This window comes from Cavia porcellus, unplaced genomic scaffold (genome assembly GCF_034190915.1).
Source record: "Cavia porcellus strain 051 isolate PalLab524CR breed Dunkin Hartley unplaced genomic scaffold, mCavPor4.1 scaffold_6, whole genome shotgun sequence".
Lineage (NCBI taxonomy): Eukaryota > Metazoa > Chordata > Mammalia > Rodentia > Caviidae > Cavia > Cavia porcellus.
Window position 1 is genome coordinate 67716912 of NW_026947489.1, and position 57677 is coordinate 67774588.

Here is a 57677-nt window from a genome sequence, read left to right on the forward strand (position 1 = left end):
TTACTCCAAATTTCTTGCTTTCTCCAGGAGCATTTGCAGATGCGTTTCTGTTCAGGTAGGCAGGTGTGCTTGCGAATGTGATCGAGCCTAAGAAGCCTGCATCTGCCATGTGCTGGAGCAAGGAAACCTCACCTCCATAAGCAGAGGTAGTTGCTACAAAGTCAGGACTTCATGGGGTGAAAGATACAGAAGCAACAGTAATGAATCCACATTTCCCCGCTGAAGTCCTCACAACCCTGGAGAAAGCCTGTCTCCACCTCTCTCAAGCTCATTGCTTGCCCACGTTATTCCTCTTATTCTTCTTCTTCTTATGGTTTCTTGAGGGTGGTCCTCCCATAAATGCCTTTCTCCAGAGCCCAGAATTCTTTCAGATAAAATCTACTTTGTTTCTACATATTTCCTGGGGAGGAGGAAAGGGCAGAGAGAAAACCAATTGTTCCTCCTGTTATTTAGAGAGAAACTGAGGCTAGAGGTTCTTTGTCCAGACCCACACATCCTGCCTGATTCAAGGGATCCTGCTGTGGCCTTCTGGCAGAGCAGGAGAAATGGCCCTGAGTGGCAATTGCTAGTTACTCCTTTTGGCAATGTTCAAGACCCACCAGGAGTTCCACAGGAGTACTGTCCACTCTTGGGCAGCTTGGGAGCCTTTTGGAGTTGAGCCAGACCCCAGGCCTGAGAGGCGAAGAAAGGAGGGATAGTTCTCTCTGAATAGGTGGTGTCAGCCCACTTGGGTCAGAAACCACTCAACCAACATGGGACAAGAGAAGAGGTGAGAACTAGACCATTGGAAAATCTAGAGCTGTCTTCCTCTTGGACTCTGGTATTGGGTATTCAGTAAATCAATTGGTCTGGAGTATGTATCAGGGTCTGAAATTTGGGAGGAGGTGTGGTGCGATGGAACCAGGGCCTCATGCCGACTAGGCAAGCAGTCTGTTCCCCCACTCCAGGTGCTTCTAGGTGATTATATTCAAGTGACCAAGAACTACATTTTATAAATTTGACTTGAAGCAAGATAATGTAGTAGGTACAGGTCTAGGATCTAGAGTTACGCCATGCAGGTTTGAATCCTGGCCCCATTATTAGATGATAGCCTTGGACAAATGATATGATCTCTGTGTCTCTTCTTTATTTTTTTTTCCTCTCTTTTGTACTGAGGTTCAGACTCATGACCTTGTACTTGCCAGGCAGGTGCTTGTGCTCCTGAATTAAATCTCTGGCCCTCACCTTTAAAATACGGATGATTGTCATAGTTTTTCATAAGATTCACCGGCTTGCGTTATATTAGGCACATATCACAACTATGGCACGTATTAATTTTTTCAGTCAGATTTTATTAGTACATTTTAGGTATACATGATGATTTATCATAGAGAATTTGTACTTGTACGTGATATAACTTGATTCTTTTTTTTCCCCATTCCTCTTCAACCCTTCCTTCCCTCCCATTTACAAAAAAACATCATTTCCATTTTTTCATTCTTTTCTTACCTTTTACTTTTCCCTTCTTTCCCTTCCCCCTTCCACCTCCTTTGTTCCCCTTTCCCTTTGAACATATTCTTTCTATTTTACAATATCTAATATACATTTTGGTCCTTATTTGCACTTTCAGTCTCTCATACCAGAGTAACGATACAGTATTTACATGTGTCCAGTTTATTTCACTTAAAAGTATGGTCTCAAGATGCATCCATTTACCTAGGAATATCTCAAACTTATCCTTCTTTATGGCAGAGTAGTACTCCACTGTATTAAAAAAAACACATCTTCTTTATCTATCACCAGTTGATAGGCATTTAGACTATTTCCAAGATTTGGCTATCATAAACTATGGCACATATTAATTTTGCAATAAGTATTAATCATTTTTATTTGTTCTAACTCCTCATTCCCACCCCAGCCCCACCCCATCCCACCAGAGAAGGAATAATAATATTAGATCCCTGGAAGGACTTGTTGCACAGTGTTGTTTTGGCAGGGGCATCTTTAGAATGTGCTTGTGAATCTCTTCTCAGAAGCTATTCCACTCCTTCACTATGGGATGAGCTCTTTCCAATAAATTGCCCCGTCCTTCTCATCTTCTCTTCCTGCTCGGATTCCCTGATTCCTGAGCATCAGTACAGTAATCTGCCCTCCTTTCCCACCCTGTCCAATGATTTAGCTCCGGCGATATCCCAGAAAATGAAAACATACAGCAAGTCTGTCGTGAAACTTTGCAGACCTCGGGGTGTTGAAGAAGGTCACAGAATTTGGTGCCCTGGGATTAAGGAAGTCTTTGGAAGTGAAAAGGGACAAAAGCCCCCTGCTACCCAGATACTGACTATAGCAACATGCTCCCTTCCTGGGAATTGAGGGTATCCGATGCAAAGGCATGGTTTAAGCCCACAGTGAGTGTGTGAGTAGCAGAGGCTCTGCTCTGTCTAAGTTCTTACTGGCACCTCCAAGTCCATATGGCATCTGTAAGGGACCACAAGCAGCAATAGAAATGATCAGGATGTGATAAAACAATACAACTAACAAGATTAAAGGAAGTCAGTTTTCAAATGCAGCAAGCCATTCTAGTTTGTGAGGTTGCTGGGCCTGGATTAGCCCAAGATGCAAAGAAAGGCAAGGCCAGCTGTCTGTGCGGCCAAGCTTGTTTCCTCCAAGACACCCAGCCCTCCAGAGAACCACAGCTTCCCTCTTCTCCTCTTTTCCCAGTGCAGAAGCTCTGGCATATACTGGAAGAAAAGATGGAGAGAAAGACTTGGAAAGTGCAGACTGCACTCCAGGTCAGCCCACAGTGTCCTCACCAACTAATACTTTCAGAGTTCCTTGTTCCAAAGCAGGGCTTTCTGGAGCATCAAAATCCACCTGTTGGTCAAGGCTACCATGTCGTTGTCATACCTGTAACTTATGCACACACACCCTGGGTTGCCAAATAAATAGACAGTGCTCAGTTAAATTGGAATTTCAGATTAGTGATGAATAATGTTTTAGCATAATTATGTCCCAACTATTGCGTGGCCTCCAGTTGGATTAAACAGTTATTTGTTATATTAATGTAGTAATCAAGTTTAATTGGAGGGTCCTATATTTTTATTTGCTCATTCTAGCAACTCTTTCCCACTCCCCTTCAGAATCTCTCCCAGGGTCCCCACAGGATTTTGCTTGAGCCAGCTGCTAAGTCAGTCTGTTCTGTCCTTATCTAAGAATCTTCTGGTCAGCTCAGCTAGACTGGATATGCTGTGAGAGTAAGGCCCATGCCTTTCCACTCTTTCTGAGGTGGTGCCCTAGAAAAAATGCTCATTATAGATTTATACAAGGGTACCCTAAGAGGGTAGCATAGATGAACAAGCAGATCTGTCCTCAATTCTGTTCTCAACTGATCTGTCAGACAGTGTATCATAGAAAGTGACTTTTCTTCATTGGTCTCCCCAGATAAGCACCTACTTCTAATTGGACCCCCTTGGATGGGCAGTGATTCTTTTTCATTGTTGGTTGGAAGATAAGAAAGGGATATTATTTCCAATTAAGTGTTGCCAAAGGAATGGCTGTTCACAAAATGTCTACTCAAATTTTTCTGATTCCTCCACTAAACTGTTGTCTTTTTCTAACTAGCACACAACTGTGTTACTGGGCCCCTGAGGCTTGGGTCAGAATGCTGCAATCATTTTATTGCATTTATAGATTCCAGATGATTTTTATGCACACTCATCTGTGCACACTCCACAGGTCAGTATCATAGGTCTAACTTTAGTTCACAAATGACTGGATGGAGCCTGGAAGAGAGGCACAACCTACTCTGAGTTACAAAGGCAGTTAATGAGTTTATTTTTGTTCATCAGGAGTTTAGCAAAAGCTTTCAAGGAAACTTTTTCATTGCCTTCTTAGAAGGCAGTGTGGGCTATGTAAGACATTTTGCACTCATTCGCGTTTCTTCATGCAGTTTTGGGAAGTTTTTTTTTTTTTTTTTTGTAGTGGGGATCAACCTCATGACTACGCACTTGCAAGGCAGCTGCTGACTAAAACAGCCCACGACTCAAAACCACTCCTGGAGAGAGCTTTTTGCTCTGGCCTTGCTCGGAGAGATCCGGATCAACTGGAGGTGGCAGGCGAGACAACCGGTCTGCAGGGAGGGGCGGTGCAGGCGGCAGTAGAGGCTCCAGGACCGTGCGCTTCGCAGGGGCAGCACAGGGTGGGTGGGACTGGCTGGGAAGGCCGAGCCCGCCTCCCTTCGCTCCTCCTCCGTCCCCGAGTCCTCGGACTGGCGGACCGGGGCGGGCACCGCCGGGGTGGGCGACCTCTGCAGGCTCCCGACGGAGCGCAGCAGACTAGCGACCTAGGACTCGCTGCCAGGCACCAGCGAGCCCCTGGGACCTTCTCTGCCCTCGAGACAGCAGCGCAGAGCTGGTGCATCCTCCGGGTCCCGGGCTCAGCTGACCGACGGCCGGTGTCCCGTGCGCCCGGCTCGGCGCGCCGGGTGCCAGGAGCCACTAGCACGATGGTGGCACGCGTGGGCCTCCTGCTGCGCGCCCTGCCGCTACTGCTGTGGGGCGGCCTGGACGCCGAGCCGGCGGAGCAGGTCAGCCAGGAGCTGCGCGAGGAAGCAGAGGTACGGGATGTGTGCCTGTGGGAGACTTTGCAGATCAGCCACCCGGTCGTTGGGTCGTTGATCGGAGCGGACAAGCTGCGGGTGCCCTCCCACTGGCCCGTGCCCCCTTCACCCTTGCACCCAAAGAGCCAGGGCAGAATTCTTCCCCATGCCAGGGCTAGGAACACACAGGCACACGGGGTCACATTGATTGTTGTGGGCCAGAGTGGGGACAGCCACCAGACGGGAATGGTAAACTGGGGCGGACAGGAACCCCAACGCTCACTGCGTAGACTGGGGAAATTCTATAAGCATTCACCGAAAAAGCCTTCCAAGAGGGCGTCTGCGGACTGCAGGAGCCCTGGCCTCCTGCCGTGGGCTCCCCTGCCCAGATAGTGAGTGCAGTCAATTAAACAGCTCAGAACATATTCTCTGCATGTACTGATAAGGAGATTCAAACAGTGCTTCTGGACTGAACTTGAAAAGCGGCGGCGGCGGGGGCGGGGGCGGGGGTGAACCGAAGATTTCTCATTTCACTCTTCAGAAACCGACTGGAGTGTGATTTCTTTCTTTCTGAGACTAGGCCAGGCTCGATTTGGACCACCTGTTTTCCATATAAAGGTGATTGTAATAGCATAGCAGCATCACTTCTTTCTTCCCCAAGGAAGCGTCTCCGTGTTATCCTTCTCAATGACAGGACCCATTCCCCACTATTTAACCAAGGGATATACACAAATTCTAAGTTACTGATCCCAACGCTCTGTCCTGAGACTCTTGCTCCTCTAAGAGTTTCCTTCCTGCCCGAAAGCTGCCAGTTGGGAGCTTTTGGGTACCCTACTCCTTTTTTCTAGAAGGAGCCAGCTGAATTTGGGAAACACACAGAAAGCAAATAGCCCCTCTGAATGAGTCTTTTTTTCCCATCTGTCAGCTCTGGAATACTTGTTTCAGTTTTTTGCAGAGCTGGGGGTTGAATCTAGGTCCTTGAGTGTGACAGGCAAGTGTTCTACCACTGAGTTATATATATCCCTAGCCTCTCCCCACTCCCCTTTTTTTTCGTTTATTTTGAGACAGAGTCTCACAAATTTGCCCCGACTATCCTCGGACTTTCAATCCTCCTGCCTCAGCCTCCGCAGCAGCTGAGCTTACAGGCACTCACCACCACACCCAGCATCTGGAATACTTGGAAAAGAACTTGCTTCAACAAAGAATTCACTCTCCAATCCTTCAGCCCCTCCTCTTCCTAGCCCTGGTCTCTTTGTGCTCTTCACTTTTGTGTATTCAAAAAATCACATTGTTTCTGTGAATTTAAACTCTTACAACATCAATTACAGAGTCCCAGGGCCCCAGCAGAAGGCCTCTACTGAGCCAAGTCTTGTTAAGGGTCCCACCCCACCTCCCACCAAGTTCTGTCCCGGGCAATCATTGGCAGGGGAACAGAGGCAATATCACTGCTGCCCATGCCTATGGTAGTGCCAGATGGAGAGAATTTCATCTTGGAGTATGCTTGGGAAACTTAATATCTAGCAGATTGAGTCCCTTTCAATCTATTTAACATAAATTGAGGGGAGGGGATTTTTAACTCTGAGCATAAGGAATACTTTAAAAGCACAAAAACTCTGGAAAGTATACTGTGTAGTCTATGCATGTACATATATACATATATATGTGCACTTATGTATCTGTGTTTCTATACGGTTAATTGCATAGGGCTCCAGACCTGTATGGAAACCAGGGTGATTCATTTAAGCAATGGTGCTTAATGCCAGTTTCGCAAGACTGTTGTACAGTTTCATGGAGCCAATGTATGTAAAATGCTCAGCATTGTACCTACTACATAGAAATTAGGTGTTCTCAATATTGTTGATGTTAAAATTATCTTTATCATTATTTAGGTAATATTATTTAAATTAGAGTCTTGGTCAGGTTGCTGGGAATGAGGTACACATCTATAACCCCAGGAAGCTGAGGCAGGGGGATCAAAAGATTCATGACAGACTGGACAACTTAGGCCTATCTCAAAATAAAAGTAAAAGGACTGCAGTGCAGTGGTACAGTACAACTGAGGTTCAGTCCCCAGTATTGCACGTGCATGCTTGCACATGCACTCACACGCATGTGCATGCACACACACACACCTACACACAGACAGAGTTCTGGCTTGGAGACTGCCTCTCTCACAACAATACTACAGGACAAAATGTGTGAGGTAACTATTTTCAGCAATGGACAATTCCTCAGGGGCTCAATTCTTTAGCAGTGGTGTTGCAATTACTACGGTTACATCACAAATTACCCCCAAACTTAGTGAAATAAAACAACGCTTTATTAAGTTCACAGCTACTGTGAGTCAGAATTTCAAACAGGACACATCAGGGCAGCTTATGTCTGTTCAACGTATAGCATCTGGACTGGGACCCTTCAAAGGCTATTTTCTCGACATTTCTGCAGTTGGTGCTGGTTGTCCGCTGAGGGCCTCAGTTTTAGTCCGTGTCTTTGTGTCTGCATGAGCTCACTCTGTGGGCTACTTTGGGCTTCCTCACACCATAGTGTGTCCTGGGGAGGATGGGGTGGGGAGGGAGAATGAATGAATGGATTTTATGACCTAGACTTACTTGGAAGTTGTTTAGCATCTCCTCTTCCGTACTCCACTGGCTAGAGCAGTCTCAAACCCCACCCAGCTTCAAGGGGGAGGGAACCTTGATTCCACACTTGGTGGGACAAGAATTTGTAAGAAAAGTAGGGAATGGGAGATATCCCTGTGGTTACTTAGAAAAATACATTCATCACAGAAGGGAAACACAGAGTGAGCACCACGATCACCCTAGCTCTTGGCTCTAGGATAATTTCCCTGAGTCCAGTTTGGAGAGCAAGCAGAGCAGAGTCCAGAATTCAGGGCTGGTGAAGCAGCTGGAATCTGTGAAACAGTGCATCACACAGGAGGGGATTACAGTGAAAGGGATCCCCTAAGTCTATATGGGGGTTCACTGCAAATCCTTACCTGAGGACCATGCTGGAATGTGTAGTTTGAAACTCACTGAAACTTATCGAGGAACTGCTATTACATGATGAAGAACAAAATGAAGACTATAGAAGTTGAACTGTTCTGGAAGATGTTGAGGGTTTGGCCCAGAAAAAAAGGAAAATGCTTGGACTCTTCAGGCATCCATCTGAAACTACAGTAATGCCACATTCTAGGGGCAAGGAATATGATCTAAAGTAAAACCCACTCTACAAAGCTCAGAAATCAGTAGATGTAAAATACTGTTTCCCTTGTCATAATTTAGTTCAAGGATACATGTTTAAGACAAAATAATAACATTGTAAGTTGGGCTTATGACAGGTGCAAAAGTTATGACAGTAGTACAAGGTACGGGGGCAGGAAAGGAGAATTCTGCTGTTGTAGATAATACATTTGTAAATTGGGAGTGTCAGGTGTGAAGCAGGAAGTGGGCTGTGTTATGTGGGAAGTGTAAAGTATTCTAATATTGGTATAATATTAACTCTAAGTGTACCAAAATAGGTTAAGGATGTACTAAGACAGTTTAAGGAAGACACACACATACACACACGCACACAATTTAAAACCAAACCTTGACAAGATCTGTGGACTCATTTTTGCCTCTTTATTTTTTTGTAGCCTGGAAAGTCCATATAACTGGAATCACATAAAATGTAGTGTTTTGTGACTGAATAGTTAGAGATTTTAATATTTCACTCCCAATAATGAGTAGACCAAGTAGATCAAAACCAATCAGTAAAGATGTGGAAGATTTGATCAACACTGTCAATCACCTTAGCCTAACTGATACTTATAGAAAACTACACTTAAGGACTACAGAAAATACATTCTTTCATGTGAGTTATTTAACAAGATGACCATATGTTCAATCATAAAATAAGTATGAATGCATTTTAAAAATTGAAATCTTACAGAGTATGTTCTCTGACCAAATTACAACTGAATTAGAAATCGGGTGTGGTGTCAGACACATGTAATCCCAGCTCTTGTGAGGCTGATGCAGGAAGATCACTACAAGTTTAAGGCCATTTGAGACCAGCCTGAGCTACATAATGAGTGTAAGACCAGCGTGAACTACATAAAGAGACCCTATCTCAAAAACAAAACAATAACAAACATAAAAATTAGAAATCAGTAACAATAAGATATCTTAAAAAGTTCCAAATATTTGGAAATTAAAATAATACACTTCTAAATTACCTATGGGTCAATTAAGTCACAAAATAAATTAGCAAATATTTTGAGACTAACAATGAAAAGACAACATTTCATATTGATATTTTGGGATGCATAAATGTTCTAAATTTCTACCCTAAACAAACTAGAAAAAGAGCAGGTTTATCCCAAAGGACATAGAAAAGAAGAAATAATAAAAAGCTGTGGTTATAGGCTAGTTCCTCACTTCTCTGGGCTGCACTTCCTCCTTGGTCAAATAAAGGAATTTTTTTATGATACTGGGGATTGAACCGAGAGCCTCACATAGGTGAGGCTAGTGACCTACCACTGAGCTTCATTCTCAGCCCTTTTTAAATTTTTAGTATAAGACAGCCTCACTAATTTGCCCAGGCTGGTCTTTAACTTTCTGTGCTCCTCCCTCAGTGTCCAAGGAACTGGAAATACAGGCATGTGCCACCATGCCTGGCTAAGGAGGCTAAATTTTTTAAGTGACTTCTAAAATTTTCTCTAGCTCTGACATCGACTTTGGGGTGTATGTGTGTGTGTGTGTGTGTGTGTATAGATACTTCATCTACATTGTGCCTGTGCAGACGTATCAGCGTTCCCAAGTCTTCCTGCAGCCTGCATGCATGGCTGTACTACTGTGTGTGATCCCTGTGTAAACACAGAGTCATAAACCTGAGGGCTTTCCAGAGTGGGCTTTGTCTGGGGGGAGGCTTACTGCTTCCATAGCTGTGTTATGAACAAGTTCATTGTTGCCCACTTGGGAAAACGAAAGCTGCTCACAATACTTGTAAATATAAAAGCCTTTGCCTCTGAGTTGTAAGATTGAGGGTTAATGAATGACATCATCGCCCTGACCCCTTCCTCACTTCCAGCCAGTCCCCCCTCCTCTGGCTCTGTGGCATACTGTCCTAGAGGATCTGTCTTGCTTGGACCTTCTTTAGAACAACCAGGCAGTAGTAACTCCAGGACCTCCCTCATGCTCAGTGATCTGCCCATATCTGTGCAGCTGCTCCCAATATGCCAGGGCAGCAAGGAACTGAATCATTTGTTTCTCCAGGGAGATGTTGGAGCTACTGCTACTGTGTAGTATCCACCCCAGTTGTGGTGTCTGTTTCCCATGCCCCAGAGCCATTCATTTGACTTTTTGTGAGTCAGAAACCCAGAAGCCCAGGTGTGGAGGCCATTCCCAAGAGCTCAGCATAGTGACTCACAGATTCAGGGAGAATAGAAGAGCAGAAGAGGCACCAAAGGGTCCCAGAGGACCACAGGCTGGTGGAAAATCATCTGTCAAGCCATTTTGAAAATGAGATAGAACTGGGTGTGGAGGCACACAACTGTAATCCTAGCTACCTGGGAAGCTGAGGCAGGAAGATGGCAAAGTCTTGGCCAGTCTAAACAGCTTAATGAGACTTTGCCTCAAAACAAAATAAAAAGTCACCAGGGATCTAGCTCAGTACTTGCCAAGCATGTGGAAAGCCTCGGTTCAGTCCCCACCACAAAAAAAAAAAAAAAAAAAAAAAAAAAAAAAAAAAAAAAAAAGGAAAGGAAAAGAAGAAAAAGATGATGAAATCTAGTAAAAGGTGGGTAGTAGAAGCAAGAACACAGATTCTGTTGGGCAACTTTTTGCTAACTTCAGCCTTGGCTGAGACATTATTTAGTGTCCTAACCTTTCCCTCACAGTTTAGTGAGGACACACCGATAGTTATCTCACATTAGGAGGAGTATAAGATGGGAGCTGGGTGGACACTAGCCACCTAATGCTTCCAGTCTTCTTTGGGGACAGAACAGCAAGGATTATAGAAGGTGGTACCCAGACAGAACTTGGGGATGTGAGACTAGGGACTAGGAAAAGAAGGAGGAAGAGGAACCAGACAGAAGGAAAGGGGAAGCCTCTATCCAAAGTAGATGAGAGGAGCTGAGCTGATCCCACTGTGCTAAGGCCTTCCCAGACCCTCAGGAGGTGAGAGAGGAAAGCAAAGCAAATGTTGACCTTTGGAAGGAACCGCTTCAGTCCTTCTCAGGGTGTGATGGGAGGCATGGGTCCAGCCTCTATTTGAAAGCCGTGGAGTCCTATGTCTGAGCAGCTTCCTCCCTCAGCTCCGTGCTGTGCTGCGGGATACCATTCAGAGAAGGCCGCAGAAATCCAGACAGACATGCTGCTCTCCCTTTATCCTAATTAAGAGTCACCTTCTGGTGGGAAGAGCAGCTTGGGCCCTCTTCTTCGGTTTTAAGGCTTCAGGGGTCTCTTGTTTACACGTGAAACAGAATGTCCTGGGCTAGATGTCAGAGGAGTTGGATTCAAGCATGGGTTCCATTATTTATTAGGACACTTGAACAAGAACTGCGCTCTCCTAAGACTTAATGTTCTCATGTTTAACATGGAAAAAACAACACCTGTCCTGGCTCTGTTCTTGCAAGGTGGTTATGAGGTTCATAGAAGGCATAATACTTTTAAAAGTTTTGCAGTTCTCAAGGGCCTATTGTGCTCCTGAAAACCAGAAAACATTTTTATGTGTAGAACATGTCAAGGCAGATGCAAGCTATCATCCCTTGCATGTTGGCTTGCCTAATAATGCTAAAGCTATACTTCAAGGATAAGGCAAGCCTGCAGTCACTATGGAGAAACAAAAATTATCACAAAAATATAAGATGGGCTATATCATAATGTAGTTTCTGCACAAGGTTGCCACTTTTTAGTTTAATTCTTGGTTTATTTATGCTGCTGAAATTCTCTGATGTTGAAGATACCTAGGAAGATGATGAGCCCTAGACTCAGCTACTGAGTCCCTCCAAGCTGGGCATGGTGATGTACACTTGTAATCCCAGAACTTAGGAGGCTGAGGCAGAAGGATCACAGTGACTTTGAGGCCAGTTGGTCCCTTCCAGCAATAAAGCTCTGTTACCAATAGTGGTAAAAATAACTTTTCCCCTCTAATGCCAGGGAATTGAAGCCCTGGCCTTCCCACCAAGCTATATCACTAACCCTTTTTTTAAAAATTTGAGACAGATTCTTGCTGATTTTGCTAAGTTGTCCAACCTATGCTTAAATCTGTGATTTTCCTGCCACAGCTTTCCAAAGTGCTAGGATTCCAGGTTGCATGCCTGGCAAAAATAACATTTTTTTTGGTCTTTTTTCCTTTTTTTTCCTTTTTATCGGTACCAGGGATCGAACTCATGACTGCCTGATCGCAAGGCAGGCGCTTATGCCGCTGAGCTAAATCCCCAGCCCCCAAAATAACATTTTTAATCAGACAACTGTCATAAAGCTTTCTCCAAATATTTTCTTATGAAATTTTCATGATGTCCTCTGAGAAAGTAAAGTGATATTCTTTCCCTGGTTTTCTACTTTGGAGCATAGAAAGGTTAAATAACTTCATTACACATCCAGTCAGTCAGTTGCAGAAGCGAGGCTACAATAAAATGGCTGAAATGTATCTCAGTACTCTAACCCAACTCTCTCATCTTATAGAAGAGGAACCTGAGGCCCAAAGAGGACAGGACTTGTACGAGGTCACAGAAGCAGCAGTGGGAGTTGACTCTCAGGCTGGTGCTCTTGTCTTGCTAACCTGGTGGCTCAAATCTTGATGTAGGGCGAGGTTCATTGCTGCACCTCATTGCTAGTCTTGCCCTGCTCAGAAATGGCCAGAATTTCCCCTTCCCTCGGGCACTAACTGGGCTGGGCCCCACACACCCTCCCAAGACAAGTCAGGGCGAATACAGAACTAGAACCCCAGAGCTCCGGTCCCACCTTGTTGGATGGCCTTGGGGGAACCACTTGCATTCTGCCTAGAGTCACAAGGCTTGTTGGCACAGCTTTCAGACCAGAGTGGGTGAGTCACCAAGGCACATGGCCCTCCAGCTGGTGCTCCTTCCAGCTCAAGCCTGGGGCTCCCCGGGAGAAAGGCCAAGTGGAGAACCAGAAAGAGAGAACCGCGCTTGAATCTGAAGCATGGAGGTGCTTGGGCCTGGGCACTCTCTCCATGATGTGGGAGAGCCCCTGGTGAGCATGGAGTCCCTAACCCATGGGACTAGCTAACCCAGGACAAGCCCCCAAAACAGAAGTCCGTGGGAGAAATGACTTTCTCAAGGGGAGGGTGGCCCGCCTTTGGGATTAGGGCTGGGCCTCCACCTGGTTCTCCTGGGATCCCTTCACCCCACACTCCTGCTTTCTTGCATACAGAGTTTGCTGTTTCTCTCATCCTTTCAGGGGGAAACTGAGGCACAGCACATGGAGCAGAGGGGGTCTGAGCCTCAGGAACACAGCTGGGCCCCCATTTGGCAGCGCTTCAGAGCACTCAACACAAACAGTAGCAGAGAGCCTTTCCTGTTCCTCACTGAAAACTATTTTAATGTGTGTGTTAAACATAAAATAAGTTTGAGAGTCCATACATCCCCATAAAATACTTCACTGCCTTTTTGGAATATACAGCATCAAATTCTTAGAAGGTCTTTTCTCATTCTTTTAGTGCCTCTGTTTGGGTGGTGTCCTGGGCATGCGCTCATTCTGTTTACTGGGAATTCAACTGTGCCATAACAACTGCAGGGTCCCAGATCTCAGAACTTCCCTCCCAATGGCCCCTGAAGCCAGTCTCCACCCCACCTTGCCTGCCAGAGTGCCAGGCACAACAGCCCAGCCAGGAAACAGGAGACGCCGCCAGACAATTTCCCCTCCCTTCCACTCTGTCCAAGGCTTCACAGTTCCAGAACCCGAGCCAACTCCCTGATAAGGGCTGGGCGGGTTTGTGGGGAGAGGAAGAAGGGAGTGCCAGCCAGGTGAACCTGTGACCTGGTCCCTCCCAAGTCACTCACTCAGCAAAACTGCATCAGAGGCTTCTATCCACCCTCATGAGAGGAGAGCAGCAGAGAAGAGAACAGGAACCTGACAGATGTAATGCAAATGTTACCAGAAGCCCCCGAACCGAGAACAGGTGTAAGCGCCTTGTTGCGAGTGGTTCTTACATTATAGGTGAGCTGCATCCCAGAAGCCTGTTTTAATGTTCTCTCTTAGGTCAGTCAACTGGTTTACTGAGCATTTACCATGCACCAGGCTCTGTGCTAGTTCTGTTTAGTTCTGGGAATACTACGGGGTTCATTTTATTCTTACATCATGGGCAAAGAAATGGAGGCTTGTAGAAGTTAAGTAATTTGTCCCCCGCCCACCTACCATCATCAGAATCAGGAACAGATTTTCAATCTCAAACCCTCTATGGGGCCACATTACTTTGAGCAGTAAATTGTTTTCCTGCCTGAGCCAGTGGAACCTCTTTAATCTATTAGGCAGCTGAAAATAGTTTTTTAACATTAAAAAAGGGAAAGAAAGAAAATCAATTGTGCTCACATGCACAGAGATGAATGCAGAAAGTGTTCAGTTGTCTAAATGAGAATTCCTTCTGGCTTTAGTTTGTAAAAATGGCCTTTGGTACAGGTGGCTGAAGACAGCTGCAAATGAAATCCAGAGAAGAGTCTGGACATAAAGACTTAGATGCTGGCCAGTCCTTGCTCTTGCCGTTTAGCCTCATTCCCAGCTATGTCTTTTCCTCAAGGCAACAGTGATTTTTGATTGGCTTGACTTTAAGAAATACAACAAAGGCCAGGCATGGTGACACACACCCGTGATCCCAGCACTCCGGAGCTGAGGCAGGAAGATTGTGTGAGTCTGAGGCCAGCCTGGGTACATAGGAAGTTCAAGGTCAGCCCACAATACATAGCCAGACCTTGACTCAAAAAAAGAAACAAAAAGAAGAGACAGTAAAGGAAAGTGAGGGTAAGAGAACAAGGAAGACAGAAAATTACCTGTTTAGTAACAACACACCGGAGTGAGAATGAAAACACTGTGTCTGTAGGGGCGCTAAGCAGCTTAGGTGACTTTTTTTAACCCATGGTGACATCTGTGGGGCTCTATTAGTATGATAGCAAGCAAGAGGCCAAGTGCCTGGTCTCCCCAAGAGGGTAGGAGTGGTGATAGGTGAAGAGTCACACACTTCTCCCCACTGGACTCAGAGAACTTGATCTCGGGGAGAGCTTCCAGGTTTGTGAGGGCAGGCAGGGAATAAAAGACCCAGGGACCATGGGACAGCCTCCAATTATCTTAGTTTCCCTAAGGAGCTCACCTAGGGCCACGGCTTTACATCATCTTCTGCCACTTCACTGAGACCTGGGATCATACGACCACTTGACATCCCCACCGTAATCACACTCACATGCCCCATCTCCTCCTCTCTCTGTGTCCTCAGATGATATATGGCAGCACCTTCTAAGCCAAAATCGTAGGTGCCATCCCAGATCCCTCTCTTTCATTCATTCCCCACAATCCATCAGCAAGATAAAATGAGCCTGCACTTCACACTCTGGTCCACAGCTCTGCCTCCCTGAACCACCCCTCCTACCCTGCTTCTTCACAGTTTCCCTGTGTTCTGTGGACAGGTCAGCAGCATATCCAGCTCAGGGCTTTTGCATTTGCATCTACATGGCTGGTTGCCTTTTGGTCCTTTAGGATCCATATCAGGTATTTGCTTCTCAGGGGGGTGCGGTGGGCAGGGGTTTGGTTACTGGGGATTGAACCTAGGATTTGGCACATGCTAGGCAAGCGCTACCACTGTATCCCCAACCCTTTTTATTCTTTATTTTGAGACACGGTCTCACTCAGGTTGGCCTTAAACTTGCAATACTCTGGTCTCAGCCACCCAAGTAGCCGGAAAACAGGCAAACACCACCATGCCTATGAGGTCCTTCTTCATCTTGTTGATTATTAAGTTTCTCTCTAAATTATTCTCAATCACTAGGTATGGTGGTGCATGCCTGTAAGCCCAGCATTCTGCAGATTGAGATGGGAGGATTGCCTTGAGTTGGAGGCCAGCCTGGGCTATCCAGTGAGTCCAGGCCAGCCTGACCTACAGAGCGAGACCCTGTCTCAAGAAATAAATAAACAAATAAATAAATCTGAATCACATCATGTGGTTTCTGTTTTTTATATAGCACCAATTTACCTCTTCTGTTTACTTGTAACTTTTTTTTTTTTTTTTTTTGGTGCTGGGAATTGAACTTACAACCTCATGCCTGCCAGGCAGGTGCTATGCCACTGAACTGAGCTATACCCCTGGGTTTTTTCTTTTTTTGGTCACTCTCTAATCACTAAGTGGATAAGCTCCTCTAGAGGTGTCTTAATTACCACTGCATCTAGCAGGATACCTAGCACATAGCATGAATTGACAAATGAATGAAAGAAGGAAGTTAGATGTTTCTAGTTTAAAATACACATCTCTAGAAAGCTAGGTTTTTATGTCAATTGTAAGACTGAGGGTAAATATATTTATTGTCATAGGACCTTAAATATATCTGTATTTGGGGTGAGAATTGGTTAGGAAGAAATCAGAGTTAAAGAGAGGTTTCTCAAGGCTGGTATGGCAGAGCCAGCACTTGGTCCACTCCTGACCAATACCTGAGCATTGCCTAGAAAGCTGAGATGTTTGGAGCAAACTGATAGACATGAATGGTGTGTTTACACAACACACATCATAGCTGCTCTGTATGGTCCAGCAAAGGTAATAGGCACTGACTGTGCCGAGTGCTTTGTAAGTGCTATTACACTCAGTCCTCAGAAGAAACCCCTGTAGAGTGAGTTCTATTATGGAGAAGTGATGTGCTAGCCGTAATTCAAACCCAGGCCAGCCTGACTCCAGAGCCATAAAACTGTCCAGTGTTCTTTGCTAGGTTTCTAGCAATGTCATAAGATGGTAAGAAAGCCAAGGAATATTGAATGACTTGTCTGAGATCACTGAGCTAGTCACTGGTGCCCTGAAATTGAGTCCACGTTCTTTCAGCTTTAATTCCAAGACTCTTTCTTCTCGAGTTTACAGACCTTCTTAGCATAAGAGATGAGATGGAGCAGGGTTTATGTGTCATGGACTCCTGGATGCCAGGAGAGGGGAAATGATGCCACATGGTAGGAAGGGCTGTTGTTCCTCTCTCCCCCAGGCATTCCTGGAGAAGTACGGATACCTTGATGAACAAGTCTCCAAAGCTCCCACCTCCACTCAATTCAGTAACGCCATCAGGTAGGATGGAGGGCTGTGGAGGACCTGAGGGTACAGAGTGCAAAGCTCCATCTCCCTTCTCCTGGAAGGCTCCATGCGGCCACGTCCCAGGAATACAGTCCTCCTGCTAGCCCCATCCCTCCTTCTGTGGTCCTTTATCTCTGTCTCTCCTGGCAGAGAGTTCCAGTGGGTGTCTCAGCTACCCATCAGTGGTGTACTAGACCGTGCCACCCTGCATCAGATGACCCGACCCCGCTGTGGGGTCTCAGACACCAACAGTCATGCAACCTGGACAGAGCGGGTCCTGTTTGCTGGACGCCGGGCCAAAACAAGGCGCAAGAAACGCTTTGCAAAGCAAGGTGAGCACTGCTGAGACCCAGCTAGGCTGGGGTTCCCCAATACCCTCAGACCTGTGGCCAGAAAAGCAGCTCAGTCTGGGACTGGGCTGGGTCAATAACCTCTTTTCCCTAGACCAGGGAAGGTTGGGCCAATAGGACCGCTTGACTCAAGGACTACAGTTTTGAATATAGACATTTAAATTGAAGTATACATAGACTGACGAATTTTCATTGTACAAGTATTGTCCAGATCAAGCCCACTTAACTCCTGGATCAGTGTTCTATGCAGGGCGGTTGAATTGTTGCCAACACTTTTTCATTTCTATTTTACTGAAGTTATTCTCACCAGAATCAATTATTTTGTAACAATTATTCAACAAAGATGGGGTTCATTAATCACTTTTATTTTGTTCATAGAACATTTTAACAGCCTTATTGAGATAGAATGCACATACCAGGCAATTTACCCACTTCAAAGTGCTCAACTCAGTGGTTTTTAGCATATTTCCAGAACTGTGCAAACATCCCCACAATCTAATTACAGGACATTTTCATCCCCCTCAAAAGACTCCCATGTCCATTAGCAGTTGTTCTGGGTTTCCCCGTCCCCACAGTCCCTGGCCACTAATCTACTGACCACTAATCCACTTCCTGTCTCCAGGGTTTGCCTGTTCTGAGCACTTCATTGTAACACCTTTTATGTATTACAGACTCTGTGACTTTCCCTATTGTTTATTTGGAGTTTTTTTTCTTTTTCTTCTCTTCCTTTTGTCTTTGTGGCTGGTTTGTTTTGCAGTGCTAGGGATCTAACTCAGGGCCTGGAGGTTCTACCACTGAGTTCTACTCATGGCCTTCCTCCTCCTTCTCCTCATCTTTATTTTTTCCTGAATCAAAATATTACACAGTTAAATGGAACAGATTTAAGATTTATGAAGAGTTGAGTCTTCCATCAGTTTTTCCAAATAACAAATTGTACCACGTGTAATTCTAACATTACAATTGTTCTTACTAAATCTTATTTTCTTGTATCAATTTTTGCAGTTTTCAAGATTGCCAGCAAGATGAGCTTTTTTCTTCAGTCAGGTTTTCATCTATAATTAATTTTACTGTGAGTTTGGACCCTGCAAATCTTAATTGTTAACTATTTTTACCAATAACCTTCCTTAGAAACAGGACCAAAGGCACCTAGTAAAGTCTGGAGTCAGTGATGGGCTCCAGGCTCTGACTTGATGAGGTCAAGATGTCCTTGGTGTCAATGTGCCCTGTCTCCCACTGCATTTCTGGGAGGCAGAGGGGAAGGGTGAAGAAGGAGAGGAGATGTTTGAGTTCAGGAGGTACCAGCAGAACAGTGAGAATGTGGTTCCTGGAGCAGCAGGAGGCACTGGGTTCAAATCTCAGTTGTGTGACCCCAGCCATGTCACTCTGCTCACTGAAGCTCCTCATCCTTCTCCATCTGAGATGCAGGGCTTTGAAGGTTCAGAGGAGAGTTGGTCCCTAATTACCAAGTGCAAAGGTTTGTTATAAGAGGCAGCGGAAAATAAGGCAGCTCCACAAAGAGTCTGTGCAGGTGCTCTTGGGGCCTACGTCCTGGGGATGCTTCTGTAGGTCCCAAGGAAGGATCTAAAAGAGTGTGCTTGTCACTAACCTATTTGGACCCTCTCTTTTGGACAGAGGATAGTGGTAACAACCTGGTTGCCAGATAACACACAGGAGGCCCAGTTAGATTTGAATTTCAGATGAACAACAAAAAATTGTATTTATATGTTTTGAATTCAAATTTGTTTGTTCAATCAGCCAACCTCATCCCAGTACCTTCTGTTCTCTGCCTGATATTTAACCTCTCCTGTTCCTTCACAGAGCTGGAGGATATAGGGGGTAACACACAGGGGTGTAGAAATGGAAAGAAAAGAAAACAGATATTTATTGAGCATCCACGTGTTAGGCAGCATGGCACTGCTGTATGTAAGCCTCACATCTCACCATGAAGTGAGTCTTATTAACCCCACTTTGCAGGTAAAGAAACTGAGGCTTTGGAGAGCTTTCAAGTTTGTGTAAATTTGCAAGTGGAGGCCCTAGGATTCCTCCATAGCATCAGTTGCCTGCTGAGGTCGAGTCTAGGGTTCTTCCGGGCAGTTTCTAACTCCACCCCACCCTCACCCCCACCCCCGCTTCCCCAGCTCCTTTTCCTGCCTTCTTCCCTTCTGGACGTTGGAACAAGGGTGTAGGTGCTTGTGGGACCTGAGGGTTGCCATAAAAACCAGCCTTGCCTGGCCAGGAATCTAGGATGGGGCCCAAAGTGGCTGGTATTCTCCAAGAGAGCCAGCCTGGAGGACAGGGAGAGGGCTGCTGCCCCCAACAAGTTCCTTCCTTCCTGGCAGGTGCACCAGTGACCCCTGACCCTGCCCTCTTCCCAAGGAAAGCAGTCATTTTCTCTCAGCTCCTGTTCCTGTTCAACCCATCCTCCCGCCAACACATACATGCACAGACACACACACACACACACACACACACACACACACACACACACACACCAGTTTTGCAGAGGATTCTATCCTGACACCAGTCATCTTTTTTTTTCTTTTTGAGACAGGGCTCATTATGCAGTTCAGGCTGGCTTTGAACTCACTATGTAGCCCCAGTTGGTCTCCAACTTGCAGCAATCCTCCTGTCTCAGCCTCCTGAGTGCTAAGATTACAGGGATGCACCACTATGCCTGGCCTGAGACCACTCACCTTCACTCACTATCTAAAGTGAAAGAATTGTCTAACTTTCCCCTTTCTTGTCCATCAAGTGACAATCCCCCACACACACACACACACTGCCCAAGAACAGAAGTCAAGTCACATCTGCTAGAGAATTACATGTTTGTGGTGGGGGAGGAAGACCCTGGGAGTGAGCCCCCCATGACGGGGTGTAAAAGTCAAGTGCCAGCTGGTCTGTGCCCAGTGAAGACTTTATAGTAAGGAGCAGGGTAACCCTGCTATGTAATACACCTTCAGCTGTACCTCTAGACCCCGGCCTTCCCTCTCCCCCTCCGTTTCTCAGAATCTCAATCCTCTCTCTCTCTCTCCCTCCCTCTCTCTTTCCCCTGCCTCAGGGTTGGTCACTGACTAGGAGGCAGGGTTTGAGTGGCTGCCAGGCCAAACAGGCCCAGGGAGGCAGCATTGCCTTGAATGGAGCTTGGCTCAAGCTTAGGAGAAGGACCCGCCCCTCCCTCCCTCCCTTCCATGGGTGGCCGGGCAGGGGAGCGGGCTCCTCTGCTCCCTGAGACCTTCCCTGCTATCTGGAGAGTCTCAGCCGGTGCAGTCACTACTGCACTGTCCGGGCAGGCTTGTGAGCCTGTAGTCTTAGGGAATGTGCCTGTTTTTCTGTGGTACAAGGGAAAGAACACTGGATCAGTGGGCAGGGATCCGCTTGGCTGCTCACTCATTCTGTGATTCTAGATAGGCCCCTTCCCCTGAGTCTCAGTTTCCCCACCCTGGGCCCAGAAGTCCTGCCTCCAAGCTTCAAGTTGTCCCTTTGGCATCACAGTCTCAATTTGTGAGTTTGGAGGGCTCAGAAAGAACCCAAGAGAAACTTCAGGGCTGGGCTTCTAGCCACCCTGCTCCAGGGTGTGGGTGTGTGTTGGTGGTGAACTTGGGGCTGGGGCAGAGGGCAGAGGCCCAGCCCTCAAGGAGGAACCAAGGTTTGGGGCAAAGGGAGAGAAACTCTTAACTGAGCGAGATGGGAAACTGTCCCTGGGCTAGTGACAGAACACACCCTTTGTTCTTATTTGTTTTTACCTCCGAGGTCTGCAGAGTCCCGAGGAAGCAAGGAGGAGGTTGAGGGGCAAGGAAGGAACTCAAATATGGGTCTTGGGTTGTCAGCAGCTGACGGCCATGGCATGGAAAGGGCAGGGTGGAGCCTCTGGGAGGAGGCAGGAGGGGTGAGGGTGGAGAGCGTGGCGAGGGCAGTCCGAGCCCTGACCTCAGTGCCTCCTCACTGCTGCTGCACACAGGGGCTGGGATTTGCTGCCCACAAGAGGCACAGAGCTGTTTCAGGCTCAGTGCAGGGTGTGGAGCAGAATAAGGCACCAAACCAGGGGTTCAGACTCTTTCGCATAGACTTGCCCTACACAAAGACTACATCTCTTCCATCCCCAGGCCAAGCCACTAGGCTGGCAACTCCTCAGGCCTAAGGCAGTTCCCTTGGTCTGAGGGTTCTCAGCAGGGAAGGGGGTCTCCCAGTCAAATGAGGGCTGCTCAGGGAAGGTGCTTTTTTCCCATGAGGTCAGGAACTCCCTAAGGGAGGGCCTAGTCTGCATCCTGTGGGGCCCATGGGGACCAGGTGTGACTGATGTGCCCTTTCTGGGTGGCAGGCCACAAGTGGTACAAGCAGCACCTCTCCTATCGCCTGGTGAATTGGCCGGAACGCCTGCCCGAGCCAGTAGTCCGGGGTGCCGTGCGCGCAGCCTTCCAGCTGTGGAGCAACGTCTCAGCCCTGGAGTTCTGGGAGGCCCCAGCCACAGCCCCTGCAGACATCCGCCTCACTTTCTTCCAAGGAGACCACAACGATGGACTGAGCAATGCCTTCGATGGTCCAGGTGCTGACAAGAGCTCTCTCCACATACCAGGAGGGGAACCCAACTAGGACATGCAGTCTGGGGGTGGTGATGCAGCACCTGCTCTCCCTATGGCCAAGGCCAAGCTCTGTCCCTCTCCCAAGAACCCTCAGTGTTCTTGTCTGTAAAATGGAGCCCCTGCCCTATTATGCACCACATGCTAAAGGGATGGTCAGATGAGGTTCTTGAATTCTGGGACAATCTTCTGAGCCCCATCACCCACCCATTGACTCTAAATAGGCCTTAAGAAAATCCAGTGCCACTGCTACCCCCAACTGACTACCACAGTCGCTGCCACAGAGTCAGAGATGTTCTACCCCTAACAGCCACAGAGTGGCTTCACATACCCACAGCCACAGTTAGTTCTATGGACCCCAATCTGAAGGCTTCTGGCTGAAGTGGAAACTGTTCTCTTCCATCCTACCTACTGCTGCCTTCAGGACCTCAGTGTAGGCTCTTTGCACATTTCCTCCCTCCCAGTGAGGGATGAAACCTGATTGGACAGCTCAGGGTGGGGACTGAAGCTCTTCAGGGCCAAAGAACTTGGTCCCCTCCCCCCTTGCACCATCCTCCTTTTCATGAAGCCCACCTACAGCAAAGCCTGCTGCCAGGCTGGGGCAGGGAGGAGAGGCTTTGCCAGCAACTGCAGAGAGCATACATGTTTACACAAAGCTCATGCCCCATGACTCCTGTGTTACATGTTCACTTCTACATCCATGCAGACTCCGGTAACTAAGACAGCAGGTTGGGCTCCTCAAGCAGCTCTCTCACTTGGGAAGATGCTTTGTCTTTTTGCCTTTTGTCTTCTCCCCTGCTGAGCTCTTCCCTTTTGTCTCCCAGTGAGTACCAAATGCAGTGACCAGTACCTGACACAGTTCAAGGCATACATAGACTAGGAAGCACCTAGCTGGTCCTTCATACCCCATCAGGGTCTCCTTTTAAAGCCAACTGCCCCACCTCTGTCCACTCTAGGTGTCATGGGCTCCAAGAAACCAAACCCAGGAGGACTCTCCACAAGCTTCTAGGCCAACGCTATGGCAGAACAGTTTGCTGACTATGTAGGAGTCAAGTGCTCTTGCAGAAGTGACCTGTGCAGGACGAGGCCTTGGAAACTGCCCATTTACTTATTTATTTACTCAATTATTTACTTATTTATTTTTGGAAACTCCCTCTGTTCATTCCTGTGGCCAACAGAGGAGGCCCTGGCAGACAGAGGGAAGAACAGATATACTTAGAAAACACTTGCACACATCTCAGGGTGCAGACTGGCCAGCTTTCCCACACCCAGAACTCCCAGAATCCAGACCAAGATACAGCACAGAAAGCCCACCTGCCTCTTCTACAGATAACCACTATCCCTTCTTCTAGATCTTTTTGGAAATAGCAGCACAGTAACGCTAGCCAGTAATCCCAGCACTCAGAGGCTGAGGCAGGAGAATTGTGAGTTTCAGTCCAGCCTAGACTACATAGCAAGACTTTGTCTCAACAAAACAAAAACAAGACATTGTTACATAGCTTCTTATCACCATGCCCATCGCCAATAGGGAGCTAAGACAGAGAGGTTAAGTTGTCTGCTTAAGGTCACAGCGGTAGTGCAGTGAGACAGGCGCTTCGGCCCCACACTGATTCTACACCATGCTCTCTCTTAGGAGTCCTCCTCCCCTTACAGTTTAATCGTCTTATAGCTTAAACCTCTGTACACTTCTGCTTCTGCCAGACTTGACTTGGAGGGAAGTTATGCAACAGGAAACAGTCACCCAGCCAGCCTGCAGCATTTCCCTGGGCACGAGTACGGGGGGATTCTGGGCAGATTCGCACGCTGACCCTCTGCACCACCTGCAGGGGGCGCCTTAGCGCACGCTTTTCTGCCCCGCCGCGGGGAGGCGCACTTCGACCTAGACGAGCGCTGGTCCTTGAGCCGCCGCCGTGGGCGCAACCTCTTCGTGGTCCTGGCGCATGAGATCGGCCACACGCTGGGCCTGGCTCACTCACCTGCGCCCCGCGCCCTCATGGCACCCTACTACAAGAGGCTGGGCCGCGATGCTCTGCTCAGCTGGGACGACGTGCTGGCCGTGCAGAACCTGTATGGTGAGCCCCCAGACAAGCTGCTGTTCTACCCCTGTCCCTGGAGCCTCCAAGGCTTGGACACTGGCTCCTTAAGTAGAATCCCCATTCTGAACTTCCCCATCACCTGGCCTCCTTTACCAATCCTAAAGCTGAAAATCCTCAGGCTCGTGTGCCGTCCCACCCCATCCCCACTGTGGCCCCCTATCCTTCCCATCTGTCGCGGCCAGTTCCCACGTGCAGCTCCCTTCACTCGGGTTCTCGAATCCCTGCCCAACATCGGGCCATAGCAGCAGCTGTCACATCACATCCCTGTGGGTTACCTAGACCCAACTCAGTCTGCCTGCCCCCTACCTTGTCCAAGATCCCAAAGCACTCGTCCCCACTTTCTCTTCACCTGCCTTTCACTCAACACAATGCAGATGCCTATGTCCCCTTTACTGGGCCTCAGAAGGTGGACACAGACAAAGTGCTTCCTCCAGTGCCAACTGGACTAATGCCACTGCCCGGGGCCTGCCTGCACTGGACTGTCTCCCTCAGATGCATAGACAGGGCCTAGGTTCAAATCATCTCCCATCTCTGATGAGCAAATGAGAGGCTGGGGATTTAACTCAGTGGCATAAGCACCTGCCTGGCAAGCACAAGGTCTTGAGTTCAATTCCCGATACCAAACAAACCAACCTTACCTTCTGTAAAAAAAGTCAAACATGCTTTGTAGGCTGGAAAGCCTACAAAATGTAACACTGCTAGTTGCTGTTTTAGGGGTTCCCCTCACAGGCTAAGCATGTAAAATACAGCAAGTCCATGAGGTTATCTTTTGTCCACAGACTGAGAGAATGGGGCTACGAGAGATTAGGTAATTGCCTGCAGTCACACAGCTAGGAAGTTGCAAGCCAGGATTCAGGAACTAGTACCAGATTTCAAGCTTGGACTCTGCCTCGGTCATCTCACAAGGGTAGCGATGCTATCATAAGTGTTGTATTATCACAGCCTGGAGCTCTGAACCCTGCCCACATGTCCCCTATTGCCCAGGACTTAGAGAAAAGGGCCCTGTCCTTCTTAGCTCCAAATCCCTGTTTGGTCCCTTTTTCCAAATGTATCTCAGTAGATCTCTTTTCCAGGGTGTTGGATAAGGGACAAGATTAGCGGTCTTGGAAAACACCAACATCTGGAGCAGCTCTTCTCACCCCCCCTCTCTCCTTTCCTGCACCTTGCAGGTGGTGATCATGAAAGGAACCAAGGGGAGGTCTTTAGGCTTCAACATATGCCATTCCATGTCTGTTCTTTCCCTCTTCTCTTTGCCCTTAAAGGAAAGCCCCTGGGGGGCTCAGTGGGTACCCAGCTCCCAGGAAAGCTGTTCACTGACTTTGAGGCCTGGAGCCCGCACAACTCCCAAGTCAGGGGCCCTGAGACCCAGGGTCCTAAATACTGCCATTCTTCTTTCGACACCATCACTGTAGGTAAGATGGACCCACCTGTGCCTGGCTTCTTTCTTCCCTTCTCCCTCCTCTCCCTGCCACCATCTCCAGTGGTCCCCAGAGCTAGATTACAGGTGGATGGAAGGGTTACAGAATCAAGAACGCCCATGCTGCATGCATTCTGCAGTGTCGCAAGCTCACACCAAGCCTGGTCGGGCTGCCTGCTTCCTCCCTGCCCCACCTGTGCCCGTCACACCTCTGCCTCTTGGCTTGGGAATCTGGGTTCTAGGATATCACTGTCCTGGAAAGAGGGCAGCAGGCTGACAGTCATTCTTCAAGTTTCTCTTGTATCTGAACAGACGGGCAACAGCGACTATACATCTTTCAAGGCAGCCACTTTTGGGAGGTGGCCCCTGATGGCAATGTCTCAGAGCCCCTCCTGCTGCAGGAGAGGTGGCCAGGGCTGCCCTCCAACATTGAGGCTGCTGCAGTGACACTGGACGATGGAGACTTCTACTTCTTCAAAGGTACTAGCTGTGGGCAGCTGAGAAAATTGTGGCCTGGATAGGGGAAGAGTCTTGCTCAAGCTCAAAAGATGGAATCTCATACAGTGCATCCCTGCCTAGTACTACAGAAAGGAAGGAAGGAAGGATGACAGGATTGTGTGCAGTATATTGCTAGATTACACCTACACCCACACTGGATAGGTTACAAGTATTCATTGCTTCATTCATTCTACCAATATGGAGTGGCTTCTATACAATTGACATTGGTGTTGGGCATAGAGCAGTGAAAAAAACAAACATCCCTGCCTTTGTAAAGTTAGTAATAGTAACAGTAGTGAGAAAGTTCTAGGCCTTCTTAACTTTCTATTCCCTGCCTTCCTCTCCTCCCCCAGTCCCCAATTCTAGGATGGTTAGGTTCACTGAGGGTCATCTGCCCTCTGCTGACTCCTATAACTGTGGTAATTAGTAGAATCCACTTTGTCTCCAGTACTCACAACATCGGGCTCCAACTTGAGGGGGTATGGAGGTGCATGGGGGGCAGAGGTAGGTGGAGGACCAATGCGTACAAGCCTCCAGCTCATTCTGGCTCTCTCAATGCCCTGCAGGGAGTCGATGCTGGAGGTTCCGGGGTGCTAAGTCAGTATGGGGCTCCTCCCTGCTGTGCCGGGTAGGGGGTCTGCCCCGCCACCCTGACGCAGCCCTCTTCTTCCCTCCTCTACACCGCCTGATCCTCTTCAAGGGTGCCCGATATTATGTACTGGCCCGCGGGGGGCTGCAAGTGGAGCCCTTCTACCCCCGCTTCCTGCGGGACTGGAACAATGTTCCTGAGGAGGTCAGTGGCGCCCTGCCAAGGCCTGATGGCTCCATCATCTTCTTTAGAGATGACCACTACTGGCAACTTGACCAAGCCAAACTGCAAGTGATCACCTCGGGCCGCTGGGCCACCGAGCTACCCTGGATGGGCTGCTGGCTTGCCAACTCAGGAGGTGCCCTGTTCTGAAGACCTCCACCCCCTGATGAACACTGATGCTCTCAGGCCAATTCACCTCTCCTGCCCCAGGGGCCGAGCCTATCTCAGCTGCTTCTGAGCCTCGCTACAGAAGAGCAGGCAACAAAATTGCCACCAGGAAGCTTGTCAGCGTCAGCACTTATTCCCCCAGAGAAGGGGGCATTGTCTCTGTGCTGTTCTCACCACATGGATGCGGGCATGGATCAATCCAAGGAAAAGCAACAAAAGGTCCCGGATCCTCAGCCGTTTCTCCCAAGAACCTCTTTCCTTCCTAGGCCTTGGGGATTTTGTTTCTTCTGCCAAGAATGCAGTTCTGTCGGTGAGTTGATGGCACTGAAGTTCCACCAGGGAGAATGCAAAGCCCAATGAAAAGTTTAGAAACTATTTTGCAAGACGGTCCCCTTCTCTTAGGGCCTCTTGGCTCATTTCTTAGAAAACTGTGTTCTATATAATCAGAGCCCTCACCCCCAAGAAGTTTATTTAGGGTGAAGACATAAGTTGTCTCTAGCATCAGAGACCCTGTAGGGTACCAGGATGCAGAGCAGAAGGGGACCGCTGCGGACCTCTTAGGATCTGGCTTTTTGTCTGAGAAAGAATGAAGAGGCGCCCCCAGCTGGTGGGCCCGGAAGCAGCAAGCAGCCTTTTTGTGCCAGTTCTCCATCCTTCCTGGTGACAGCAGGTGGGCATGGACGTGGGAGAGGCAGGGATCACGCTCTTTCATCCAAGCCTGGGCTAGCCAGCTGTGTGCTGTGATGGGAGAGGAGGCCTGCCTCTCCCTAAAAAGCAAGACATCCTCATCCCCTCCATTCCCTCTCCCATGCTAGGTGGAGAGAGTACTGTGCAGCAGGGAGAGGTCAGAAGCCCCCTTGGGGGTCTGTACTGCTGCAGCAGCCTCCACAGGCCTAGCAGGTTGGGGAGATGCCTGGTGCTTACAATAGCCCCATTCTGCAGACCACACACGCAGCATTCCCGAAACTCCTGCTGTCTGGCCAAGAATAGCTGGGATTCCTGGAGAAGGAATCAGCTCCCCAGCCTCCGTGTCTTGTGCCTCAGCTCTCCCTGCCCTCCCCCAACATACACCTGCCAGTGCCTCCTAGGCACTAAGCTGGCTGCTTCCAGCGAGGGGAATTCAGTCTGGCAGGGTTCTCGGTCCCCCAGGGACGTTGCTGGCCTGGCGTTGCCTGGCCTTCTCCATCCTCTCTTAGAGCAAGTGCTTTGTGCTGCCCTGTCCTGAGGAGGCGAGGGAAGAGGGGGCCCCCCCCGCCCTTTTCTCTTTGGTTTGCGCCCAGAGGGAGAGGGAGATCCAGTCTCTGTCACTCCCACCTGGAGCCGCCTTCCCCTCATCTCAAGGCAGTGACACTTTGATGAGAGGTTTTATTGAATGCCCTGAGGGGAGAGGGCAGCAGCTTAGTGGCACCAGGGAACCCCGAGGTTACTTCCCTGAAGCGATGTCTGCCCATCTTCGAGATATGCGTAAGGCTGCGTCAGAAACCAGGGTCGAATGGGCTGCAGGCTGGGTGCTGCCAGTGTCGCACGTGCCCAGTTATTCCAGGCTCTGTATGGCTGAAGCCTGGCAGATGACAGGTGGGAAACCTGCATCAACAATGGCTTCTCGCCTGATGAGGGCGCTTGGGCTAATGGCTAGGAGAGGGGACAGTTCTGTGCCACGTGCCGGAGAGGGCTCCGCCTCAGGGAAGTTGGGGGTCAGGCAAGCAAGGAAGACACCAAGGCTGGGAGTCAGTGCGCTCAGAACCCCCAGTGGCCTCCGCCCTACCCAGATCCGGGTGCTCCAGAACACAGTGTGCCACGTAGGCCGGGTGGCTATGCAGGGTGCTGCATTTCTTGCAAAAGAGGATCTCGCAGCGCGTACAGCCCCCGCGCTTCGGCCGCAGACGCGGCGTCTCCAGCACGCACCGCTCCTCGGGGAGGCTGCGGTTCCTATGGGCAGGGACCCGCGCGCTCAGTGCCACAGCAACCCTCGTTCTGGGGCTCGGCACCCGGTACCCCGGCGCCCTGAGCTTGCCTCACCTGTCGGCGGGGGCCATCAGGCTGCTGAACAGAGCGAAGGGGCTGAAGCAGCCCCAGAAGCCGGAGTCCGCGCGCCGCAGCAGCGCCACCTCCTGGGTGCTCGACTCCTGGCGCAACGGGCTGTAGGACACCGAGCCCCGCTCGCGGCGATCGTCCTGGTCTGCTGCGCCGAGCGCAACTGCGTCCCCGGCCGCGCTCTCCACAGTCCCGGGCTCTTCGTCCTCCTCCGAGTCTTCCACTCGCTCCTGCGGCGTCTCCCGGTCCCACGATTCCTCCAATTCCTTCTTCCACAAGGGAGTCTTCGCGTCTGCGGGTAGGGAGGGCCTCAGTGAACTCTCCAGGGACCTGGGGACCCTGCCTGCTGCTAGTGCCTGCGGGACCACGATGTGTGCGAGACGCCCCAGGCCAGCTAAGGCTCCGCCAGAGGGCGCAGAGCATGCACGGTTCCCGGGTGCCCCGTTTCCCAGACTGTTGTATTTCCTAGTGAAGGATTTGCACAAGTGTCCTCGCTTTAAATCAAGTTCTGTTTCCTCATCTGTACAGTGAGAAAAAGTAGTTCCTACCTCCGGTGTCAAGCGCCCAGATCAGTCCCCTACCTCCCACTTCAACCTCCTGGCTTGGCGTGGGGCAGGCAATCAGTGCCAGTCCCGATGGGACTGGACATGCCTGATCTCTAGATAGGTTATTAATAAATATTCATTTTAATAGTGGCTGTTTATATTTTGTTTTCTAAGATGTCCTTACTGGGGTGGATCTTGCTTAGCATCAATGGTGACAGGGTGGGCAGGCAGATGGGCATCCAGCGGCTTTCTGTGATTAGAAAAGTCACCTTTATGGGCAGGGTGAGCAGGAAAAGGACACTGCGTGAGCTGATCAACTAGGAAAATGATCTTTATTCCAGGATTTACCCAACTGCCAGTGCCTTTCAGCTACCACTGCCCCTTCTGCTGGCACACAGAGCTCACAACTTTTCAACCTAACAGGCCTCAAGTTCTGGGCCTGACACGGAAGTTAAACTGGCCTCCTTTAAAATGTGTCAGTCAGCACATGTAGGGCCAGCTCCTATGGAATCTGGAGAGCTAAACATATAATAAAAAGGCGGAGACCATCGTTAAAAGCATGACCCTAGGGTTTGCCCTGGGAAGGTCAGCAAACATTTCTGTACATCCCTGTGCATCTGGTTTAAGAGGTTGGTAGTGAGTTGGACACGGTGGTGCAGGTTTGTAATCCCAGCTTTCAAGAGAAGGAGGCAGGATGATCGCAAGGAGTTCAAGGGCAGCCTGTACTACAACAGTGAGACCCTGTCTCAAAAAATAAAAACAAACAAAAAGGTGGTAGCAAACTGGGTGTGGCAGGGCAGGTTTATGATCCCAGAACACAGTGAGGCTGAGGCAGGAATATCCAGAGTTTGAATCTAGTGTAGCAGTCAAGTCACTTAGTGAGATCCTGTACCAACATTAAAAAAAAAAAAAAAAGCTTGGCAATGTGTGAAGACTTAGAATTCAATCCCTAGCACCCGGGTGGAAAGGAGGTTGGGAGAAAAGGAGAATACTTATAAACTGGTATTCTAATCCATGTGTACTAGGCACCACACAGTCACTGGACTCAGCTGTCTTCATTTATGATGCCTCTTAAGCTCCACAACCCTCTCTGGGAGGTGACAGAGTGGGTCATAGAATGGCCTCTAATGGTGTTTGAACTCTTAAGAGGCAATTTTGAACATTCTGCCCCAATTCTTGGCACAGCTAATGGTGGAGAACTAGCGGGTCCATCATGTTTTTATTTAGAAAAATAGATTAAGGAACTTTGTGGGTGGGAAAGGCACATGACCAGAGTCAGGTGCTAGGGACATTTTTAGGAGGAGAAGGTAAAGAAAATGGAGTTGAAAAGGAAAGTTGGAGGTCAGAATTCAGTTTGTCTTGTAGCAGTAGGAAGACTCAGAGGAGAGACCTGCTCTGATCTGTGTCTTGGGATGTTCCCTCTAAAGGATGGCGGAAAACCTACTTCGGAGTCACTGCAGTGAAGAAGACAAAGATCCAAACATGAGCAGGTGGAGATGAGGGAATGGATTTCAAGAAAGGAGAGGGCTTACAGTTGCATGGATCAGTCACTGAGACAAGGCTCAGCACCTCTGGGGTTGCCATAGTGATGGGCAGGTTCATGTAGTCAAGAGATCCTGTCCTCCTCAGTCCAGCCTGCCTCCACCCTCCGAGCCCACTCACTGTGCTTATCCATCCTTCCCACTTTCTCTGATCAGGGCACCGGGATGTGTGTGGGGTTTCTTGGAACCCATAGAACTTGGATCTGTTTCTATGGATCTCTCTGTTGGATCACAGGGGGTGGAGCTAGAGTCTCTCCTGCCTACAGAGCTCCCCAGCCAGGAATGGCTGCATTTTCCAGAGCCCCTTGAAGCACTCAAAACCCAGGTGTCCCTTACTCTCCCTTAGGCTTGGCATCAAAAGGGAGTAGATGGTGGCTTTGGCCCCTTGAACAGCCTGGGTTCAGATCCTGGGTCTATCATGACAAATTTAAACGCTAACTGACATCCAGGAAAAAACATTTTGCAGGAACAGTTCAGCTAAAAGGCCACCGCTGAGGGCTCTTCCTGGTCAGGGGCACCATAAGCACACTCAAGTCTTTCCCTAAGATGTCATGCTCCTGGCAGGCACATCTGAGTCCATGAGCCATGCTGTCACTTTCAGGGAGCATCCGACACCACAGGGTGTCCCTAGCCCAAACCCGTCCAGCAACCAACACTTTGCCATCCTTAGTGTGTGTATGTTTCCTCTTCCCAGGGTTATTGTGGGTTTTGTGGAACTTTCATCAAAACTTAGATTGTCATAAAAACAACACCAGCATAAAAGCATATTGGAAATTGATCTTACAGAGGAGTAATCTCACAGAGCAGTTGGTGAAAATGGAATCAATGGTCAATCCTAAGAGCACTAAAAACATACACATTCCTCCTGTGCCCACAGGTTACCTTGAAGACCCCTGGAGAGGGCAGAAAATGCTCAGATAATGGCTGCAAACTCAGAAGGGACTAGTCCTCTATCCAAAAGAGGTAGTTTAACATCAGAAGAAACTGAGCCTCTCTTTGTTAACAAGCTCAGGTGTAATTCTCTGCCTTTTGTAGAAATCATACTACAGATCAAGACTAAACCCAAAAAGGTACACTTTTGTTATAGTAATTTGTCACTTTTTATAGTAACAGTATAAATAGTTCATTGCTTCTAGTTCATAGAATCAATATTCATTTTAGTGAGCAATAAAGATAATCTAAAAGAATTATATAGTACACAGTACACAGGTACTACTCTAACGGGAATATGTATAACAACACCTTACATTTATACAGAGAAAGGAAAGGGGCTCCTTGAACTTTGATCATATGTCAATTAGAATGTATCTTGCTGGTCAAATATTAGAATGCCCAAATAAGAATGATCAACTTTATAAAATTTATTCATTCACTCAATCAGTGTTAAGGGAGAGGGCTACAGGATTGGCTCCATGTTGGGGACCACCTCTCTGAGCACCAGGATACACACCTGAGGCCCCATAGTTCCAAGGCTGCTGTGACTTGTTTTAGGATCAGGGAAATATGCAGAAGGCTGCAGAGAAAGCTCACGACTGCAGGATTCCTAAGGCACAGTAACATCTCCTGAGAACAATCCAGGGAATGCAGGCATATTGACATGGAGAAGGCCTTGTTCTCCATTAACTGTTCCTTGTCTGCTGAGGTCACTGAGGAAAAGTACACCACCTCCCCCTCCTGTGCTGCGTAAAGTGGGTCAGCTGTGGAGATTGTTGAGCCAGTCCACTAGAGGCAGCTTCCCTCCCAGGCTCCTTTTACCTTGAAATTTGTCTTTCATCTTTTTTTATTCATAATCGTTCCCTTGGGGGCTGGGGATTTAGCTCAGCGGCATAAGCACCTGCTTTGCAAGCAGGCAGTTGCGAGTTTGATCCTCGGTACCAATAAAAAGGAAAAAGACAAAAAAAAAAAAAAAAAAACAACATAATCGTTCCCTTTACAGGTATCTGAGTGTCTGATCAGCCCCCAGGAACTCCTAACTCCTATCTTCCTTTCTGTTTTGTCTCTGTCTCTGTCTCTGTCTCTGTCTCAGTCTCTGTCTCCCCCACTTCAACTGGGGATTGAACCTAGGGACTTTGCACTGAATACATCCCCAGCTCCCTATCCCCTTTCTGAGACAGGGTCTTGCTAAATTGCCCAAATTGGGCTCAGACTTGAGATTCCCCTATCTCAGCCTCCCAGAGTCCAAAACCCATTAGATGAGTGTTTTGATTAGGTCGTTAATGTCCCCAGACATTCTCTTCTTTTCTCTCTGCCTACTTCTGAGAGAGCTTAATCTCTCCTCTGTGTTAGGTGGTCTTTTTGTTATACATAGCATTGTCGCCTGGGCCTGACTACCAGAGACAGACATGTGTCTAACCAGGTGTTCCAAGCCCTCTCAGTTCCTCTCTCCCTCCAGCCCTGTCTCCTGGTATGCCACACACAGCAGAAGGGCTTTCTCCATGGGCTGGGAGCATGGCTCCTGATTTGTGTCTTAACCATGAGACTAGGAAAAAAGAACCTGACCTTCAACTCCAATTCAAAAGGCCCAAGGAAGCTGGGCATAGTTGTGTATGCCTGTAATCCTAGCACTTGGGAGGTCGAGACAGGAGGATCATTGCAAATTTGAGAGCAGCCTGGGCTTCAAAGTGAGCTCAAGGCCAGCTTGAACTACATAGCGAGACCCTGTCTCAAAAAGATGAAGAAGAAGAAAAAAAAAAAAAAAAGCCCAGGGAAAGGCTGTTTGGGCAGCTGGAGTCTCACACTCACTTCAATTGGCAGCTCAGGGAGAGGTGCCCCCCCCAGGGGATATTTGGCAATGCACAAATATTTTGGCAATAGCAGAATTATTTAGCCTAAAGTTTCAAACACACCAACCACACCTCATTCTAAGTCAGTCCTATGGACTTTCCAGGAGTCACATGGAATGTGACCACTTGTCACCTACATTGGCACCACTTGTTCTAAACCACTACTGCTCTTCCTTGGATGCCAAAAGAGCCTGCATGGGGGGCTGGGGATTTAGCTCAGCGGCATAAGCGCCTGCCTTGTAAGCAGGCAGTCGTGAGTTCAATCCCTGGTACCGATAAAAAACGAAAAAAACGAAAAAGACAAAAAAAAAAAAAAAAAAAAAGAGCCTGCATGTTTTCCAGTTCCACCGTTCTTGGTCCTGTGTCCCTTCCCACGCAGCAGCCTGGGATAGAATGCATCCCTCCTCTACCCCAAAGTCCCTGGAGTCATCAGCAGGGCTCTGCATGACCTGGCACCCCATTTCTTCTCGGCCTCATAGCTTTCCCCTTTGCTATTCTTAGACCGTGCCCCGTGTCCTCTTGCCTCGGAGGTTTTGTACCAGCTGTTCCCTCTGCCTGACTGCCCGTTCTTCAGAGGGCTGCAGGGCTCATTTCCTCACCTCTGAAGGTCTCTGCTCAGACAGCACCTTCTCAGAAAGCCCGCCCTGATCATCTTTTGCAAAATGCCACATACACACCTTCAGGCCCTCGACACCTTTATTTTTCTCCCTGGTACTTATCATCATCTTACTTACTTCCGAGGTATTGGTTTATCTGGCAGCCATCATGAGGACAGAGACCTGGTCTTTTTGTGTGTCTGCATCCTCAGGGCTCCAGTGGTGCCTGGTGCATAGTAGGTACTCAAGAAATCTTGCATGAATGCATTGCTGTGGCCTAAGGGGTGAAGTACCATGATGGGCAGCCCGTTTAGAAAAAGTCACACGGCCAGAGCAGGGGAAGGGCAGGTAGGTGCGTACACAGGGCTTCCATGGAGAGAATCACTGAGACCAGCACCCACCCAGACCTGTGCTTCTGGGTTCTGACAGCCTGACACTTTCCCATACACGATTACTCTATTTCTCAAAACACCAGACAGGCAGACAGTATCATCAGCCTCCACCACTGAGAAACTGAGGCTCAGAGAGCCTAGGGAGTCTTTCACGCTCTCATGGGGCTTTAGGGCAAAATTCCTGTCTCCTCTTGGACTCTGAACTCCTAAGGTACAGCAAGCCCTGTCCCGGTCCCTGCCCTCCTCCCACTACCCCAGGCCCTGGATGGTGAGAGGAGCCAGCCCAGCCTCTTTGAGCTTCCTCCCTCCAGGGCCAGCTGGGCAGGGCAGTGTGCGCCTGCTGGAAGGGTTAGCAAGGAGTGTTTGTAGCAGCCACTGTCTCCAAGGAGAGGAGAAAGAATAGGGAGGCTGCAGCCGTGCAGGCAGCCTGGCTGGTGGAGTAGCACCTGATCTGTCCAGCCCTGGGGACGAAAGCAATGTCCTCACCTCCACCTTGGCTGGTAGGTGCTGAACTCTAAGTGGACTGGGCAGGGGGAACGTGAGGTCGCCAGAGGGCTACCAAAGGGACTGTTCTGGCAGGGACTGAGGAATGTGGGGGGCGGGGCAGGGGCCTGACCTGGCCTGGAGGCTGACGCTGGTAGCAGGCAGCAGTAGAGCCAGAAGTCCTGGGCTCCTCTAGAGTAGACCACAAAGCTCTGAATCAGAAAGGTCTCAAGGAACAGGAGTAAAGAGGCAGGAGAGGGAGAGAAGAGGCACCCACCTCTTTCCCTGCTGAAGTGCAGCCATGTCCCAGCTCCAAGGACACAGGAAGAGATGTGAGGCCCTGGGGCCTCTGGTGCGTAGCATCCGTCCCTTCAAGTCCAGCGAACAGTACCTGGAGGCCATGAAGGAAGACCTGGCCGAGTGGCTTCGGGATCTCTATGGGCTGGACATCAATGCGGCCAACTTCCTGCAGGTGCTGGAAACAGGCCTGGTGCTGTGCCAACATGCCAACAGGGTCACCGAGGCTGCTCTAGCCTTCCTGGAAGAGGCTCCTGCCCAAGCCCAGAGGATTCCCATGCCTCGGACTGGGGTTTCCTGCAATGGGGCTGCCCAGCCAGGGACTTTCCAGGCCAGGGACAATGTCTCCAACTTCATCCAGTGGTGTCGAAAGGAGATGGGCATCCAAGGTAACCACCCTATCCCAGATCCTTAACCTTTGGTGGAGGGAGACAGGGTTTCAGTATGTAGTTAAGGTTGGCCTTGAGCTTGCTATGAAGCCTAGACTAGTCTCAAACTCTCAGCAATCCTCCTGCCTCAGCGTCCAGAGTGCTAGGATTATAATGTGCCACTACATCCAGCTAGACTCTTATCTTCTGGAGGCACCTATCCCTTTTCTGATCTTCAGGGTATATCTGGGGGTCAGGAACTTAAGTACTTCTTCTAGATTTGGCTTTGGACCAGTTCATCTATTTTTATACCTCAGTTTCCCTATCTCATACAAATTCTCAGATTTACATATTAATGATTGATGGTTCATTCAACAAACATATGAAGTACCTCATCTGTGTTGAACACCATGCTAGTCACTAAAGACCAAGAGCCAGTGACCAAGGCAAACACAGTCTAGTAACATAGGCAGATGAGCAGAGATGTAAACCACAGCCCAGAATCAGGAGTGCTTCCAGTCTAGGTGGGAGTTCTGGGAAACCAGAGGAGGAATCAGCAAACTGATGATGGAGAAGTAGGACCCAAAGAAGGCCATTGGGGCTAAATCTTGAGGAGTTTGGGGGAAGAGGAATCCTAGGCAGGTGGAGAACAGCGGCAAAGACACAGGGAAGGCCCTGTGTTTGACACCTGGGAGAAGCTGGGGGTGGTGAACATGCAGAGCCAGTGTGGGGTGAGATTCAGGAGGAGCAATGACATTGGGGCAGGGCACGGTCATGCCAGGGCCTGTGGGACTCAGGGGAGTGACTTGCCAGGATCCCACATCTGGTTGGCCTTAGGCTTAGAATGGGATGAGGCTGGTGCTGTACTACCCCCCAGGTCAAAGGTGAGGGGGGAGGGGTGATGAAGCAGGGTGGCTGGTGGCAGTGAGGGGCTGGCTTGGAAGGTTTGGGCTGAGAGTGTAGCTCAGTGGTAGAACTTGTGATTAGTGGGTACCAGGGAGGTGCTGGTGTTTTAGCCAGGTATGTGGTGCACGGCTGTAATCCCACTACTAAGGGAGGCTGAGGGAGGAGGACTGAAAGTTCAGGCCCAGCCTGGGCAGTTTAGTGAGACCCTGTTTCAAAATTTAAAACTCAAAAGGAGCCAGGCATAGTGGCGCACACTTATAATCCCAGCACTTAGGAGGCTGAGGCGGGCGGATCCCTGTGACTTCAAGGCCAGCCTGGGCTACTTAGTGAGCTCAAGGCCAGCCTGCACTACAAAATGAGACCCTATCACTAAAAAACAAAATACAAATAAGTGAATGAATAGGTGCTAAAGATGTAGCTCACTGTGAAGGGCCTGGAATCAGTCAATCCCTAGTATCACAAACAAAACCAAATTTTTAAAAGACTCAAAAAACAACAAACAAAAAAAGCCAAGAGAAAAGAAAAAAATCTAGTGTTTCATGGGGCACTTTTGCTGTACCAGACATCGTTAGAAATTTATTAGCCTAGGGCTGGGGATTTAGGGCATAAGCACCTGCCTTGCAAGCAGGTGGTCGTGAGTTTGATCCCCGGTACCGGTTAAAAAAAGAAAGAAAGAAATCAAATCCTGACAACTCTATGAAAAAGATCACTTCCCCATTTAGAGAAGAGGAAACTGAGGCCCAAGACACACAGCTGTCTGGGGGAGGGAGGTCCAGAGCCTTTTTCATCCCTGCCTGGATTTTTGGGTGTGGGGAAGTCGAGGAGCTGAGTAGACGCTGAAAGCCTAGGTGGGGAGCAGAGAGCCCTGCTTCCTGCTTCAGCTGCCAGGCAGGAGGAGGCAGGTGCGCACCTGTCACTCTTCTCTCTGCCACCCGTGGCTCCTCTGCTGTGCTGTGTGGCCTCTCGAGAGAGGCCGACGTCTTCTCTGCCCCCTAGCCCCAGAGCAAGCCCTGCCACACATCTCCTGGGAGCCTCCTGGGCCCAGGAGATCTGGAGACCTGAATCTTGTCTCCAACCTGGTCTCAGGACAGCCCCCAGGACTCCCCTGGAGGTCAGCAGGGACTCAGGCCGCCTGCACCCCTCTCCCCGGCCCATGGCAGAGGTGCTGATGTTCGAGACGGAGGACTTGGTGCTGCGCAAGAACGTGAGGAACGTGGTTCTCTGCTTGCTGGAGCTGGGCCGCTGCGCCTGGCGCTTCGGCGTGGCGGCGCCCACGCTGGTGCAGCTGGAGGAGGAGATCGAGGAGGAGCTGCGGCAGGACCTGGCCCTGCCCCCACCAGACCCCCCGCGGCCTGCGGTCCAGGTTCGCCGGCCCTGCCACTTCCGAAACCTGGACCAGATGGTGAGGCCCCGCATCACCCTTAGGTTCAAGCCGCCCTCACTCTGCGCTGTTCTTCCCCATCCCATCCCATCCCATCCCATCCCATCCCACCCCACCCCATCCGTCTCTGAGCTGCCCCTGCTGGAAGCCAAGTCCCCGCCCCCGCCGTGCAGGTCTGAGTGGCTCATGCTCCATTCTGAGCCCCATCCCTAACCACAGGTAGTTATAGCTATGCAGCTACCTTCTGTACACCTCCGTCACTGAACCCGAGAGGGCCGGGCGTGTAGAACAGGGATGCTCCATCTTCCCTGGCACCCTGGTCATAGCTTAGCGCCACTGCTTCCCCACTGGGTGGCCTTGAGCAAACTATTGTGATTGAATTCTTCCTATGCTTCTGTCCCTTAGTGGAGCCACAGGAGCAGCCCCTGTCTCCTAACTACTGAATGCGTGAACCAACGCGCGAGAAGAGCACTGGAGCTCGTTCCGCCGAGAGGGGGCGCTCCGCGGGCATTGGCTCTTACCATGCTTTCCCCTATTTTTACCACCGGAGGAAATGGAGCTCAGGGAAGTCTCTTAACTGACGGCCTGAATGTGGGGACACAGGCCTCTGACTCATGCTTGTCAGCCTCCGTAGTCCACCTGCTTAGCCACTCCACTCCGCGGCTCTGACAGCTGACCCACGAAGGCATCCAGCCACACAGTTTCCTCTCACTTGCTCACTTAAAGTCTTCTCAGTTTTCTACTTGCTTCTCGGCCCCCAGCCCTGACCTCAGCAGCGAGCCCGGGGGTGGCTCTGGAGGCAGGTGGCTCTGGAGGCAGGCCCCCATCTAGCCTGACCCAGCACTGGGGGAACCTCGGGTGCCCAGACAGAGTGGAAGGCTGAGCCCTCTGCCTGCTTCCTGCAGGTGCAGAACCTCGTGAGCCACTGCACATGCCCAGTGCAATTCTCCATGGTCAAGGTGTCCGAAGGGAAGTACCGAGTGGGAGACTCCAACACCCTCATCTTCATCAGGGTAAGTCTGGCCTGGGGGTGGAAGGCTCCCCAGGCTCAGCACAGTCAGGTTCCTTTCGAAGAGACCTTGCCCAGGTCTAAGGGCAAGGACAGGAAATTACCATATACCCCAAGCTGCTGGACCTTAGCGCTCTCTTCCTCTTCCTTGGAAATTTCCAGGAGAATCTTGGCAAAGTTCTCTCTTCCCATCAGGGCGTCTGGAACTACCACCTTCCCTTGCTTCCATCATACTAAGTCTTGAAGGTGGCTGCAGAAAGAATTAAGGGTGCAGGATGTGCCCTTGTTTTCCCATTCCGTTGTACCCCACTCTACCCACACACTCAGGCAGAACAAGGGGCCGTAGAGCCCCAAGTCTGTGTTTGGTGTGCAGCCCCTGCACGCCACTCAGTACTTGGTTGCTCACCAGAAATGGTCTGGGTGCTGGGTGTGGTCAGAGTCACACCTTTTCCTTAGGTGTAAGGCACACCTTTGAGCCATAGCTGGCAACCAGAGGCTTCACCCAGACTGAGGCGACGGCCTTATGATGTGGGAATTATGGGCTCACTTTCACCCGAGGAAATGAATCAAGACGTGACCTGGCCCAACACCGTGTGGGGTGGGCTAGGCTTTGCTAGGTGCACCACAGAGGCAAAGCCAGAGGCATCTTTGTGGCATCAGGGCACATTATAGATACCAGGATGGGCAGGTGCAAACCCCTCTGCAAGAAGGGAAAGCAGGGAATTCCCCAGGGCCAACCTATGGACTAATGCTTGTATAATCATTGTCCAGTAGGGATGACTTTCTGTTTGTAAGCTTGGCCCTCACTCATGATACGATGTGTCAAAATATACCTGCTCTCAACCACTCACGTGTACAAAGGAGTGTCTGCCTATGCATGGGCTCATGGATGGGTGTCTCCCTCAATGTGCCACAAGCCTGCAAGGTGGCTCAGGAATAGGGGATGCCTTCCACTCTGCCCTCAACCTCATTCTTGCCCTGCTCAGATCCTCCGGAACCATGTGATGGTGCGTGTGGGGGGCGGCTGGGACACGCTGGGTCATTATCTGGACAAGCATGACCCCTGCCGGTGCACATCGCTCTGTAAGTCCGCTGAGAGTCCCTTCCCTGTGGGGTTGGCTGCAGACCCATAACTCTGGGTCGGAAGACCAGCAGCAAAGATGGGAGGCAGGACCCAGCCCCAGGTCCCCGAGGTGTGGGAGGGGTTTGGGGAGAGGATGGAGGAGTGAGACCTGAGAGTTAAGCAGTCACAGTGCAGTACTACCCACCACCACAAGATGGTGGGCAACACACGCAGAATCAGCGTTCGGTCAGGGTGCATTCTGTGGGGTTTAGGTCTGGCTACTGTGTCCACAGTGGTGGCACCAAGTGTGACTTGGGAAGGTGTTTATTCCTTTTGTGATCTCTGTCAGCACTTTGAGACAGCCCAAATGGTCATACAATCTAAGCAGGAGGTGTGGACCAGGAATACAAATACAGCTTTAAACAAGTTCCCCAGAGGGGGGTGGACCCTCAGGCTAGATTGCAGCCCCCCAATCCTCCTGTGAGGAAACACTGGTGCTGCCACTGTAGTCACCACTGTCTTTAAAGTGGGGCATGGACAGCTGGGGGAGGGGAATCATGAACCCCATCAGCAGGATCCGACCCTCTCTCTTCTCTTTTCTCTGGGGGACAATGTTGGTAGCGCACAAGCCAGTCAGCTTCTTGAAGCCTCCAGCCCCACCGGTGCAGCATCAAGTGAGGGTGCAGGACGGGCCCTTTCTGCCACAGCCTACAATGACCATCAGCCGCTCGCAGAGCCCACTTCCGCCCGTGGACTGGAAGACATACACTGCTTCAGACCAAAAGCTGAGGCCTGCCTCCTCTTCCTCCCCCGGACCTTGCAGCAAAAGGGGAGCAAGAGCTAGGGCCCTCAGACAGATGGTTCCATTTCAAAGGTACAGGGAACAACTTCTTTTTCCTTTGAGAGTTCCTATTCTTGGAGGGACTCCCACCCCAAGATAAAGGGAGCAGTGCCTGTACCTTCACAAATCCCGGGTGCTCAGAACATCTCAGTGCTTTGGAACCATCTAGTTACTTCATGTGCCAACTCACCTCACACACGAGGAGACTGAGGCCCACCCAGGGAACACACATACCCAAGGTCCTTCTGCCATTCCATGGCAGAGCTGAGACTAAGACCTCCCCACAAGACAAGTGGCCCCTGGTTGTCAGCCCTCTGGTCTGGTGTCATTGCTCACACGTCCAGGTGTGGACCAGGTTTCCTTCTATTATGTTACTCTGGGAATAAGGGAGAGGAGACCTGAACAGTGACTGCAGTAGGGGACTTTACAGCTGCCATGGTGTTCAGATGGGGACAAAGCTCTCCCTTCCCAGAGCCAGGGGGTGCACGCAATGACCCTGACAGCCTTGTATGTCTCTCTTTCCAGACTGATTATTCTCTTTTTCAGGTCCCAGGAAAGGTTTCATGCTTCATCTCAGAGGCAGCTGTCAGCTGGGGCCAGCCCACTGAGTCCCCACTTCTCTTCCACTCATAGAGACGGAGACTTACAGTGCAGCCCATCAGGGAAGAGAGAGATCCGATACCCTGGGGAACTCGGTAGAGGAAAGACTCCTACATCTTGGGTTCATGAGGAGATGGTTAGTCAGGGAACCTGTGCCAAGGTCCCCACCCCACAGAGACCCCAAGCTCAAGCCACCACCAAAGGGACATCAGCAAGAGGATCATCTTCCCTACCTCATTCCTCTAGCCCAACTAAGCCCCTGGGCCTCATGTTGCCACCCCGGGGTGAGGCTGAGGGTGCATCCCTCCAGCTCAGGGAGCCAGCATCTATTAGTTCTCCATCCCCTGTCAGAGGACTCATTAAGGTCCCCATCTGGGTGTCCCCTGCTCGCCCTCCCACCCCAGGAAAAAATTTCCAAGGTACTCCAACTGGAGGATTCACAGCAGAGCTGAGCAGAGGTCCTATCCCACTAGGGGCTGTCACAGAAGACTTGGCTGGGTTCAGACATGAGGACAGCTCTGTGGAAGGGAGGAGGCAGGGGGACCAGCTCACAGATACCTGGGTCACTGCAGAGGCTGCAGAACCCCAGGGCCTGACCCTACAGGAGCAGGAAGGGAAGTGTACTCCCCTGCCCCTGGACAGGACCAAGGAGCAAACCACCTCCCACAGCCTTGAGGAGGAGATTGTGACCAAAATGAAGAGGCTAGAGGTGCAGGGTGCCCATCCCCAGGGCACAAAGCCTCCAGCTATCCCTCGAAGTGGAGTCTATGTCCCCAGCCTGGGTGGGCGGTGGCCTGAGCCTGGGGGTCTTTATGACCAAGTTATCCGAGAACTGGCTCATGGTCCCCCACCCCTCCTTAAAGTGAACCTGGGAGCCTGGACTGTGTCCCCCACAGGCTCCCCTAAGCCAGCTGTTACTGCAGGCCCACAAAGCACAAAAGGAAAGCCGGGAGCCAGAGACAGTGGGCCACTGGCAAAGGCAAGCTTTAGTTCCAACAGCAGCACGATGTGGGAGGCTTCACTTCCAGGAGGGCAGGACTGCTCAGCCCCCAGGATGTCTGCCAGCCCTGAGATCCCCACTCCTTTGCCTCCAGACCCCAGTTCTGACAAAGCCAAGGGATGTCTGGGCAAAGGCAAGAGAACACTCCGGAAGCCCAAGAGGGTCCCATCCATCTACAAGCTCAAGTTGAGGCCCAGGATCCGGCCCCGGAGAGACCACAGACCTGAGAAGCATCCTTCACGAATCCCCAAACCACTGGCCTACCTTTGTCTGGGTCCAGCTAGGGCACCCTCCCGGGAGAGGCCATTGAGAGCTGACCTGAGCAGCACAAGAGGAGGAGTAGCCCAGGTGGGCAGAGGTTCAGCCAGAGAACAAGAAGAAAAGAAGAAAGAGTCATTGGCTTCAGTGGAGAAAATCCCCCAGCCGTTGGAGGGCCAGGGCCCTCAACAACTGGATCAAGCCCAGCTCTCCTCGGAGGAATCCTGGGTCTGAGGAGTCTGCAGCTGGGGGAGGAGGAAAGCAAAAATGGGTGCCCACATATGCAAGAGCAGAAGGGAGGTTCTTTCATCTCAGCAGAGGACCTTGGCCAGGAGGGGACCAAAGACAAGTGTAGACTCAATCTGTTCCACTGAGCAAAAGGACAACCAACCCCTCCCACTCCAATTCCAGCATTAGCCCAAAGACAGTGGGATGACCTTATATCATAATGACCTCCACAGAAACGGTCCCCAAACTCCTAGCCTGTCACCATGGCAAACACATGTGGGTGTGTCCTGGAGCCCCCAGCATTTGGGCTCCCTACTTCTAGGGCTGTGGAGGTGTAGGAAAGTAACTTTTAAGTATTAGCCCACTGAAAGGAGGTAGGGATGAGGGAGGCCTCCTTTCTGGAGACTCTGCCAACCTTGCCAGACAGCCTTCTCTTTCCTGGAGGTGGCCGGCAGCTCAAAACTATAGACAGAGACATGAGCTGCCCAACACACAAAACTCCTGCAGGCCACCTTACCAAGAACTTCAAAGCTTTGCAGCTTGGGAACCCAGCCCATTCAGGGGCAAGAGGGATGGCTAAGAGTATTTCCACCATATCAATGTCCCAGAAGCTAGGCTTCAGAGGCCACAAAGTCTCAGCCCTGTGGTAAGAAGATGCAGGAGAAGCTGGGACTGGTCCTGTTATAAAGTCTGCAGAGAGAACAGCAAGGGGGAAAATTATGTTCTCTCCTGGTTTGGAACTCAGTGGAAAGGAGATCTGTTCCCAAACTCCTCTCCTCCAACCTCCTCATTGACCTGAGCTTTAAGACTGGCAACCACTTCATTGTCACACTCCTGCCCACGCAGAACTCAGCAGGCAGGTACTACAGGGACCTGTCCCCTCCTTCCGTTTGGAACAGAGCCAACACCTTGGTACAGAAACAAGGGAAACACTCCCTGATGTTTAATCTGACTTCCAGTAACAGCCTATGGGCATCACACACACTTCCAGACCCTGTGGTGGGAAACCCTGATGGGGCTGGGGAAGGACAGAGACTCAGAATGGGTGTGGAAGGACCTGAAATCCAAGACCTGGTGTGAAGCGCAGGGCTGTGAGGTGCAGCCAATGGGGGATACATTCCAATGTTCCCCACGGGGGCAGCCAGAAGTCTGGTCCCCCACCCTCGCCTCAGGTGCTTCTGAGTTGGGAGTGGGAGGAAACAGAAGATGCTGTCATCTGCCCTCATCCCTCTGGTGAACCAGTGGGTAAGGGTGCAAAGACAAGAGTGGGCTGCCCTCTTCCTTACCCTCCTGGCCACTCAAGTGTGGAGGAGGGGAGCCACTTCCTCTGTTTCAGAGGGAGGCTCAGAGAGGGCAAGTCATTGGCCCAGTCATGCAGCACAGCAGGGGCTAAAACCCAGCACAATGGTCTGCCCAAGGTTGGGGCAGCTGCTGTAGGGCTGTGCTGACCTCATGGGGGGAGGGAGTGGAGATCAGTGGGGGAAACAGAAGAGAGAATCATATACTCCCTCCACCCTGGATCCTAATGATAAACTCCCCCGCCCATGACCCTTTTCCAGCCTCCCATCACCACTTGGGGCTATCTGATTTCCTGGTTATGTGCTGCAGCCTGGGCTAAGCTGGCCAAAGCTGGACTGTTCAATGTACCCTCCTCTTTTAACCAAGGGTCCCTGATATCCTCCCACTGGACTAGGGCCAAGGGCTCAGCCTCAAAGAGAACTTCCTTTGGCCAACGGCAAGGGACATGGCACCATTTCTCTGTCTGACTGTCTGTCTGTCTGTCTGCCTGCCTGTCTCTCTCTGCCCCCTCATTAACCCCGCAGGGCATTTCCTAGAATCATTATTATTGTTATTTCTAAATTGGTACAAAACTGACAGTGATCAGCTCCGGTGACGAGAGGTAGAAACCCGGCCAAGCAGCCGGAGAAAATGGGGTGGAGTGAGTTAGGGCATAGGGCCAACTGGTATTGGGCCAGGGGTGTCAGATCCTGAGGGCCTCCACCTATGGGTGGGGATGCAGGCATATCACCCCCAGGAACAGGGGTCCCCGTAATTCTTTTCCTAGCTCCTGCCTAGAAGAATCAGGGTACCCTGAGATCTGAGGCAGGCAGAATTGGGGTGGGACGGGGAGGCAGAATTGTCACTGGCACAACCTGACCCCCTCCTGAGCACCACCCTGGCTGCAACCAACAAACCCTCAGAATTCTACATCCCCCAATCTGGCAGATCACCTGGTGCAGGAGCTAACAGGGGACAGGAACCTGGCATCATGGGAAGGAATCTATCCTCTGGGGGAATTCCCTCCCCATGCTATTAAAACAGAAGTTTTAACCCAGGGGGTGACCTGACTTCGGGGTCAGGAGGGGGTGAGGGGCACCCGGCAGGGATGGACCATCGAGTTAAGGCTGGAAGGTAGGTTGTTGTATCTCTGGGGGCTGTCGGGCAGGGAGGTCTCCCTGGGAATAGGAGAGCTCAGCCTTCTCCCCCTGACTTATCTGGGACCTCAACCCTTAGATTGTGGTCCGTGGGCCACCTGCATCTCTCTGCCCTGTGCCAGTGGCGCTGATGGCCAGATGGCCTGGCATCAAAAGCTGCCAGGATCTGTGACAAGGAGGTGAACGAAATGAGAGCCCTGTGAGCGGAGCTGGGGGTGGGGAGGGAGACCAGAGGGTGGAAAAGACAGGGAAGAATGAACAGACGGCTGGGCAGACAGACGCGGGAAAAGGAGGACACTGGACAAAGACAGACACACTCGGAGGGGACAGGTGGGGGCCCAGCCAAAGCAGCAGCACCTCCTCACCCCACTGTCCATTTCACCCGATCGCCCCCAAGCCCCAAAGGGTGTGGCACCAGCTCGGGCCAGGCTGGGCACTGCTCTAGCCACAGCAGTGAAGGTGGTTGTCCCCGGAAGACAAACTCGGGAGGAGGGAGGGCGGAGGAGTCCTGCTTGCCCTCGCCTTTCCTGGAGGTGCGTGGCCGTGGGGATGTTCCAGGCCCGGTCCATGAGTTCGCTTTCTGCAGGCTCCTTGCCCTCCTGGCACCCCCCTCTGCTGGGCTCCAGGCTGCGGCCAGCGGCAGAGCAGGGGCCCCCAGCCTCACATGATGGCGCAGCGGTTGCGGCGCAGCGCGCCCTGGAAGCGCAGGGCGGCATGCACGTGTTTGCAGCGGGCGCAGCCAACGCTCTTGAGCAGCTCGCTGAAGAGCAGCAGGATGTGCCAGTTGTACTTGGCCGAGCACTCCACATAGCCGCACTTCCAGGTCTTGCGCACCAGGTGCGACACGTTCCAGCGCGGGATCACGCGTCCGTGCTGCAGGTCTCGCTTGTTGCCCACGATGATGATGGGCGTCTCCGAGGTGCCAATCACCCTGCGGGGCGAGGCAAGAACTCAAAACCTGGCCACTGTTAAAACCACTAGACTCTACCACTCTGTGTGCTTCCCCAGGTGCAGCCCTAAGCCCTTGATGTGAATTAACATTCTCCCATCAACACAACTGATCCAAAGTGGGAACTAATATTCCTGTTTTACAGATGAGGAAACTGAGGCCTACATGTTAACTAAGCAATTTTGTGGTCCCAAAACGAGTCAACAGAAGTGAGGACAGAAAAAATACAGATTGTGCATGTTTGAGAGTACATATGGGACAGAGAGGCCACAGTATTTCTCCTGTGACCTCTCACTGTCCCACTTCCACTGGGGCAGGATGGCACTGGAGGATTCAGAGGTGGCACTAGGTGATCACACCCCCTCACCTTGTCTCCAGGATCTGCTGGCGGATGGTCTTGACGTACTCAAAGCTGTCAAAGCAGCAGATGTCGTAGACAAGGATGTAGGCATGGACGCTTCGGAGTCCCCTGCAGCAGGCATCTGCCCACTCCTGCAACAGCCCCAGGCAACAGCAAAGTCAGAGCAGTCATGAGAATCCCCCCACCTCTAGCTAAAAGCGTCTCCACCCCGGCCCCTGCAGTAGAAGCCTTCCATGCCTGCCCGTTCCCAGGAGGCCAGGCCCTGCAGGAACGGAGGTGCTCAGTGCCACAGCCTCCTCACTCCGCAGTCAGGATGGCAGGTCACATTAACTGACCTCCAGGTCCATGGCACTACCTTGTGTGTATGCAGACATTTGATCTGTCTAGTAACATTCTGCCCTCTCACCCATCAACTAGTCCATTTATTAAATTTATTAAGTGCCTTTAGGAGTCCAGTCTCGAACTAGTTGTTAGACCTGTTTAAATTGTCTATCTTCAGTGCTCAGCTGAAGTCCTCCTCCTCCTCTAAGAAACCTTCCTGACTTGCCACCTTTCTGGCAAGCAGAAAACCTTTCCCTTCATCCCCATGTTCTAGCAACCATTCGATTACACCTTGGTTAAAGCTGTTCCGATTCCAGTTTTCTACATCTACTGTGTGCACTCAAGAGGACCAAAGCAGGTCTTGTTCGTTTCACATATTCCTTTTTTTTTCTTTTTTAACCTGGGACCTTTGCATGAACAACCCCAGCCCTTTCTTAGTTTTTAATTTTGAGATAGGGTTTCACTACGTCTCTAAGTTGCCCAGGCTGGGCTTGAACTTGTGATCTTCCTGCCTTCAGGAGTGGTGGGATTACAGGTGTTTGCCACCATGTCTGGCTTCTCTATTCTGTTCTGTACCTATTCTAGCACTGCTAACTTTTTTAATTGCACCAGCTAGAGTAAGGAGCTCTCCACGGTGCTGAATCCCACACTGTCCAAGTTGGGATCCATGCAACTCCTGACCTGACACTGCTCTTAGGTTGCTACCTGGTGTATCCTCCTCTTTTGCCCTCAGGATTGCCAAGAAAAAAGAAACTGGATGCATAAGGGAGTGGGGTGATTGAGCTGTAGAACAGAGCCATAGGGTAGTTTCAGGAGACAGAACTTTTAGGGGCTGGGGATTTAGCTCGGTGGCTCAAGCGCTTGCCTAGTAAACATGAGATCATGAGTTCAAACCCCAGTACAAAAAAACAAAAGAAGAACTTGAATGTTAGTTTGTGGCAACTTCTTAGGAAGAGTCTGTAGTTCAAAATGAATAGGCCTCCAGAAATGGTGAATGTGCTACAGAGAAAGTTCCTGAAGAGATTAATTAACCTGCCAGTAGATGCAACTGTAAGGAGTTTCGGGCAATGGGCCAGTGTGCTGAAAGGGGGGGAGTACCTGAAGTGAGGTGGGCAGAGAAGCCTTTAAAGGCAAAGGGAACCAGGGTCTTCTTTCTCAAGGGGCCACAAAACGTCTACTTAGGGAGGTGTAAATCAGTGATAGAGCACAGGTCTTGCATATTTAAGGTTCTGGCTCCAACCCCTAGTGCACAAAGAGAGACAGAAAAGCCAGAGACAGAAAGATAGAAAGACAGAGAGAGCTAGAAAGTGAGAGACGGTGAGCGGGGAGGGAGAGAGAAGGGGAGGGGAGGAAGAAGAAGAAAAGAAGGAAGCAAGAAAGGAAAAGGAAGACATACTAGGAGACGGAGATATGTCTCCTGTCACAGCTGGAGTTCAGTTGTGGCTAGGGCTGGACACAAAGGAGGGTTTTCACTGGTTTTTCCACTCAAGGAAGGAATCCAAAGGAATGGATTTTGATGGCAATCATGAAAAGTGAAGTTCAACTTCAGAATAGCACTTCTGATGCAAAGGCTCAGAAGATGCTACAGATTCCCCAGGGAGGTGATGTTCTTTGTGCTGAGGTTTTACTTTTTGGTGCAGGGAAGTGCTGAGGACAAATCTAAACCTGTAGGATACCATGAACTATTTTTCCCCCCGGTCCAGAAAGATGTATTCCATGAGACAGAGTGACCTCTGGGAGTGGAAGCCTGTGTGTGAATGCGGTTCCTCCCCTATCCCACAGATATGGAGGCTGGGAGAAGAGGGAGGGAGGGGAGGCCCCTGCTCTCTGCAAGCTCCCTCCCACTCTCAGCTGCCAGCCTTTGAGGTGACAGCCCCATCTCTTTCCCAACACACTGCCTCCTCAAGGGAACCTCCAGGTTGCCTCCCACTCACTCCTCTCTGAGGACTTCCAAAAGGGAGAGACAAAAGCTTCTGATTGACTAGGTCATCCCGTTACCCCCGGCCGAGGGAAGGAATTGAGAAAGTTCAGCTTTCCTTCCAGCTTGCTCTCTGCAGTGTTCTAATTTGTTCCTGAAACAATGAGAAATGGAGGAGTTGACCATATAGCTTAGTGGCAGGACATTTGTCTAGCATGGGCAAGGCTTTGGGTTCAATCTGAGAGATAGAGGGAGGGAGAAAGAGAGGGAGGGGAGACAGAGAGACAGACAGAAACAGAGAGAGGCAGAGAGAGACAGACAGACACAGACAGACAGACAGACAGAGTGGGGGGCAGATAGACATTAACAGAGAGGCATTAACAGAGACAGAGACAGGGAGATCTAGCTGTAGAATAGCTGAATTGGAATCTTGGGTCCAGCAACAACCAAATCTTGGGCCTGACAAATGCCATTTTTGGGCTGGATCTCATCTCACTTGGCACTGGGGAAGAACACATTATTTTATTTTGAAATAAGGTTCTTGAGGATTTCTTTGCTCACAGTCCCTTATCTTGCTTCAGGAGTAAAACCTTAGATATCCTAGAGCCTAAGGATTAATCAAGAAGTCAAAAGTCCAATACAAAAGTAGGTAAATGACGTAAGAAAAGGTAACACAAAGGTCTCATATGGAAAATGCTGAACTTCATTCATACCCACAGTGAAAATAAAGAACACACCAAGACTATCACAATCCATCTCTCAGGTTTTCTTTTCTTTTCTTTTTTTTTTTTTTTGTCTTTTTTGTTTTTATCGGTACCAGGGATCGAACTCACGACTGCATGCTTGCAAGGCAGGCGCTTATGCCGCTGAGCTAAATCCCCATCCCCCATCTTTCAGGTTTTCAAAATTACAAAAGTTTTATGATATACTCTGATGGCCACACTTGAGAGAAATGGGGTCTCAGGTACATTCCTTGCAGGAGCACATGTACTACATTTGTAGAAGGGAATCTGCAGACATCTTCCAAATTCCAGCTGCATTTGCTGTTTGATCCAGCCATACCATTTCCAGGGATCAATTCCACAGGTATAACTACCTATGTACAAGGTGACTTATGTATTAGGCTACTCAACATGGCATTGTTAAAAACAGCCCAAGATTGGAAACCACCCACTTGTTCAAAAAGGAGGGATTCATGGAGTATCTCTATAGTAGAGCACAGTGTACACAGGAAAAAGGAATGAGGAAGCCCTCTAGATATAATGAATATCCCCATGTTATGGCATTTAAAAGGGGGGCTGTATGGTGGTGCACAGCTGTGATCTGGCTGCTCAAGAGGCTGACACGAGAGGATTTGGAGCTCAAGATCAGCTTGGGAAACACAGTGAGACCCCACAATAACAAACCAAAAAAACAAGGTACACGGCTCAGTGCCCACTTAGCATGAGGAAGGCAGTGGATTCATTCTTAGTGCCAACAAAACAAAAACAAGGAACATAACAGTACAGTTTTAATTCTTATGTAAAAAGTGGGTACAATAAGAATATATTTCCTTATTTGAGTAAAGAAACCCTGGAAGTATGAATAAAAAGCCAATGAGAATAGTTACAGGGAGTAACCATGAGGCGAAGGAGCAGGGCTGGGATCAAGGTTTCTCTAGGTCACAGCTCAGACTTTTACTGGCTGTATCTCACCTATTCCAAAATTAAAATTACATCAAAATAAATACACAACTAAATGTGAGAAAAGAAACAAAGCTCGTCATGCAGGCTCGGAGCCAGATTTGCATGTCCGCATGGCTGCCATCAAAGTCTCCATGAGAGGAGAATCAGAAGGATCTGACCCTGGATCTCCTTGCTCTGACAGTCTCAGTGTTTGCACTGCTTCTGGGGCAGCTGCTTCTCGATCAGCTTTTTGTCTAGGTGGTGACCTCAGGCACCTGGGCTGGGAGAGACAAGTGCCTCAGGCAGGCTGGGCAAAAGCCCTGCTCTCAGACTTGTTGATACATCACTGAGCTCCTGCCAGTCCCAGCCTCCGCAGCAGCCTGACAGTGTTGTATCTGCAGGGTTTTTCTCTCTGCCTTCGGAGGCTCCATCACCGAGCTCCTCTGCAAACCTCTGCACATCCTTGCCAGAGGTTTCCCTTGTGAGCAACACACCTTAAACCTCAGCTCTCTCCTGCACGCCACACCCTCTCAAGCCAGAGGGAGAGAGAAGGAGGGCCTGGTTCCCATAGGCTGGTGGAAGGTACACCATCAGCAAGGGGTCAGGAGGGACTTAAATCCAAACCCTACATCGAGGGTGCTCCGCAGGGAGGGTGGCTCTGAGGTGGGGATGAGACAGGGCAACCACCTAGGAGCAGAGGACCTTGGGAGAAAGATCTGATTTGGGTCTGAGAACACGTTCTCAGGTCCCAGACTATTCTGCAGTGTCTTTCACAGCTGAGGACCAAGGGCCACACTAGGCACAGCCCAGAGACTTCCCATGCAGTGTTTCCCTACCCTTTCCCCCACCAGCCTTTTCCTGCCTAAACCTACTTAACTGAGACATCACATCCTGTGACCCTCCCACTCCACCTGAGTGGGTTAGATTCCTCCTTAAGGGCCACTTTATCTTGTTCATTTCCTCCAATCACAGCACTTCTCTCACTAATAACTGCCTGTTAGTTTTTGCTCACCAGACTACGAGTTCCTTGAAAGCAAATTCTGTATGTGTTTTGTTGACCATTCTGTGTGGTGGCCAGTGCAGGGGCTGGTACACACTACGCAGTCATCAAATATTTGTTGAATAAGCTAGCACACAAAAGAACAGCTTCCTGGGTCAGCTGTAAGCAGGGAAGCCAAGGTGCAGCATGGACTACTCACCCAGCTGCCGTGCTGGCCAACAGGGCCACAGCTGAAGCCACTAGAGTCTACTCTCCTCCACTCTACCACCCCACCATCCTCTGGCCTCTTGGCCCCCAGGGCCACCTACCTGCAGCGTGTTGACAGGGAAGGCGCTGATGGGTGGGAAGTCCAGGATCTGGAGGTCGTGCACATGGCCGTTCATGACCACAGCAGGCAGGTAGAGGCGGCGGGCGGTGGTGGGCACACAGACGTCGCTGAACTCGTTGTACAAGAACTGGCGCACGATGGCACTCTTGCCCACACCTCGTGCCCCCAGCACAGCCACCCGGTAGGTGGAGACCATGCCTCCCGCCCCACTCCGCCACCGCGTCCTTGCCTGGGGGTCCCCCGGGCTGCATATTCCAGGGGCTGGGGGCTCAGCCACCGTCAGGACCAATCATTGCTGCTTCTGCGGCCTCCACCTGGACTGGGGGACAAGAGGTAGGCTTAGTGCACTGGCTTATCCCTGGATGCGTCCTGCACTTTTCTGCTCCTGGGATTTGCTGAAGCTGTCACTCACTGCCACTTGGAATGCCTTCCCTTTCCCACAATCCTGACTCCACCTATTCAAAACTTCTCCTGTCCTTCTTTCTACAATTTTTGTGCGGTTCTCCCACGACCTTCCAATTGACGAGCACTGTAATCCAACTCTTCACCAAGCCCGCCTCTCCATCCAAGGCAGGCTGCACAATAGCGGAAAGAGCAACAAACTTGGGTTCAAGTCCTAGCATTCCCACTGTGCCTGGAACGAGATAGTAATGCCTCTGAGTCTCAGCCTCATCTTGAAGGACTGAGGTAAGTGTAACTCAGCAAAGGAACTCTTGGTATGTTGTGGGCAGAGGATTCACCACCCTTCATTTCTCACTGGAGAACCACTGTTAGATGTCCACGGTGACTCTGGACAGCAGCACCACAGTGCACTCACATCACAGTTATTTATCCTTGGTCAGTACAATAGCCCTAGTGGAGACTATATTACTTTTTCCCACTTTAGAGCAGGCTTACTGTGTCCAAAGTCACACACGCAGTTGGGAATGGCGGCTGCTCCTTTCTACAATTGGCAGCTTTCACGTTTAGTGGTTTAGATGGTGACTCCCTACAAGCTGATGGCATTCCTAGGAGTTCAGAGGACCTTGCATAGAGCCAGTGCATAGGAAAGAGCTGCTAAGGGGTTGGACTTTAATAGGAATTCTTTAGCTCCTCGCTTGCTCAGTTTCCATGACTTCTGGAGTTGGTTATAAACCTAGTTTGGAGGATCCCTATGAGTGGACCAGTGGGCAAATCACTTGTCCAGTCGGAGTTGTGCTCTGGACATATGCAAAGTAGGGTCAACAGTCCTTATTTCTAAGATAATCCAAGTAAACTTTTTGGTCAGGAAAAGTTGGTTCTCTACCTGTTGGGATGTGCCCCCACCCCCATAACTGCTAACGTAGGTTTGGGACAGTTTTGCTGGATTTTGATGAGACCATGCATATGTATATGCTTTTCCTGTGGATGCATGCTCTTTCCATGGATGTGCAATTTCTAGCTGAATGTCCTGTTGGCTGTCCTAGTTCAAAGGACTTGATCTAGGGGTATGTACACACCCATTATAGTAAATAATAAAAGGGCAGGATTTGGAGTGAGAAGCACCAAGGACTGAGTTCCAGCTCTGCCATTCACCAAAAGTGTGTGTGACTTCATCGGACACTGTTAGGTTAAGCATGCGAAGTACAGTAGTACCTGGCACAGAGTAGGTGACAATAAACAGCGGCTATTGCCACATGCGGGAGGCCACTGCTCACTTAAGGTTTTCTGTAGTCACACTGTTAAGGGACCTTCTAGCAATCCTGGGGTGGGGGTCATCAGTCACTGTTGGATAGGCCCACATACACTAACTGTGAGAGAGATTCTTCACATTTTTTTGAAGAAAAACAAACACCAAACCTCACGGACTTCAGAGAAGTGAAGACCTTATAACCAAATGAATTGTCAACTAAGTCTAGGACCCTGATCTGCTCTGTACCAAGTGGATTCCTTTCCCCAACAGGTGTTCCTACATTTACACGGAGAAGTACCAATTCCCTCTCCCCATATGTCCCTCCAGGCCACTAGGTTCCCTGGGCATCCCTGGACACCCAACAGCGAGACAAGAGAGACTGAGCTGGGTTAATTACATAACAGCACAGGCGGGTGGGGAGGGGGCAGTCTTAGGGAGGAAGAAAGAGCAAGGAAGACCAGCGTCCCGGGCCTCCCTCTGGGTGTGGCAATTTAGAGAATTCCAGGATGTACCCTACCTGCTGATTCTCCTGGACACCACATTCCCCACCCGGAAACTCGCCCCTTCTGGAGAGTAACACAGATGAAATCTGGAAACGGCCCAAGGCGCCAGGGTGCAAGAGAGGCCCCGTACCCCTAACAGTGACCCAGCTCTGAGGTGACCAATGCCCCCTTCTTCCTCCCAGGCAGAAGTCCTGGGTTTAAGCACTTACTAAGCCCACGTGCCAGGCTAGGGGAGGATGGAAGGGACTGTCCTAGGAAGCAGGGCCCAGGCCCCTGAGCTCTCTCCCCAGGGCCTGTGCTCTGCAGTGAGTCTGCAGACAGTGGCTAGCAAGGAACCCGGGCCACGTACGGGGGCCAAAGCCAGGTTCCTGATCCCGCTCAGCTCCTGGATGCCTAGGTCCCTGCCCCTAGACTGAAAAGGGCCAGGGCTTTTGTGAATCGCAGAGACCGGGTCACAAGTCCAGCCGACTGGCCCCACCACGTTTGTGTGGGGGTGTGTGTGGGGGTGCACCGGAGGACGCTGGGCTCCCCATCACCTGATTGGTGGGAGTTTGGTGGGGGGGATGCAGGCACCCAGCTCGCTCTCCGCCTCCTGCACCTCGCCGCGTCCCCTGCCCCAGCAGCAGCGCTCACGTGGCCACCCCGCGCTCCCGCCCGGCCGCCCCTCCCCCACGCCCCTGCCGCCCCCGCTCCCGCCCCCCCCCGCCGCCGCCGCTTACCCGGGGCCGTCCTCGCTGCCCCCTGCCCTGGCCGGCGGGGCCACGCTCCCCCCGGGCTCCGCGCTGCCCCCGGCTCCCCTGCCCGGGGGGAGAGAGATGGGGGCGCCCCCGGCTGGCCAGCGGCGGCGGGCTGCGGCGCGGGGGCAGCGGCGGCACCGAGGGTCGCGCTCAGCCCTGCCGTCCCCGCGGAGCGCGCCGCCCGCTCGCGCAGGCTGGAGGGGGAGGAGGCGGGGGCGTCCGCTGGGTCCCTGAGCCCGACGGATTCCCTCGCGCGGATTAAGGACTTTGTCCTTAATCCCCAGCCTCGACCTTCACCTCTCTCCAGACTCTCCCTGCGGGATTTTAGCTCGAGCCTGGAAGAGCAGGAGGCAAGGACGGGAAAAGCCTCGAAGTTTCTGGCTTCGTTCCGACTCCTGCCTCATAACTCTGCACACCCCCCTCCCCAAGTTCTCGGTTTCCCACTCCCCCGATCTGTCCTAACCCTTACCAGTCCTCAGTTACTGGCAGACGCCCAGTAACTGGGCGTCCGCCCGGTGCTGGACATCCGCGTTCTTCTCCTGCACAACCCGGAGGACCGAGCAAGAGGTGGTCACTGCGGCAGTAAGAGGCAGACCTCGCTAGCGCCAAGCAAAGCCGATCCTCTGGCAAAGCGTGACCTCCACTCCCCTAATCCTGCTGTACCCCTCTCCTCTCCAGACTGGTAGATACCAGCATTTTCCAGGCCAGAAAGCAAAGTCACCCATGTATGTATTTGAAAGCAACTGGTGTCATTTCTTCATCAATTGGTGGCCACAGTGTGCTAAGAACTTTGCCTGCATCCTCAAATTTGATTCATGGTAACACTATGAAGTACATTTCCTTTCTCTCACAGATGAGATCCCTAGAGGGGCTGATTTCTCCTATTTAAACGCAAAATGGGGAATACAGAGATCAAGCTATTGCGGGGGGGGGGGAGCTTTTGGCCTGGGGCTGGGCTCAGAGCTCAGTGAGCAAACAAGCCATGCTAATGTACTGTGTGCAAAACCAAGGGGCAGATGTGGACTGGGGAATGGTGGATGGTGGGAAGATGCTTGTAGGCTAGAGAAGCTGGGAACAATTAAAGAGGCTGAGAAGCCCAGAGAGGAGCCCGGAGGCTGGAACCATGGTGAGGGGAGAGGTTGAGAGGCTGTTAAGGTGAGCTCCTAGAGGCCGGGCTACCAGGATGAGAAGTTTGGATTCTGCCCTGTGCTGGATAGGAAAGTGTGGAAATACTGGGTGCCTTTAGGGCAGGGAGCAGTTTTGGGGAGGGTTCTGAGATTTCGCCCATGGGTTTTCACACCTGGGACCCTACATTCTGTACTATGAGTGTCTCCACAAAGGCTCCTTAACCCAACCACCACCCCATGTTCTTTGCAGCCAGACTGAAAGCTCAGTGGTCATGAGCCTGGGTTTTTATGTGGATTAAACTCTTGGCCCTCCTATTTACTGTGTGACTGAAATACGAAACTTGAATTCTCCAAAGTTTGCTCCCTTATATGAAGCCACATGATTAGTTGTTCCTACCATACATAAGCCAAAGTGTAAAGTCATTAATGTCTGGGATGCAGTAAGTCTCAGCATGTGGCCTTTTTCTTGCCTTTTTAGATGTACAGCCACTGTAAGGGAAATCTAACAATATCCTGGGGAAAGTTTCCCGTTATTCTGGTGGGCTGCTAGGAGGTTGGCATGGGAGGTTCAATGAGAGGGGCTGGGGCAACAGCTAGAAGAATAGGGCTGAGCAAGACCAGGCCTCCTCCTAGAGCACCAGTTTTGGAGGTGGGTGAAATCTGATGCTCCTGGCCCCCTTGAGATTACTATGGGCTCTTGGAATCCTTTGACTTGATTGGATCACTTAAGACACTCTCTGTCTCCACATTACACCTGAAAATTTTATCCTTAGTTTGCCTGAGCATTCCAGGCTTTGTTATTCTTTCAAGTCATGGTTCCATTCAATCCAGGGGGGACTAGAAATAAGAATAGTCACACTTACGCCTCGGGGCCAAACTTCTCAACTTAGTTTATACCAGGGGAACACAAAGCCACAGGTTGATTATGTAGGTTCATACTGACCTTCAATAATAGGTCATTTAAATAATCATCATCAGCAGCAGCAGCAGCAGCAGCAGCAGCAGCAGCAGCATCATCTTTTGGATTCTTTTGAAACAAGATCTTACTGTGTATTCCAGGCTCACCTCAGACTCCCAACAGACTTCTACCTCTTTCATCAGCCTCCTGAGTGCTGGGAGCATGTCACTACACTTGCCTAAAATGTTATAGTATTTTTATTTAAAAAACAAAGTGCGCTGGGCCAATTAGGCTCAGGTGAGAGGATTACAGGTTCGAGGCCAACATGAGCATTTTCATTTGGTCCTTTTTCAAAATAAAAAGGATTTGAGTGTAGCTTAACTTTTCCTGGTTTCAATCTCAGGAACACAAAACCACAAATGAATAACAAATTGGTAGTATCTGCATAATGTGGCAAACATGCCTGAATTTAAGATAGTTAATTCCTTTTGGTTTGATGAGAGTCACTTTGGGCCAAGAATGCACACTCCTAGGAGTCTGTTTACTCTCCTTTGTCATTAGGGTTACTTAATGAAAAAGTTTGAAGTCTGACAGGCCCTGTCCTTCAGTCTGTCTAACCTTGTGCTACTGGTGGCTCTGGCTCAGAGAATACTTGATGGCTAAGGTGCAGCTTGGGTGCCAGGACAGCAGACACAGGGGCCCATGGGCAGCA

At 50.4% G+C, this 57677-nt stretch overlaps 4 protein-coding genes across 10 annotated transcripts; 2 read left to right on the forward strand and 2 right to left on the reverse strand.

The window, feature by feature from the left end:
• Positions 1–4256: 4256 nt before the first annotated feature.
• Positions 4257–32055, forward strand: Mmp28 (matrix metallopeptidase 28). 5 transcript variants are annotated; one of them, XM_063250936.1, is made up of 8 exons: positions 4257–4591; positions 16746–16825; positions 16982–17163; positions 21500–21724; positions 23585–23830; positions 25117–25266; positions 25584–25751; positions 31746–32055. In XM_063250936.1, exons 1-8 carry the CDS (start codon positions 4481–4483, stop codon positions 31787–31789), a joined length of 1206 nt encoding a protein of 401 aa, XP_063107006.1. In that variant the 5' UTR covers positions 4257–4480; the 3' UTR covers positions 31790–32055. The 5 variants fall into 5 exon arrangements, with proteins under 5 accessions (XP_063107006.1, XP_003469642.1, XP_013007751.1 ...); XM_003469594.5 differs by lacking the exon at positions 31746–32055 and adding an exon at positions 26336–29477; XM_013152297.3 differs by lacking the exon at positions 31746–32055 and adding an exon at positions 26610–29477.
• CUNH17orf50 (chromosome unknown C17orf50 homolog) lies at positions 28097–29351 on the reverse strand (the record flags this gene model as incomplete). The annotated part of the gene is made up of 1 exon (XM_013152027.3): positions 28097–29351. A coding segment is annotated over one exon (588 nt), but the record flags the coding sequence as incomplete, so codon positions are not given.
• A 2703-nt stretch (positions 32056–34758) lies between the features above and the next one.
• Positions 34759–44828, forward strand: Gas2l2 (growth arrest specific 2 like 2). Its single transcript, XM_003469474.5, has 6 exons — positions 34759–35808; positions 37854–38095; positions 38980–39087; positions 40070–40166; positions 40768–41020; positions 41534–44828. Exons 1-6 carry the CDS (start codon positions 35424–35426, stop codon positions 43077–43079), a joined length of 2631 nt encoding a protein of 876 aa, XP_003469522.2. The 5' UTR covers positions 34759–35423; the 3' UTR covers positions 43080–44828.
• Rasl10b (RAS like family 10 member B) lies at positions 43987–55434 on the reverse strand. 3 transcript variants are annotated; one of them, XM_003469597.5, is made up of 4 exons: positions 55410–55434; positions 52030–52368; positions 46825–46949; positions 43987–46439 (listed from the first exon to the last, which is right to left on the reverse strand). In XM_003469597.5, exons 2-4 carry the CDS (start codon positions 52243–52245, stop codon positions 46169–46171), a joined length of 612 nt encoding a protein of 203 aa, XP_003469645.1. In that variant the 5' UTR covers positions 52246–52368; positions 55410–55434; the 3' UTR covers positions 43987–46168. The 3 variants fall into 3 exon arrangements, with proteins under 3 accessions (XP_003469645.1, XP_063107008.1, XP_063107007.1); XM_063250938.1 differs by lacking the exon at positions 55410–55434 and adding an exon at positions 54923–55138 and having other exon boundaries at positions 52030–52363; XM_063250937.1 differs by lacking the exon at positions 55410–55434 and adding an exon at positions 54923–55138.
• Positions 55435–57677: the final 2243 nt, after the last annotated feature.

Excerpts from the sequence above, each read along its gene's own strand:
- Mmp28 (XM_003469594.5), top strand. The coding sequence starts at position 4,481 with ATGGTGGCACGCGTGGGCCTCCTGCTGCGCGCCCTGCCGCTACTGCTG. Across the intron at positions 17,164-21,499 it reads GAAACGCTTTGCAAAGCAAG|GCCACAAGTGGTACAAGCAG; the intron begins GTGAGCACTGCT and ends TCTGGGTGGCAG. Across the intron at positions 25,267-25,583 it reads TTTCGACACCATCACTGTAG|ACGGGCAACAGCGACTATAC; the intron begins GTAAGATGGACC and ends GTATCTGAACAG.
- Gas2l2 (XM_003469474.5), top strand. The coding sequence starts at position 35,424 with ATGTCCCAGCTCCAAGGACACAGGAAGAGATGTGAGGCCCTGGGGCCT. Across the intron at positions 35,809-37,853 it reads AAAGGAGATGGGCATCCAAG|AGGTGCTGATGTTCGAGACG; the intron begins GTAACCACCCTA and ends GGCCCATGGCAG. Across the intron at positions 39,088-40,069 it reads ACACCCTCATCTTCATCAGG|ATCCTCCGGAACCATGTGAT; the intron begins GTAAGTCTGGCC and ends TGCCCTGCTCAG.
- Rasl10b (XM_003469597.5), bottom strand. The coding sequence starts at position 52,245 with ATGGTCTCCACCTACCGGGTGGCTGTGCTGGGGGCACGAGGTGTGGGC. Across the intron at positions 46,950-52,029 it reads TCCCTGTCAACACGCTGCAG|GAGTGGGCAGATGCCTGCTG; the intron begins GTAGGTGGCCCT and ends GGGCTGTTGCAG. Across the intron at positions 46,440-46,824 it reads CAGCAGATCCTGGAGACAAG|GGTGATTGGCACCTCGGAGA; the intron begins GTGAGGGGGTGT and ends CTCGCCCCGCAG.